This window comes from Prionailurus viverrinus, chromosome X (assembly GCF_022837055.1).
Source record: "Prionailurus viverrinus isolate Anna chromosome X, UM_Priviv_1.0, whole genome shotgun sequence".
NCBI lineage: Eukaryota > Metazoa > Chordata > Mammalia > Carnivora > Felidae > Prionailurus > Prionailurus viverrinus.
The window spans coordinates 91,236,191-91,297,138 of NC_062579.1; the positions used below are offsets into that span (position 1 = coordinate 91,236,191).

The 60,948-nt window shown below is 46.8% G+C and overlaps 3 protein-coding genes and 1 non-coding gene across 6 annotated transcripts in view; 1 reads left to right on the forward strand and 3 right to left on the reverse strand.

Annotated features, from left to right (window-relative positions):
- SOWAHD (sosondowah ankyrin repeat domain family member D) overlaps window positions 1-2,450 on the forward strand; it is a 5,302-nt gene extending 2,852 nt beyond the window's left edge. The window contains exons 1-2 of the mRNA XM_047844238.1: window positions 1-1,232; window positions 1,823-2,450. The exon at window positions 1-1,232 is cut by the window's left edge and continues 2,852 nt beyond it. The gene's annotated coding sequence lies outside the window, so the exon portion shown is untranslated. The remainder of the gene's footprint in view (window positions 1,233-1,822) is intronic.
- Window positions 2,451-23,729: 21,279 nt separating this feature from the next.
- RPL39 (ribosomal protein L39) lies at window positions 23,730-27,539 on the reverse strand. The gene is made up of 3 exons (XM_047845030.1): window positions 27,389-27,539; window positions 25,338-25,441; window positions 23,730-23,958 (listed from the first exon to the last, which is right to left on the reverse strand). Exons 1-3 carry the CDS (start codon window positions 27,389-27,391, stop codon window positions 23,910-23,912), a joined length of 156 nt encoding a protein of 51 aa, XP_047700986.1. The 5' UTR covers window positions 27,392-27,539; the 3' UTR covers window positions 23,730-23,909.
- LOC125158025 (small nucleolar RNA SNORA69) lies at window positions 24,358-24,489 on the reverse strand. Its single transcript, XR_007149150.1, has one exon. It is a non-coding gene; the product is annotated as a small nucleolar RNA SNORA69 (small nucleolar RNA).
- A 17,022-nt stretch (window positions 27,540-44,561) lies between the features above and the next one.
- On the reverse strand, window positions 44,562-60,355 carry UPF3B (UPF3B regulator of nonsense mediated mRNA decay). 3 transcript variants are annotated; one of them, XM_047844404.1, is made up of 12 exons: window positions 59,998-60,355; window positions 58,965-59,071; window positions 58,693-58,799; window positions 54,924-55,022; window positions 53,099-53,209; window positions 52,050-52,093; window positions 51,372-51,554; window positions 50,935-50,973; window positions 48,900-49,060; window positions 48,261-48,567; window positions 45,486-45,593; window positions 44,562-44,686 (listed from the first exon to the last, which is right to left on the reverse strand). In XM_047844404.1, the coding sequence occupies exons 1-12, from the start codon at window positions 60,151-60,153 to the stop codon at window positions 44,678-44,680; spliced, it is 1,431 nt and encodes a 476-aa protein (XP_047700360.1). In that variant the 5' UTR covers window positions 60,154-60,355; the 3' UTR covers window positions 44,562-44,677. The 3 variants fall into 3 exon arrangements, with proteins under 3 accessions (XP_047700360.1, XP_047700359.1, XP_047700361.1); XM_047844403.1 differs by having other exon boundaries at window positions 44,562-45,593; window positions 59,998-60,351; XM_047844405.1 differs by lacking the exon at window positions 50,935-50,973 and having other exon boundaries at window positions 44,562-45,593; window positions 59,998-60,350.
- Between the last annotated feature and the right edge of the window lie 593 nt (window positions 60,356-60,948).

Here is a 60,948-nt window from a genome sequence, read left to right on the forward strand (position 1 = left end):
CCCATCCAGAAATTGTGTATGGAGACAGTAGAATACAGGAGGGTTGACTTTGGCTGAAGGGAGGGAAAAGCGGTTGGTGGCTAGGGATCCATGCTGCCTTAGAGAACAGTGCATTTTCAAAATAGCACGGCATCCCTGGAAGCTTGGACAGCCCTTGCAATGGACTGTTGTGTCCCCAGCCCTCCCATCCCCATCCTTGAACACCAGGGAGAAATTGAGTCATCACAGAACACAGAAAGGCCACCCTGAGCTCATCCACACAGGTTTCCGTCTCCGCCTGGCCCGCCTGCTTGGCCCTCTCTGTTACCTCCTCCGGGCTCAAAACATTATGATCTTCCCTTAATAATCCACCGGCTTCTTGTCATCCATGAAATGATCCAAACCCTCCCTGTCAACGTTCTCGGCCTGTCGTATGTGTCTAGGAACTACACCTTAAATCGACACAGTGTGGCGTAGCAATAACTTTTTGTTCTCCATGAACTTCTTCGGTGTTTGAAAGGGTGAACACTTCCTGGATCCTGGCAGTTGCCATCAGCAGCTGGCACAGCCCACTCCACCCCCAAGCCCATTTTGTAGATGCAAATCGGGTGCCTGATGCAGGGCTGCGGTCTCTGCTCCACGGTCTCTCCCTTGACAGCTTCCAAGGTGAGCTGGGCTGGGTGAAGGCCGTGGGGGCGGGGCCTTCCTGCCCAGCGGCTGGGGCTGCGGGCTGCCGGGCTTGGAGGGAACGTTGGCTTGTGCCGGTGCCCAGCGTTCAAAGGACAGTTAGAACAGCGGTCCCCTCTTCGTGGGAAAAGTCTGCCCCTAAGCATCTGAACTATCAGCAGATCTGAGGACCTGACACAGGCATCTGCCCTGCTTCTTCCAAAATGAAAACCAAGTCAGCCGGAAGATTGGAAAGCACTCTGTATCTTTCTCCCGGAGTCAGCTATTCTCCCGCGCAGATTTCCCTCATCATGTGATATTGCCTAGCCTACCTCCTCCATGTAAAATTGAGGTTTGGCTGCAGGGGACAAACTCCCATGCTGAAAAGCCTCCATGCCTCACATCAAGCCATTGGCATTTCTGGTATGCTTTTTGAGGCAAGACTGGTATGCTTACCCCAAGAGAAAGAACAGATTCCCTGAGAAACTGCTTTCCAGGGGAGCAAGACGGAGCTAAGCAGATGATGCAAATCTGCATTCTGGTGGAGCAGGGGACGAGGAAAGGTGACAGAACCAGGCCTGTGACAGGTGAGCATGAGAGTTTTGGGGGGTTGCCACCCAAGGGCGGGGCTTGACCCAGGCGAAAGGTGCAGGAAAAGCTTTCCAGGGAGGAAGGTAAGGCCGGATCTGAGGCTCCAGGGGTGCGTGGGGCGTTGGTCAGTGGAGGAGGGGAGGGGCCTCCTGGCAGAGCCACCGGAGTATGTCTGGGAGAATACAGCAAGTACCAGGAAATGTAAGTCGGCAGGTTTGGCAGGAAGGCGGGAGCCGGGCAGTAGTTAAGGACGAAGCTGGAGAAGTGGGCGGGGGTTCAGATCACCAAGGGTCTCATAGGTCATGCTAACGGAGGAGCGTGGATTTTGCCCTAAAGGTAGCCAGGAGCCATAGAAGGTTTCTAAGCAGAGGAGTAACCTGCTGGGATTTTAGAAAAGTCACTCTGGCAGTCACATGAAGCATGGATGTGCCAGGGAGACAGTGGGGGGGGGGGGGGGTGTCGCAGTGGAACATCACACAAGCAAAGCGTTTCTGGAAAAACGCTTCAAGAAAAGTCATGCTTCAACTCAGAAGTTCACAGAACTCTGTGGAGAGCAGTGGCTTTCAAACTTTTTTTTCCTCCATAGAACTTGCTCTCACGAAGCTGACCTCGAAGCCCCACGTGTAAAACTGGTGAACACGGAGATGGACAGACGGTGGCACACAGCAACCCCCCCCCCCCCCCCCCCCCCCCCGCCCAGCAAAGTTCAAAACCACTGGTGTGCAAAGCACTTAGCCTAGCCTGGGTTTGAATGCCGACTACCGATTAGTGACCTTGAGCAAGCAGGCCACTCACTCCTCTGAGTTGTGCTTCCTCATCAGCAAAATGGGACCAACACAACCTCCCCAGCAGGGTTCCGAGGGTTTCAGATGATGCATGTGCAACAGCCTAGCAGGGCACACAGAGACCAGGAGAGGGGCGCCTGGGGGGCTCAGTCGGTTGAGCGTCGGACTCTTGGTTTCAGCTCAGGTCATGATCTCACAGTTCCTGGGATCGAGTCCCGAGTTGGGCTCTGAGCTGTTGAGCAGAGCCTGCCTGAGATTCTCTCTCTCCTTCTCTCTCTGCCACTCCCCTGATTGTGTGGGTGTGCACAGGCTCACACATGCACTCTCTCTCTCTCAAAAAAAAAACAAAACGGGGGGGACAAACCGTCTGACTCTTGATTCCGGCTCAGGTCAGGATGTCACGGTTCATGGGACTGAGCCCCACATCCAGCTCCGCGCTGACAGTGTGGAGTCTGCTTGGGATTCTCTCTCTCTCTACCCCTCCCCTGCTCACATACACTCACTCTCTCATTCTCTCTCAACATAAATAAACTGAAATTTAAAAAATATATATGTTGGGGCGCCTGGGTGGCTCAGTCGGTTGACCGGCCGACTTCGGCTCAGGTCATGATCTCGCGGTCCATGAGTTCAAGTCCCGCGTCGGGCTCTGTGCTGACAGCTCAGAGCCTGGAGCCTGTTTCGGATTCTGTGTCTCCCTCTCTCTGACCCTCCCCCATTCATGCTCTGTCTCTCTCTGTCTCAAAAATAAATAAACGTTAAAAAAAAATTTAAAAATATATATGTATATATTTGGCCTTTGACCTTGTTCCAGGCACCGAGCAACCCTTCAAATTTCCTGATAAGAGTGATACTGGTGTCTTGTTATGTTAAACAGGTGTCTTTTGGAAAGCCCTTAAGACAGGGCTGGTTGCCAGGGCCACCAACCCCAGGATTACCCAAAGTAACAGAACTTTCCGTACCTCCCCCAAACCTCCTGGGAGGGAAGAGGGCCTGAGTTTGAGTCAGTCCCCAAAGGCCAATGATTCAATCAACCATGGCTATGTAATGAAGCGTCCATAAAGAGCCAAAAGGAAGGAATTCTAAGAGCTTCTGGGCTGGTACACACGTGGAGGTGCTAGGTGAGTGGCACCCTGGAGGGCACGGAAGCCCCGAGAACCCTTCCCTATGCCTTGCCCGAAACATTTCTTCCATGCGTCTCTTCCCGAGTTATACCCTTTTGTCATAAACTAGGGATCTAATAAGTAAAACGTTTCTCTGATTTCTATGAGGTGCTCTAGCGAATTAATCGAACCCAAGGAGAGGGTCCTTGGAACCTGCAATCTACAGCTGGTCAGCCAAAAGCACCGGTGACACCTGGGTTTATGACTGATATCTAAAGTTGTCAGGGGAGGGGGTGAGTCTTGTAGGACTCAGTCCTCGACCTGTGGAATCTGATGCCAATCTCCCGGTGGATAGTGTCAGAATGAAGCTAAATCGAGTTACGCTGTAGGGTATCCAGCTGGCACGAAAGAATTGATCCTTATTAGTGTGGGGAACACCCCCCCCCCATACACACATGGGTATTGGTACCGTAACTTGTTTGCTCTGTGACTCAGAAATTCCACTCCTGGGTATCAAGTTATCTACCTAAGAGAAATGAAAACGTATGTCCACACAAAAATTTCTACGTGAATGTTCATAGCAGCATCATTCATAATAGCCAAAAGCTAAAAATAACCCTAATGTCTATCAACAGGTGAATGGATAAGCAAAATGTGGCATCACCACACAATAGAATATTGTTTGGCCATAAACAGGAATCAAGTTCCAATACATGCAACAAAGTGGATGAACCTTGAAAAGGTAATGATAGGGACGCCTCGGTGGCTCAGCCAGTTGAGCATCCGACTCTTGATTTTGGCTCAGGTCACGATCTCACGGTTTGTGAGTTTGAGCCCCGTGTCGGGCTCTGTGCTGACAGCTTGGAGCCTGGAGTCTGCTTTCGATTCTGTCTCCCTCTCTCTCTGCCCCTCCCCCGCTCATGCTCTGTCTCCCTGTCTCTCTCTCTCTCAAAAGTAAACATTAAACAAATTTAAAAGATATATATATATAAATAGATATAGATATATATAAAGGTTGCCTAGGGCTGAGAAAGATGGGGGGCTAGAAGGTGATAGTAAAGGGCAGGGAATTTCGTTTAAGGTGATGAAAATATTCCAAAATTGGCTGTGGTAATGGTAGCACATATCTGTAAATATACTAAAAGAAACTCAACTGTACACTTTGGTTTTTTGAGAGAGAGGGAAAAGAGAGAGAGAGAGAGAGATGCAGGGCTCACCCAAAACAGGGCTGGAGCTCACCCGATGTGGGACTCGAACTCATGAACTGTGAGATCATGACCTGAGCCAAAGTCAGATGCTTCACGACTGAGCCCAGGTGCCCCCTGTACACTTTATTTTTCAACTGAGGTATAGTTGACATACGATATTATACTAGTTTTAAGTGTATATCGTAGTAAGTTGATAATTACATACATTACAAAATGCTATTCATGGTAAGTGTAGCTACCACTGGCCAACCGTACAAAATTATTACATTATTTGACTGTATTCCCTAGGCCGTATTTTTCATCCCCATGATTTCTTTTATGACTGAAAGTTTGTACCTCTTAATCCTCCTCACCTATTCTCTCCGTCCCTCCACCCTTCTCCTCTGGTGACCACCATTTTGGTATGTGTGTTAATGAGTCTGTTTCTGGGACACCTGGCAGGCTTTGTCCATAGAGCACGCGACTCTTGAGCTCAGGGTTGTGAGTTCAAGCCCCATGTTGGGCATGGATCCTACTTAAAATAAAAATGAAAAACAAATAAGTCTGAATCGATTTCTCTTTTGTTTGTCCCTTTCTTTTGTTTTTTAGATTCCACATATACGTGAAATCATAGGGCATTTGTCTTTCTCTGACTTATTTCACGTAGCATTATACCCTCTAGGTCCATCCATGTTGTCATGAATGGCAAGATTTCATTCTTTTTTATGGCTACGACTCCATTGTATATATATATATATATATATATATATACCACATTCTCTTTACCCATTCATCTACTGATGGACACTTAAGTTGTTTACCTATCTTGGCTATTATAAATAATGCTGCAATAAACATAGGTGTGCATGTATCATTTCGAATTAGTGTTTTCATTTTCTTCGGGTAAATAACCAGCAGTGGAATGATTGGATCATATGATATGTGTGTTATTAATTTTTCGGGGAACCTCCACACCGTTTTCCAGAGCGGCCATTCCAGTTTGCATTCCCACCAACAGTGCAAGAGGGTTCCCGTTTCTCCACATCCTCGCCAGCATCTATAGTCTCCTGATTTGTTCATTTTAGCCACTCTTACGGGTGTGAGGTGGTATCTCAGTGTGGTTTTGATTTGTATTTCCCTGATGAGGAGTGACGTTGAGCATCTTATGTGCCTGTTGGCCATCTGGATGTCTTCTTTGGAAAAATGCCTATCCAGGTCCTTTGGCAATTCTTTACCCAGATTATTTGGGGGTTTTTGGGTTTGCTTTTTTTTTTTAAATTTTTTTTTCAACGTTTATTTATTTTTGGGACAGAGAGAGACAGAGCATGAACGGGGAGGGGCAGAGAGAGAGGGAGACACAGAATCGGAAACAGGCTCCAGGCTCTGAGCCATCAGCCCAGAGCCCGACGCGGGGCTCGAACCCACGGACCGCGAGATCGTGACCTGGCTGAAGTCGCACGCTTAACTGACTGCGCCACCCAGGCGCCCCTGGGTTTGCTTTTTAGTGTTGAGTTGTAGGAGTTCTTTATATATTTTGGATATTAATCCCTTATCGGATATATCATTTGCAAATATGTTCTTGCATTTCAGTAGGTTGCCTTTTTGTTTTCTTGATGGTGTCCTTCACTGTGCAGAAACTTTTTAGTTTGATGTAGTTGCAATTATTTGTTTTTGCTTTTGTTTCCCTTGCCTGAGGAGACAGATCCAGAAAAATATTGCTAAGGCTGATGTCTAAGAGATTACTGCTTTTTTTTTTTTTTTTTTTTAGGAGTTTTATGGTTTCAGGTCTTACGTTTAGATCTTTAGTCCATTTTAACTGTATTTTTACTTATGGTGTAAGTAGTCCAATTTCATTCTTCTGCATGTAGCCGTCCAGTTTTCCCAACACCTTTTATTGAAGAGTCTGTCTTTTGCCCATTGTAGATTCTTGCCTCCATTGTCATAGATTAAATGACATATAGGCATGGGTTTACTTCTGGGTTTTCTATACCATTCTATTGTTTTATGTGTCTATTTTTTTAATGTTTATTTATTTATTTTGAGAGAGAGAGTAGAGAACAAGTGGAGGAGGGGCAGAGAGAGTGGGAGACAGAATCCCAAGCAGGCTCCGCATGGTCAGCACAGAGCCCCACATGGAGCTTGGACTCATGAACTGCGAGTCCATAACCTGAGCTGAAATCAAGAGTTGGATGCCCAACCCACTGAGCCAGCCAGGTGCCATCTGTGTGTCTGTTTTTGTGCCAATACCATACTGTTTTGATTACTGTAGCTTTGTAGTGTTGTTTTATTTTTTATTTTTTTATTTTATTTTTATAAATTTTTAACGTTTATTTATTATTGAGAGGCAGAGACAGAGCACGAGAGGGGCAGAGAGAGGGGGAGACACAGAAGCCGAAGCAGTCTCCAGGATCCAGCTGTCAGCACAGAGCCCGATGTGGGGCTCGAACCCACGAACCATGAGCTCATGACCTGAGCTGAAGTCCAAGGCTTAACCGACTGAGCCACCCAGGTGCCCCTGTAGTATTGTTTTAAATCTAGGATTGTGATACTTCCAACTTTGTTCTTCTCTCTTAAGATTGCTTTAGTTATTTGGGGTCTTTTGTGGTTCCATACAAATTGTAGGATTATTTGTTGTAGTTGTGTGAAAGAGAGTATTGGTATTTTTATTGGGATTGCATTGAATCTGTAGATTGCTTTGGATGGTATGAACATGTTAACAATATTAATTCTTCCCATCCACGAGCATGGACTGTCTTTCCATTTATTTGTGTCATCTCCAATTTTGTTCATCAAGGTCTCATAGGTTTTAGAATACAGGCCTTTCACTTCCTTGGTTAAATTTGTTCCTAGGTATTTTATTCTTTTTTTTAATGTTTACTTATTTTTGAGAGAGACAGAGAGAGAGAGAGAGAGAGAGCGAGCATGAGCGGGGGAGGGGCAGAGAGAGAGAGAGAGAGAGAGAGACAGAGACACAGAATCCGAAACAGCCTCCAGACTCTGAGCTGTCAGCACAGAGCCCAGTGTGGGACTCGAGCTCGGGACCAGCAAGATCATGACCTGAGCCGAAGTCGGACGCTGAACCGACTGAGCCACCCAGGCGCCCCAGTATTTTATTCGTTTTGATGAAATATAAATGGGATTGTTTTCTTAATTTCTGTTTCTGTCACTTCATTATCAGCGTATAGAAATACAACAGATTTCTGTATATTAATTTTGTATCCTGCAACTTTGAGTTCATTTATCAGTTCTACTTTCCAGTGGAGATACTATGTATGCTTTCCATGTTACATAGTATCATGTCATCTGCAAATAGTGAAAATTTTACTTCTTCTTTACCAATTTGGGTGGCTTTTATTTCTTTTCCTGGTCTGATTGCTGTGGCTAGGACGTGCAGTGCTATGCTGACTAAAAGTGCTGAGAATGGACATCCTAGTCTTGTCCGTGACCTTAGAGAAAAAGCTTTCAGCTTTTCACCATTGAATATGATATTAGTTGTGGGTTTGTTATATACGGCCTTTCTCCTGTTGAGATAGGTTCCCTCTACTCACAAGCATGAGATCATGACCTGAACTAAAGTCACAGGCTTAGCCGACTGAGCCACCCAGGCGCCCTGAGATGTCTTCCTTCTAGACTCGCTTTACCCACCCAGGTGCCCCTCCTTATTGATTTTCTATCTGGATGATCTATCCACCGATGTAAGGGGATGGGTGTTAAAGTGCCTTATTATTGTATTACTGTCACTTTCTCCCTTGTATCTGTCAATATTTCTTTATATATTTAGACACTCCCCTGTTGGGTGCATATATATTTATAATTGTTATATCCTTGGGGCGCCTGGGTAGCTAGGTCGGTTAAGCAGCCGACTTCAGCTCAGGTCATGATCCCGTGGTTCATGGGTTCGAGCCCCGGGTCAGGCTCTGTGCTGGCAGCTTGGAACCTGGAGCCTGCTTCGGATTCTGTGTCTCCTCTCTCTGCCCCTCCCCCACTCACGCTCTGTCTCTCAAAAATTAATAAACATTAAAAAAAAATCCTAATAAAAAAACCCCACGATTGTTATATCCTCTTGTTGGATTGATCCCTTTATCATTATGTAGTGCTATTCTTTGTCTCTTATTACACTCTTCCCTTTAAACCCTATTTTGTTTGATACAAGTATTGCCTACCCCAGCTTTTTTTTTTTTTTGGCTTCCATTTACATGGAGTATATTTTTCCATTCATTCACTTTTTGTTTGTGTGTGTCTTTAAGTCTGTTGTGAGTCTCTTGTAGGAAACATAGATGGGTCTTGTTTTCATTTGTTTGGTTGTCTGGGTTTTTTTTTTTTTTTTAAATATATTCAGTCTCCCTAGTCTTTTGATTGGAGCATGTAGACCATTTGCTTTTTTTTTTTTTTTTAATGTTTATTCATTTTGAGAGAAGAGAGAGAGAGGAGGACAGAAGATCCAAACCGGGCTTTGCTGAATAACCTGGGTGGGACTGATTTAATCAGTTGAGGAGCCTTAAGAGCAGGGTTGAAGCTCCCTCAAGAAAAGAAATTCTGCCTGTGGACAGCCCAAGCTCATGAGGTCCACTGTACCCTCCTGAAGGCCTGCCCTGTGGATTCCCAATTTGCCTAGTCAGACCTCACCATCATGGAAGTCAGTTCCTTGCGATAAATCTCTTAATAGATATTGCCTACTGGTCCTGCTTCTCTGGTTGGACACTGATACAAAAAGCAACTATGATGGGGCGCCAGGGTGGCTCAGCCTGTTAAGCGTCTGACTCTTGGCTTTGGTCATGATCTCGCAGTTCGTGGGATTGAGCCCTGCATCGGGCTCTGCGCTGACAGTGCGGAGCCTGCTTGGGATTCCCTTTCTCTCTCTCTCTCTCCCTCTCTCTGCTCCTCTGCTGCCCCTGTGCTCTTCTCTGCCTCAAAAGAAATAAATACACTTTAAAAAAAACCAACTATGTTACTTCAAGATGATAGGTTTGTGATCAGATTAAAGTTTATTCGGATGGGAAATACCTAGTGCCCAGATCTTGGTTTCTAATACCATTTCCCAGTAAAAGAAACCAAGGTTCCTTGCTTCTTTGGAAAAATAGTTGATTCTAGGGCTGGGAAGGTACTGGATTATAAAAAAGTATACAAAGTATAAAAGAAATATCCATAAGTACATTTTGATATAAATAAATTATTAAATAAACAAATAAATAGGAAAGAAGAGACACATGTCCTACACAGAATAATTCCAAATAATTTATGGGGACATTCCTCCCTTAAAGCGTGGAAAATACAATTCTCTTCTCCTTAAGAGAGTGCTGCACATTGTGACTTCCTTCCAAAGAGTACAGTTGGGAAGAAGGGAATGTAACTTTATGGTGAAGCCTGAGCCACACTACTTTAACCAGGTGATCAAGGTCAATATCAAGGGGGATGTACCCTTGACATGAACTGAGAAGAACGGCACTTTATCTCTGTGACCTTCCTCCTCCAAACCTATAACCTCATTCTCATCATGACAAAAACATCAAACAATCCAATAAAGGGGCATCCTACAAAAATTTGACCAGTACTCAATATTGTCAAGGTCATCAAAAAGGAAAATCCAAGACACCATCACAGCCAACAAGAGCCTACGGGGATATAACAACTATATGCAAAGCGGATGGGATCCTGGAACAGAAAACAGATATTAAGTAAAAACTAAGAAAATCCAAATAAATCATGAGCTTTATCTGTATTATCTTCTCAACTTTTTGGTATAATTGTTCTTTACAAAGTCTATTAAGAAACTAGATTAGGGGCACCTGGCTGGCTCAGTCGGTGGAGCACGTGACTCTTGATCTCGGGGTTGTAAGTTCGAGCCCCGTGTTGGATATAGAGATTACTTAAAAAATAAACTCTTAAAAACGAAGGAAACTAGATCAGGAAAAAAACAGATGAACAAATACTTGTGACTTGTACTGCGTACAAGTTTCACTACTAGGCTACAAAAGCAGAAGTCACTTTAATATAAAGGAAATCTTGGGGCGCCTGGGTGGCTCAGTCAGTTGAGCATCCGACTTCAGCTCAGGTCATGATCTCTCTGTCTGTGAGTTCAAGCCCCGTTGTTGGGCTCTGTGCTGACAGCCCAGGGCCCACTTTGGATTCTGTGTCTCCCTCTCTCTCTGACCTTTCCCCCGCTCATGCTCTGTTCTTCTGTCAAAAATTAATAAAAACATTAAAAAAAATTAAAATAAAATAAAATAAAATAAAAGCAAATCTTGGGGCGCCTGGGGGGCTCCGTCGGTTGAGCGTCCGACTTTGGCTCAGGTCACGATCTCGCGGTTCGTGGGTTCGAGCCCCGCCTCGGGCTCTGTGCTGACAGCTCAGAGCCTGGAACCTGCTTCGGATTCTGTGTCTCCCTCTCTCTCCGCCCCTCCCCCACTCACGCTCTGTCTCTCTCTGTCTCTCTCAAAAATAAATAAACATTAAAAAAAAAAAACCCAAAAAGCAAATCTTGACGATTTCAGTGACTGGCAATTTGTTGACCCTTGTTGACAGTGACTATCCTGTCTCCTGGGCAATGCAAACCAAACCTATGACCTGACTTGTGCGAGCATCCGTTGTTTTTCCTCCTGTGCTCCTGTTATAACGATGACACCTCCCATTTGGGCGGCACGACCTAAGAGCCAAGCACCGTGGTAAGCCTATTACACACACTGTGGCCTGTGATTATCAGGCCAAACTTAGCAGGTTCTCATCATTTTCCCACTTTAAAGTTGAGGAAACTGACACTCAGGAAAGTAAGTGACTTGCCCAAGGTCTCACAGCTAGAAGGCGACAGGACCCAGATTCCAGAGCCTGAACTCTTTTCTTTTTTTTTTTTTTTTTTACCTAATCTTGCCCTGCAACGTGGGTCTCAAACTCACAACCCCGAGACCAAGAGTCACGTGCTCTACCGACTGAGCCAGCCGGCGCCCCTGAACTCTTTTTTTGTTTTTTTTAAATTCCAGTAGAGTTAACATACGGTGCTATATTAGTTTCGGGTGTACAATACGGTGATTCGACGGGTCTATATGTTACTCAGTGTTCATCAGGATAAGTGTACTTTTTTAATATAAATGATTTTCTTTCTTTTTTTAAACTGTTTATTTTTTTGAGGGGGGGGGTGGAGTGGGTGGGGAGGGGCAGAGAGGCAGGGAGATCAAGGATCTGAAGCAGGCTGTGCACTGACGTGAGATCATGACCTGAGCCAAAGTTGGACGCTTAACCTTCTGAGCCACCCAGGCGCCCCTAACTTTTTTTTTTTAAAGATAAGTGTGTTCTTAGTCTCCTTCACCTAGTTCACCCATCCCCCCACCCAAGCATCTGAACTCTTAATTCCTAGGCTTTCCTCCTCTGTAAGACAAACCCCTAGTCCTGGGCTAACCCGTCCCTCCCCAGCCCCCAGGAGCTTCGATCCATTGGCTATTCCTATTGACCCCCTCTGTCTTCCTACCTTTCCTTCTCTTCTGCGCTCTTCAACGTCATTTTGCAAACAAGCTGTCACTCCTAGGTCAAAACAAAACCCCTCCCCTAACCCACAGCCTCCTCCAGTTCGCTTTTGACTTGCATATCCACAAGATATCTCTATTGGATATCTTCTCCTGCAAGTCTCACAGCCATCCCAAACCAAATACAGTAAAACCTTGTTTGGTGAGGGTTCCCCAAGATGAGCAAACACTTCTAACAAAATTTAATTTGCCAAACGAGTGGTGTCTTGCAATGCGAGTAGTAAAGCGATGATCGCAACTGAGCCGATGGTTCTTGAAATTTGCTCCGACATACAAGCGCTCTGGATGACAATCACGTTTCCGGACCGAATTATGCTCGCAAACCAAGGTTTTCCCGGATATACCAAACTGAACCCTTGATCCCTCCACGTCTCCTCCAAAAAACACCTGTTGTCGTGGTCTTTCCCTCTCGGTAAACGACACCACCATCCACCCTGTTGCTCCGACCAGGAACTTGGGCATGACCCTTGCCCTCTTCTCCCTGCTCTACACGCGGTCACAAGTCTCGCTTCTACTAAGTGTCTCTCGTCTGCGCATTTCACGCCATCTCCACTGCCTCTGCCTTCGTGCCGTCACCATCACTGCTCACCCAGACCACAAACCACAGCCTCCTACCAGGCTGCTCCCAGCCTACCCTGCCCTACTTCCAACCAGTCTGACCTCAGCAGTCCACACAGCAACCCCGGTGAGAGTCCTCCAACCCAGAGCGGAGACCCTCCGTCCAAGTTCGAACCCTTCAATGTTTGCCTGGGCCTCAGGGTAGAATCCAAACTCTCTCTCGAGGCCTAGAGGCTCCCGGTGATCTGACCCCAGCTTCCGCCTTCAGCCCTGTTCCCTCATCACCCTCTCCTGCCACCACCCACCGAACACGTCCCCTTTCTGCACTTACTTCCACATAGAGTGACTTTCAGTTCCATCAAGTCTCCCAGCTTTCCCGCGACCGGGCCTCCTTGCAGGCCTCTGCCCAGGATGTGAACGTGCCCCTTCTTCCTTCTGCCTAGGATGTGAACGTGCCCCACTCGGTGCCCCGGACCTGAGTCCTCCGCAGCCCGCGGGGCTCGGCTGGCTCTTCCTCGGCCCCTCCCCCATCAGGGCAGGACTTCGTGCCTTCCCGGCCGCATTAGAGGCTGCGACTGTCTGCACTCACCTGCCGCACCGTAGGCCGTGAGCCTCTGAAGACCGGAGTCTGTGGATGTGGCTCATCCCCGCAGCCCAGCACCCAGCACCCAGCCCTGCGGGTCTGCCTCATCGCCCGTGGTGCGTGTTTGTGGGAGGAACGAGTGGAAGTTGGAGGCAGGTGACCTTGAATCTAGATCCACAGCCCTACTGATTAAACCAATAATCTTTTTTTTTTTTTTTTTTTTTTTTGTAGCTCATTGCCCTTCCGTTCCCATGCCCCGTGGAAACATTTTTGTTTTCTAACGAATACCCTATCAGATGTACATGTCGAGAGTTACAAATGTGTCACTAGAAGTTCATGACTTTTGAACCAGTTTCCTCATTTTAAGTGGAAGGAAACCGAAGTCCCCAAAGCTGAAGTGATTGTTCGCAGCAGGCCCATGGTAGCGATAAAACTGGGACCAGACCTCAGATTTCTTCTTCTTCTTCTTCTTTTTGTAACAGTTTATTTATTTAGAAGTCTCTACACCCAATGTGGGGTTCAAACTCATGACTCTGAGTCTAAGAGTCACATGCTTTTCTGACTGAGCCAGCCGGGTGCCCCTAGATCTCGGATTTCTAGTACTCTATCACCTCTCTTACACCATGCGGTGATGGATTAAAGGTGACCCTGAGTTCTTCGATACTCTTGCTGATGGTGAGCTCTGTATCCCCTTCCCTTGAATCCACGTGGGTTCTGCAACTGCTCAGACCAATAAAGTAGAGCAAAAGAGATATTCTGGGCAGAGCCCAAACTGAAAACGTAGGGTCCCTTCTAAACACTGATTAAGAATTTCAAGGTGGCGAGGTGGCCCCGTGACTCAGTTCATAGAGCATGTGACTCTTGATCTCAGAGTCATGGGTTCGAGTCCCATGTTGGGTGTAGAGAATGCTGAAAAAATGAAATAAACTTTAAAAAATAGAATATTTCGGGGGCACCTGGGTGGCTCAGTCGGTCAAGCCTCTGACTCCGGCTCAGGTCATGATCTCCCGGTTCGAGAGTTCGAGCCCCGTGTCGGGCTCTGTGCTGACAGCCCGGAGCCGGGAACCTGCTTCGGATTCTCTGTCTCCCTCTCTCTCCGCCCCTCCCCAGCTCGCATTCTGTCTCTCTCTCTCTCTCTCTCAAAAACAAAAACAAATCAAAATTTTTAAAAAAAGAATAAAAAAATTTTTTGAAAGAATTTCAAGATGGCAGAGAAGCAGGGCCTTGAACTTAGCAGCGCCCCGTGTGACTGCACAGTCTGTGTGCCCATGAACATGCCAGTTTCAGGGCTCAGGTCGGAAGAAACCGGCAGCGGCTTCCAGTTCCTAGTTCTTGGAACGTTCAGTCAAGCCAGATGCCATGCAAGCAGTCAGCTGCCCTGAGATCACCACGCTGCGAGAAGCCCAGGCTACACGGAGAGGCCCTGGAGGATGAGATGCCACGTGCAGAGGAACAGACCGAGGAGCGCCAAGGTGCTCAGCATGTGAGCGTCGGGGTTCACAACAATCACCCCAAGATGTGCCACTTTCGCATGCGGATTCGTTCAAGCTGAAAGCAATCAAGGCCCAAAAGACTCAGGAAGAGGGGCGCCTGGGTGGCTCAGTCGGTTGGACGTTGGACTTCAGCTTAGGTCATGGTCTCACAGCTCATGGGTTCGAGCCCTGCATCAGGCTCTGTGTTGATAGCTCAGAGCCTGGAGCCTGCTTCGGATTCCGTCTCAGTCTCTCTCTGCCTCTCCCCACTCACGCTCTGTCTCTCCCTCTCTCAAATATAAATAACAATTTTTTAACAAAGTAAATGTGAGTTCAGAATACTTCCCTTGGCCCCTAGGAATACTTCTCTGTCATTGCACTTATAACACTGTATGAAAATTAATTGTCTGTGTGTCTGTTTCCTTGACTAGATCAATGTTTTTCAAACTGTGGATGCAACCTATTAATGGGTTATGAAATATATGTATTTTTTATTAAAATTCTTTTTAATGTTTTATTTATTTTTGACAGAGAGAGAGAGACAGAGCATGAGCAGGGGAGGGGCAGATAGAGAGGGAGACACAGAATCCAAAGCAGGCTCCAGGCTCTGAGCTGTGAGCACAGAGCCCGACGTGGGGCTCGAACTCACAGACCACGAGATCATGACCTGAGCCGAAGTCCGATGCTCAACCGACTGAGCCACCCAGGTGCCCCGAAATATATATATATTTTTAAATTTTTGTTAATGTTTATTTATTTTTGACAGAGAGAGAGACAGAGCATGAGTGGGGGAGGGGCAGAGAGAGAGGGAGACACAGAATCCGCAACAGGCTCCAGGCTCTGAGCTGTCAGCACAGACGCGGGGCTCGAACTCATAAACTGTGAGATCATGACCTGGCCGTCGGACACGTAACCGACTGAGCCACCCGGCGCCCCTGAAATATATTTTTAATGAGATAGAATAACATAAAAATATGAGTATGTGTTGCACACAACCAGTATTATATCTAGAAACTTGCAGGTGTGTGTGTGTGTGTGTGTGTGTGTGTGTGTGGCTATTGGACTACACTGTGAGAGCCCTCAGTGCGGTGTCCGTGCTTAGCCTATTCACCACTATATCCCCAGCAGCCGGCCCATTGTTTGACACATGTAGATGTTGTATAAATATTTGTTAAATGAATGAATGTTATTCTTGACATTTCCTATTCAGAGATGAACCTCCTCATCTTCTTGGGACCCTTTACTGGTTCCTAACAATCCTGGGCTCCAGACTTCTACTCCCTCCGTAAAGCAAGGAGTCTTATAGCAGTTTATTTATTACCCATTCGTTTTCAAATTTCAGTTTTCAGTTTGCACCTAAATATCTACACCAGTGTGAGCTTTCTGTTAACTGCCTGCTGATACAGAAGCTGTTCATCCCCTCCCCAATCCAGTCAAAAACTAAAGAAGGAAGCAAAGGAAGGAAGCGGAGGAGGGAGGGAAGGAGGGAAGGAAGGAGGGAAGGAAGGAAGGAAGGAAGGAAGGAAGGAAGGAAGGAAGGAAGCTGAGGGAAGGGAAGGGACGGGAAGGAAAAGAAAGAAGAAAAACTATGTTACAGGTTTACTCTAGGAACTCTTAAAGATGAATTGCTACCATTTACTAAGTCTGAACAATAGACCAGATATTTTTTTTAATTTAAGCTTATTTATTTATTTTGAGAGAGACAGAGCAAGAAGGGGAGGGGCAGAGAGAGAGGGAGAGAGAGAATCCCAAGCAGGCTCCGCGCTGCCAGTGTGGAGCCCGATGTGGGCTTGAACTCACGAACCGTGAGATCAAGACCTGAGCTGAAACCAAGAGTTGGACACTTAGCCAACTGAGCCACCCAGGCGTCCCCTGACCAGATATTTTTGATATACCATCTCATTTAATTGTCGCAGCAAGTCTGTAGCACAGTATTATTTTTTTTTCAATATATGAAGTTTATTGTCAAATTGGTTTCCATACAACACCCAGTGCTCATCCCAAAAGGTGCCCTCCTCAATACCCATCACCCACCCTCCCCTCCCTCCCACCCCCCATCAACCCTCAGTTTGTTCTCAGTTTTTAAGAGTCTCTCATGCTTTGGCTCTCTCCCACTCTAACCTCTTTTTTTTTTTTCCTTCCCCTCCCCCATGGGTTTCTGTTAAGTTTCTCAGGATCCACATAAGAGTGAAACCATATGGTATCTGTCTTTCTCTGTATGGCTTATTTCACTTAGCATCACACTCTCCAGTTCCACCCATGTTGTAGCACAGTATTATTAACCCCCATTTCACACATACCCAGGGAGGTTAAGTAACTCCCCTAAAGTCACCCAGCTAGTTAGTGAATGGTAAACGATGTAAACCCAGACCTGGCCAGCTCCAAAGCTCCATGAGCTTTCCGTATTCTTCTGCTACCCCCACACGATTAACCAAAGCACCTATACAGAGGGTTGTACGAAGACTGGACAGCCTACAAATAGTACATTTTCTCTGTCAACCAATGGGGAGCCAATCTGTGTAGACACAACCTTAAGATAGGTGCTTATGGGGGCGCCTGGGTGGCTCAGTTGGTTAAGCATTCTACTTGGGCTCAGGTCACGATCTTACAGTTGGTTAAGAATCCAACTTCGGTTCAGGTCGTGATCTCACGGTTCGTGAGTTCAAGCCCTGCATCGGGCTCTCTGCTGTCAGTGCAGAACCTGCTTCGGGTTCTCTGTCCCCCTCTCTCTCTCTGCATCTCTCTCTCTCTTCCTCCCTCAAAAATAAATAAATGTAAAGATATTAAAAAAAAAAAGATAGGTGTTTATGATGTACACATCATCGGTGGAACTCAATAGCTTTTGGTGATTTGTAAACATGCCAGGAGCTCACTTTCCCATCGGCATACTTCTGTAAGCACCACGTTTTAAAATGCATGCTTTAAAAAAGTTTTTTTTCTAAAGGAATCTCTACACCCAACATGGGGCTCGAATTCACAACCCCGAGATCAGGAGTCGCCTGCTCTACTGACTGAGCCAGCCAGGCACCCCTAAAATGCATGGTTAATTAATTTCACCCTTACGTTTAGGTGTTTGGTTGGTTATTTCATTCTGTTTTTAAACTCGTTTTATTTTCAAATAGTTTTAGGTTTACGGAAAAGTTGCAAGACTATCACAGAGAGTTCCTGTGTGCTCTGCACACAGTTCCCCTATGGTTACTGGATTTTTAAAATGTTTTCAAACACAACCACAACAATGAATTGATAGCAATCAAACAAGTCGCGTCTATCATGTGCTGTTCGGAACCCATCAAAATACATGTCTTGGAGAACTCAGACGCATGCCAGGCTGTAGGCAGCTCCAAGGGCTTCCTCCAGAACAAGTAGCTCCAGATAAGAACACGGGGCTTGGAACGCCTGGGTGGCTCAGTCTGTTAAGCGGCTGACTTCGGCTCAGGTCATGATCTCACAGTTTGTGGGTTCGAGCCCTGATTCGGGCTCTGTGCTGACAGCTCAGAGCCTAGAGCCTCCCTCTCTTTCTGCTCCTCCCCCACTCTCTCTCTGTCTCTTAAAAATTAATAAACAGTAGAAAAAAAAAAAAAGAACATGGGACTCGTTCCTCAGTCTCTAAAGAGGAGTAACATTTTTTTCTAGCTTGAATGCCTAACTGGCCTTGTAGCCCAAACCACGAATTTGGTCAAGGTCAAAAGGGTATGTCTTTTTCAAATCCCACAGCTCATAAGTTTGTCTAGTTTATTTCGGGATTCTCTCTTGTTTACTTGACACGTCATCTTTCCCACATCTCCACGTTCGTGGAAGCTTCTGGAAACACCCGCAGAAAAGCAAACTTAAGACTCGACATAAAGAACTGTAGAGAGCACTGGATGAAGAGAAGCGAACAGAAGAGGACAAAGGCCCAGATACGTAAGAGGTTCCTTGAAGCAACAGCAGCCCTAGGGTGCAGGTCTCTCGTTCCCACCTTAGAGCTCCACTGGAGTCCGTGCGCTTCGGAGGTGTCAGCTCAGTCCACACTGTTCTTTCTGGGCACTAGTCCATCCACAGGGCAGTCATGCTTGCACAGGACCCTGCCCTCCAGCGATAGGCGACTGATTCTTGACTGGGCCAGTCAGGCTCACCATCTCACGATCTTGCTGTGGGGATTCAGAGATTCCCACCCATTTCTCTCTGGGACCAAGTGGACGCCAGGTTTGGCTTTGCTCGAAGAGAAGCAGAGGAAACAGGTCTGCCCAGAAGGACAAGAGTACAGTGACGTTCAGAAAGAAGCTGAGAGGGGCACCTGGGTGGCTCAGTGGGTTAAGCGTCTGGCTCTTGGTTTCGGCTCAGGTCACGATCTCACGGTTCGTGGGTTCCAGCCCCGCATCAGGCTCTGTGCTGACAGCTCAGAGCCTGGAGCCTGCTTCAAGTTCTGTGTCTCCCTCTCTCTGCCCCTCCCCGCCTCTCCTCACACTCTGCTTTCTCTCTCTCTCAAAAATAGACATTAAAAAAATTTAAAAAACCATTTTTGTTATGTTTATACATCCCGAGAAACAGAAAATGAAAACTAAATCACTGGTAGTGAGATGCATACACATGTCCAACGAAAGGTATGTACAAAGACGTTCATAGCAGTTCGCTAAAGGCCCCAAACCTGAAACTATCCAAATGCCTATCAAGAGTAAAATGGGGAAATAAACCGTGGTCTATTCACACACTGGAACGCTTGTGAGAATTCATCAAAAGGAAAGCTCATTTAAAACGGAGACAGGGCGCCAGAAGGGGGAGCGCCCATGCCCTACCATCCATGGTCAATCGCAGACCCCAACAGGAAAAGACGCACCTTGCATTCCCCAGTTAGAAGCCTATACTTTACTACCCTAGGAGGAGGAAGGATTTTCTCCTTGCCTCATAACAGCCTGGTGACGGCCACAACTCAGCCAATGAAAAGCCACCATATTTCGAACTCCCAGTTTACTCCCATGGACTTTTTATTTGTGACAGCACCTTCCAACTCTCCCTTTTCCTCTGTAAAAAAAAACCTTCACCTCCTTTGCTTTTGTGCCTCGGTTCACGTGTCCTGAGGTTCAGTTCTCTGCTATTCCTGAAAAAGTCCATTTTTGCTGGTTAAATAACTGACAGTTTTATTTTATTTTTAAGTTTATTTATTTTGAGAGAGAGAGAGAGCATGCACATAAGCAGGGGAGGGGCATAGAGAGAGGGAGATAGAGAGAATCCCAAGCAGGCTCTGCATTGTCAGCACAGAGCCCAGGGCAGGGCCTGAACCCATGAACCATGAGATCATGACCTGAGCCAAAACCAAGAGTCGGACGCTTAACCGACTGAGTCACCCAGATGCCCCACTGACAGTTTTATTGATTGATTGATTGATTGATTATTTATTTTTGAGAGAGAGACAGAGAGACAGAGAGAGCGTGAGTGAGGGAGGGGCAGAGAGGGAAACGCAGAATGTGAAGCAGGCTCCAGGGTCTGAGCTGTCAGCACAGAGCCTGATGCAGGGCTCAAAATCATGAACCATGAGATCATGACCTGATCCAAAGTCAGACACTTAACCAACTGAGACACCCAGACGCCCCACTGACAGTTTTATTTATTTTTTTAATGTTTATTTATTTAAAAAAAATTTTTTAATGTTTGTTTACTTTGGAGAGAGAGACAGAGCATGAAATGGGGAGGGGCAGAGAGAGACGGAGACACAGAATCCAAAGCAGGCTCCAGGTTCTGAGCCGTCAGCACAGAGCAAGACATGGGGCCCAAACTCACAAACTGTGACATGACCTGAGCTGAAGTCGGACGCTTAACCGACAGAGCCACCCGGGCGCCCCTGACAGTTTTAAGGGCAATACGTTACATAGCAATGAAAATGAATCCTCTACAGCTGCACATAACAACAAAATCTCCTATGATGGTGAGTGAACAAAAGAAATTAGACACAGTAAGTGCAAAGTTAATTATTCCATTCCTATAAAATGCAAAAATAGGCAAGACTAATCTATGCTGTTAGACGTTAGGACAGTGTTTACACTTGGGGGCAGTAGTGACTGGAAGGGGGCCCAAGGAGGGGCTTCTGGGATGCCCATCATCTTGTTTCCTGACAGCTGTCAGTACAGAGCCCGATGCGGGGCTCGAACCCATGAATCGCGGGATCGTGACCTGAGCCAAAGTCGGACGCTTAACCGACTGAGCCCCCCAGGCGCCCCGTATAGTCTTGACTGCAGTAGTCCTGCAGGTTATGCTTGCCTCTGGTGCCCCAAACACCCACCAGTGTTTTTGCCTGGGCGGTGGTTTGATGTTGACTTCTCTGGAACAGAACAGGATCGGGGAATCGTGAATGCTTAATATTTCACTCTGTTCCGTCGGGTCCTCGTGGCCATTCCTAAGGGCGGCTCCCTGGCATGGTAAGCGCTCAAAATGTCAGTTGCTATTAGCAGGAAGAGTTGTATAACCTTTTAAAATCGGTACGATGGGGGAACATCTGGTAGAACCAACCTTTTATAGACATTATCGATCCTTACAAACCCCAAGGTAGGTAGGACTTGGCGGGGGAGTCTCCTAAAGTCCTAAAGATCGAGTTTCCACAGTTGGGTCAGGATGGAGCTGGGACTCAACCGACGCCTGATGGCAAGGCCCAGGATTTTCACTCTCACACTGCCCTGCCTCCTCTCCAAGCCCTCGAGGTGGTTAAGGCACTCGCAATTAGAATCCCGGGATTGGAAGGGAACCAACATCTGTCTAGAGGCTGACACTGAGCGCGAACATTGACAGCTGTGCCTGACCTCTCCCTGGACGACCTGTCCCTCCCATCTGTCTTTAGCTTTATCCAGCACATACTCAGGTCTGCTGGGGAGGGATCCACACCCCTCGACTCCCGCTCACTCCCCATTCCTTGTTTTCCTGGTCAGGCACCAAGTGCTGTAGGTACACGATCCTCACAGCCCCCTGAGGGAGCTCCCACTGGCCCCACTTCACAGATGAAGACACGGAGGCTTACAGCTGGCAAAAGAAGAGCGGGATTTGAACCCCAACTCAGCAGGCCCCCCCCCCCCCCGTGCCTGCTTCGTCAAGGGGCGGGCAGTGTCAGCGCAGGGTTGACCCCATGTCTTTCAACAGCTGACCTCTAATGCCACACTTCTGGTAGTTTGTAAATGTAGATCTTGAAGGTCTCAGAGCTCCCATAATTCCCCCTTCAGGAAGCACTGATCTAGTCCTTCACAGATGGGCAAACAAATACTGGCAACCGAACGAGCTAGAGCTAGTGAGGGGCCAATGGAACCAGGACCTGTGCTCAACTCCCAGGCTCAAAAGTAACTCCTTAGGGAAAGAAAAAAGTTAACCCCTTATGTACAACCAATCATCCCTGGTGCCCATGTCATTATACCTTTCATTTCTGACACCTGTTTAAGGTCCATTAGTGGCACCTTAGCGGTGTCCCAACCTACTCTGAACAGTGAGGCTGAGGTTGTTTTTTTTTTTTTTTTTAATATTCAAGTGTGTATGTGAGCAGGGGAGGAACAGAGAGGGAGAGAATCCCAAGCAGGCTCTGCGCTGTCAGCATGGAGCCCAACAAAGGGCTCCATCCAGAGTCGGACACTTAACAGACAGAGCCACCTGGCCGGCCCGAGGCTGAGGTGTTTTTAATACTCCCAAGTTGAAAATTCACGGCACAGGACTGCCAATTATATCGAGCCCCACTGCTTTGGATCCGTGTAACATTTTTTAGGTTACCACTGCTACCAGGGTGCCTGGGTGGCTCATTTCGTTAAGTGTCTGACTCTCGATTTCGGCTCAGGTCACGATCTCGTGGTTTCCTGGGTTTGAGCCCTGCATCGGGCTGTGCACGTGGTGCCTTGCAGGGCCTGCTTTGGATTGTCTCCCGCTCTCTCTTCCTGCCCCTCTCCTGCTCACACGCTCTCTCAAAATAAATTTAAAAACAAAACAACCCCCCTGTTGTCGCCACAGCAGCAGCTCCCAGGTTCCTAGGTTGGTTAATTGGTATTCTGTAGCCCACTCTTCTGATTTCCAATAAACAGTGGTCCTTCAGGATTATGACCATCTGAACCTCTTAGTGTGGTTCTGGGTTAGGGACCCCTGTGCCAGGCCATCCCTGCCACTTGCTCTCTGCTACATCCAGCACAGGGTCCCTACAAACTCCATATGGGGTCACCACCAAACTTGACCCCCCTTTCCCTCGCTGTAGTTTCACCTACATCCCACAGGTAATTAGGGACCCTTTGTTCCTTCCCACGTTTTCCAGACATTTGCTCTGGCTTCCATATTGGCCCATTACTAGCCTAACCTACACCCACACCTGTCTATCAACTGACCCCAAGTACCTAGAACAGTGCCTGGCAGGGGCGCCTGGGTGGCTCAGTTGGTTGGGCGTCCAACTTCGGCTCAGGTCATGATCTCGTGGTCCGTGTTCGAGCTCCGCGTTGGGCTCTGTGCCGACAGCTCAGAGCCTGGAGCCTGCTTCGGATTCTGTGTCTCCCTCTCTCTGCCCCTCCCTCGTTCATGCTGTCTCAAAAATAAATAAAACATTAAAAAAAAAAAAGTGCCTGGCACATAAAGGTCCAGTAAATCTGAATTTCAGTGTGTCAAAACAGTCTTTTGATTTCGTTCAACAATTTAAAAATACAGAAATTTAGTTCACAGGCCAAACAAAACCAGGCAGACCAGTCTGATAACCCCTGGTTCAGATGATTCCTACTTGTATTGAAGACTGGCATTAGAGAATAGTATATAAAGATGCTATTTAAGAATGTGCTTGGGCACCTGAGTGGCTCAGTCAGTTTAAGTTCCATTCTTGATCTGAGAGTCCCGAGTTTGGGCCCTGTGTTGGGCTCCGTGCCAGGCATGAAACCTACTTAAAAAAAAAGAATGTGCTACCTCAAATATTCACTTCCCATAAGGCGTTAAGAGCCATTAGCCACATGGAGTTTTTTAATTACAATTAAATAAAAATTTAAAAACCAGTTCCTGGGGCGCCTGGGTAGCTCAGTTGGTGAAGCGTCCGACTTCAGCCCGGGTCACCGTCTTGCGATCTGTGGGTTCGAGCCCTGCATCGGGCTCTGTGCTGACAGCTCGGAGCCTGGAGCCTGCTTCACATTCCGTGTCACCCACCCCCTCTCGAAAATAATTTACACATTGAAAAAAAAAATCAGCTCTTCACTCAAACTAGCCACACGTCCTTCCAATGTCAAAGGACATTTCTATCACTACAGAAAGTTCTACCGGACAGCGCTATGGGAGATCTGACAGGAGGAGGAAGTCAGTCCTTCACAAATCAGAACACAACAGCAGTTCAACCAAAAGGTCTCACAGATTTATTACTGAACCAACCTACAGGAGAAGAAGCATCATAACAGAGAAAAGTCAATTTCCTGATAAAACACATCTACTGGTCAGGCAGCAGGGAGGTGATGGAATAGAAACGTACGACTTTCAGGCGGCATAAACGTGTGCCATCTCATGTTCGATCCCTTACAGACCCAGCTTCGTTCTTCTCCAATGCCGCCTCTTGGAGTTGTATCTGCACAGAAGGAAACTGCGGGTTACAAAGGCAGTCTGACTTCAACAGGCTCCCAGTTTTCCTTCCCGTAACACGTTTGGAGCTCTTTGGAGAGTAAAAAGTGACTTGCTAGAGGTGTTTAAGAACTAGTCACATCAAATTTTTGCCTCTCCAAAGGATTCCAGGCCAAGAAAACACACTGGTTCTTGAGACTGGACTAGTGGGGAAGTTCTCTCCCCTCCCAAGAGTACGCACACCTACTTGTGATTCAACATCCCCGGGGAGACCCAGACATCTTTATTTTCGAACCTCCCGTCTTTCAAAACATCAAAACACCATCTGCAGAATCTTTCCAATAGATTAACACCCCCAATCATTTCAGTATCGAAGCAAGTGACTTGCAGAGTGAAAGCTCCTCAGAATTGTCCATGTCAATCTGTCCTGATTTTACCCTCAGAGAGGCAAAATCAAAAATGATCAACACTGTTTTTCTTTCAGCAGGATAATGTCAGTACTTCCACAAAACGAAGCACTGTAATTGCAACCTGCTTTAACACACTTTGAAAGTTGCAAGGCAGCTGAGGGACGAGAAAAATCCTTCAATTGTGCCAGTTCTCTGGGCCAAGTGCATACTCTGAAATATACATTTCTTTCACTCCTCACAATAACCCATAACAGCAGGCCCCACCACCAGGTGGGGATAGGACAGAGAAACCGATGTTCATGTCAATCCATTAAAAAAGGGCTTTACTATGGATGTCCAATGTTCTCAACGGAACTGCAGCAAGCTTGCAGAAGGGCTGACCTGCCCAAGTAACCACTTCGCCAAGAGGCTCAATGCTCTTTTCTCAGTGTTGTATGAGGGCAGCGCCTGGGTGGCTCAGTTGGTTAAGTGACTCTTGATTTTGGCTCAGGTCATGATCTCCCGGTTCCCGAGTTCAAGCCCCGCATCAGGCTCCACACTGACAGTGTCGAACCTGCTTGGGATTCCCTCTCTCCCTCTCTCTCTGCACTGAGGACATGGAGCCTGCTTTGCCTGTTAGCCTAGATGACCCCAGAGGCCTTCTGTCGCAATTCTAGCAATTCCATCTTTTTTCCAAAACCATCAATTCAACTACTTCTGCAGTAGAGGCCAATCTTCCAATCTTTTAGAAAAGATAAACACCTCCAAGATGGACTAGGCGAGCAACAAGACAGCCTTCCACTTTATGTTCTGGCTCAGACTAAAGACAACAGGAAATTAACAAATATTGGAGTGTCTGCCCTTAATCCCAGAGGTGGGCTGGGTTTCTGTCCAGAAACACAGAGGAAGCACATTAAAACAAAACAACAACCCCACAAAAGACGCAGGTGATTATAGGGCGGGGTGTGTGTGTGTGTGTGTGGGGGGGTGTCCTTACCTAATTTTATTACCAGTTTTCATCCGAATCCACTGGGGAATGGGACGATTCTGCTTTTGTTTCTTGGCCAGGAATCGCTTGATCCTGAAAGTCTTGTGAGAAGACTGGGAAGAAAAGGTAACCAATTAAAATTTTTTCAAAATATTTTATTTATTTTTGAGAGAGGCAGAGCATGAGCATGGCAGGGGGAGAGAGAAAGAGACACAGAATCTGAAGCAGGGTCCAGGTTCCGAGCTGTCAGCACAGAGCCTGATGCGGGGCTCACACTCATGAACGGCGAGATCATGACCTGAGCCAAAGTCAAGCCAGACACTTAACCGACTGAGCCACCCAGGCGCCCCAAAAAGGTAATCAATTTAGACAGCAACACCAGAGCTTGCTCAAAAGATTCAAAATCAGGAACTCCCTCAATCCACAAACATTTGAATGCTTTATCTATACCAAAAACAACCTTCTCAATGCTACACCCATCCATCACGCCCTTTGTGCTGCTTCTTACAATTTCTAGAGGCAGATATAGAATTCCCACTATTCAAATAAAAATCACCAAGAGTCAGAAAAGTAAGTAACCTACCCCAAATCAGAGTATTAATGTGCAGAGCTGGGATTCAAGCTCAGGTCATCTATGCTCCAAGGCTAGGGTGCCTTCCACTCTTCCCTGCTGTCACCCAGGACCCAGAGGACCACTGGGGATGGCTGAGGAACTTGGTTTTCACAAAAGAACACAAGCTTTTTTAAAAATTTTTTTTATTGTTTATTATTATTTTTTAGAGAGAGACAGAGAACAAGCAGGGAAGGGGCAGAGAGAGAGACACACAGAATCGGAAGCAGGCTCCAGGCTCCCAGCTCTCAGCACAGAGCCCGACATAGGGCTCGAACTCACAGACCGCGAGATCATGACCTGAGCTGTAGCTGGCCGCCCAACCCACTGGGTTATCCAGGGGCCCCAAGGACACAAGCTTTTGGTCAGCCAGAACAATCTGTCACTTGCAAGCCGACTAGTCTCAGTGCACTATGTACAACAGGTACCTAATTTCAAGGGTCATCCCAAGAGAATTAAGATATACACAAAGTCCTTGACCGTCAATAAATCTGTTCTAACCCACTGACCATTTTGGTATTAATTCTAACTGTACTTAACACATAATTTTCAAGGATGACTTTCCCAATTTCTCATTGCGTTTTTGGCTTTAAGTAACTTGGGTCATCTAAGTCCAACCCCAACCACCACCCCCCCCCCCCCGCCCCCCGAATGCAGAACAATCTGGAAATGGCAGGAGTGGTAGTCTCGAGTCTGGCCAACGTGGTCCAGCACACCCTTGCATAATAACAGGGGCCATTACAAAGAAGGCAAGGACTACACTCCTCTCTCCCAGCTCACGGTAGCAGTTGTAAATTTTCTGTCAACTAAAACAACCAGTTACCGATCCTCTCTCTCCACACCTAGAAGCAGAAGGCAATTTTATGTTCTAAGAAACCTATCACAGGTTAAAATCCACGACCGTAATAGGTTGAACGCCCTAATGGCATATAGATTCACACTAGAGCACCCCTTCTTCCAGGTGCTTCCACGGGGGAGATACTTAAATCCTCGAACAAAGAATTAAAAGTCCTGTAAGCGCCTAGTTTGCTATGCAGCCGGCAGCCAACTTAAAAAGTTTCCGTAAGCCAGCTGACCACATTCCCTTCTCGATGCCTGGCACGTCCCATGTGCCCCAAGGTCGGGCCACGGTTTCTGGAGTGGATCCCCCCACTTCTCTCCCTGTCCCAGAATCACAGTTCGCTCCAGAAGGGCGAAGGGCAGGGGGAACCCCTGCTAGCCTGGGCAGCGGCCTGGAGCACAAAGCGCCACCTCCCCCCGCCTTAGGTTCCCCATCACTTGCTAGTGTCCCGCCAGGCCTGTAGCTGGAGCCGTGGCCAAACTCGGCCTTCTCTAGAAAAAGCCTTTAAAAGGCCCCAGCACCTCGATACAGCGTGAGGTGCCTGCGAAATCGCGGAAGCCTCAAGTCTCGCGAAAGCACCCCGGGGCCGATGGTTACGGATAAACTTACCATGGCGAGAAACGACCAGCGGCGCACGCAAAGATGGCGAAGAAGGAAAAGAAGGAAGCGGGCGGAAGGACGTATTTAGAAGACGTTGCCGGAGGCGGAGCTTGGAAGCTGCTGCCATTGGCCGATGGCCGTCTCTGGCCGCCCTTTCTGCCTCAGCCCCGCACGCGTGCGCGTGCGCGCTCTCGTGGGAACTCGGCAAATCGCGCTTGTCCGTGCGAAATGGAATCCGTTTTACGCCACTTCCGTAAGTGGGGCCCTCGGGAGCAGGGCACCGTGCTTCGTGGGTGAGGCGCACAGGCCGTGGTAAAAGCCGAAGTAGTAACCCTTCCGAGGGCAGAGAGAGCAGAGTGGGCGGGGCTGACTCCAAGGGCGGGTGGGGGATACGTCACGTCCGAGTGCAAGGGACTTCGGTCCTGGGTTTAGGAAGCAGAGCGCCGAGGGTTAACCTCCGCCGGGGTGGCCTGGCGGTGCGCATCTCGGTCTTATCTCGACCTCTAGCATGGTTGCGAGCTGGCTGGGCCGTGCTGGACGGGAAGGGATGGTGGTGTTGGAGAAAGCAAGGGAGGGTGCCGAGGGCTGCACTGGGTGGTTCCGGGAGGTCTAGGCAAGAGGTCTAAGCTGAGAAATTTCGAGATAACCTTTTCCTTGGCTACTAGGAATCCCAGACGGACTTTTAGCCCGCTTTGCAAAATGCATAGGAATTAATGACATGCGTTTTGGATGTTGATGATCCCCGATTCCATGTTTTTCTTCTCCACATTGAAAAACAGAAACTTTTGGGGGCGCCTGGGTGGCTCAGTCGGTTGAGCGTCCGACTTCAGCTCAGGTCATGATCTCACAGTCCGTGAGTTCGAGCCCCGCGTCAGGCTCCGTGCTGACAGCTCAGAGCCTGGAGCCTGCTTCGGATTCTGTGTCTCCCTCTCTCTCTGCCCCTCCCCCCCTGCTCACGCTCTGTGTCTCTCTGTCTCAAAAATAAATTTAAAAAAAAATTAAAAAAAATAAAAACAAACTTTTGGGACGCCTGGGTGGCTCAGTCGGATGACTGTCACACTCTTAATTTAGCCTCAGGTCCTGATCCCTAGGTCGTGGGATTGAGCCCCACTTGGGCTGTGCGCTGAGCATGGAACCTGCTTAAGATTCCCTCTGCCCCCTCCCGGCTGCTTGTGCGCTCTCTGTGTCTCTCTAAAATGAAATAAAATAAAAACAAAATCCTCTGTGTATCTTTGCAGTCACTTCAGGCCATTTTGCACCAGTAGATTAAGGTAAGGGTTTTTAACCTGGGGTCCACAAATGGTCCATTTATAGAGTTCACAGGATACATGAACTTGGATGGGAAAAAAAATCACAACTTGTTTTTATCAAACTGTCTGAAATTTAGCACTTTCTTTATTTACAAAGGTAGGCAACATACTATAGTCGCGTCAACAGTACCTATGACTTTGTCACCAGTAGAGATCAAAGATGGTTTCATATCACATTGCATTTGATGCAGATGTCTTGAAATACCATTTACACATTCATCACTTGTTTGGAATTATAGTACAGTTGGCCTTCAACAACGTGGACTTGAACTGCCTGGGTCCACTTATATGTGGATTTTTTTTGATGGATACAGTACTATAAATATTTTCTTTGGTGATTTTCTTAATAAACTTTTCTCTAGCATACTTTATCATAAGGATATAGTATATAATACATATAACATATGGAATATGTGTAAATCAACAGTTTGTGTTATCAGTAAGGCTTCTGGTCAGCAGTAGGCTATTAAGTTTTTGGGGAGTCAAAAGTTACATGTAGATTTTACACTGCATATGGTCAGCACCCCTAACTCCTGCGTTGTTCAAGGGTAAACTATAGTTATTAGGCCCATAAGTAGAACTGTGTTAAGAAGCCTATATGTCCGGGGCACTTGGGTGGCTCAGTCGGTTAAGCACTGACTCTTGACCTTGGCTCAGGGTGGGATTGAGCCCCGCATCAGGCTCTGCACTGACATTGCAGAGCCTGCCTGGGATTCCTGGGATTCTCTCTCTCTCTCTCTCTCTCTCTCTCTCTCTCTCTCTTTCTTCCCCTTCCCTGCTCATTCTCTCTCTCTCTCTCTCCTTCTTTCAAAATAAATAGATAAACTTTAGGGGCACCTGGGTGGCCCAGTCGGTTAAGCATCCAACTTCAGCTCAGGTCATGATCTCACAGTTTATGAGTTCAAGTCCTGTGTCAGGCTAAGGGCTGACAGCATAGAGCCTGGAGCCCGCTTTGAGTTCTGTGTCTCCCTCTCTCTGCCCCTCCCCACTGCACGCGCATGCATGTGTGTGTGTGTGTGCGTGCGCACGCTCTCTCTCAAAAATAAACATTAAAAAATTTTTAATAAAATTATTAAAAAATGGGGAGCCTAGGTGACTCAAGTCACTTAAGCATCCAACTCTTGATTTTGGCTCAGGTCATGATCTCGGGGTTCGTGGGATCTAGTCCTGAGTCGGGCTCTGTGCAGACAGTGGGGAGCCTGCTTGGGATTCCCTCACTCTCTCTCTGCCCTTACGCCGATGGTTCTCTCTCTCTCTCTCTCTCTCTCTCAAATAAATAAATAAATAAATAAACAAAAAGAAGCTCATATGTTATTACAGCACACATTTCTTTTAGAAAATATTTTGATAACTATTACAGTGTAGTTGCTTTTCTTTGTAATCCTATGTACTCTGTCTTATGCATTTAAAAACATTCTGAAAATAAACTTCATCTGACTGCCAAAGGACTCCACAGCACAGAAATAGTTAGGAATCCCTATACTGGAGTACAGTGACAGATGGTAGAACAAACTAGTGGGAGAGAATTTGGAAATAGTATGGGCAAGAAACTGGCCTGGAGGGGCCTGGCTGGCTCAGTCCATAGAGCATGTGACTCTTGATCTTGGGGTTGTGAGTTTGAGCCCCAACATTGGGTGTAGAGATTACTTAAAAATGAAATCTTAAAAAAAGAAATGGCCCAAAGTAAAGTAGTCCCCGGGGATGTTGAATAAGAAGAAATAAAATCAAGAGATGATTGTGACATTAACAGGACTTGGTCCAGGTTTCTGTCTTGAGCAACTGGATGCTGGTGGCTTAGGTCTAGAGAGGAAATACACAAACAATAGGAAGTTTGAGCCAAATTTAATAACCATTTTTTAAAATGTTTATTTATTTTGGGACACCTGGGTGGCTCAGTTGGTTGGGCGACCGATTTCAGCTTAGGTCCTGATCTTGAGGTCTGTGGGTTCAAGTCCTGCATCAGGCTCTGTGCTGGCAGCTCGGAGCCTGGAGCCTGCTTCATAGTCTCTCTCTCTCTCTCTGTCTCTCTCTGCCCCTCTCCCATTCATGTTCTGTCTCAAAATAAATAAACATTTTATTTTGAGAGAGTGCACACACACACACACACACACACACACACACACACACACACACATATGAGAGGAGGGGAGGGGCAGAGAGAAGGATAGAGAGAATCTCAAGCAGGCTCCAAGTTCAGCGGGGAGCCCAATGCAGGGCAGGGATAGATCTCACGGACTGTGAGATCATGCCCTGAGCCGAAATCAAGAGTCAGCCACTTAATCGACTGAGCCACCCAGGTGCCCCTAATAACCATTTTTTTTTTTAACAGCAAAACTTTGGTTACTTTAATCCCATCCATCTTTTAAATTCAGACCCTCATCCAGATAATTTTATGTTTAACTGAAGTGAGACCTCAGGCTTCTTAACCTGGATTTTTATTATTTATTTGAGAGCCAGTATTTTGTTTCTGGTGGCCCAGAGGAGCAGCAAATAAGCCTTTAGTTGCTGAATCACCATCATTATCATCATTATAGCTACCATTTACCCTAGGTTTAGGGTGCGATCGACATGGTGCTGAGAGCTTACACAAATCTTTTTTTTTTTTTTTTTTTTTGCCTCTTTAAACTGCTTTATTAACTTCACAACGTATGATGAGCATCTTGCTGTACAATAGGGTAAAACTCCCCTGCTGACACAGTCTTACAGATTGGGTCAAAATATAACATTCAGTTAGAAGCTGGTAACAGGAGACCCACAAGAGACACGGAGCACCAAAAGGTTTATAACAAAGGTACATTGAGAACATGTAAGTTGAGGAAGCAGGTATGTCTTCCTGTTAACTTCAGGGAAAACAGGATTCAAGATACGAGGCAAAACTCATCCTGATGGTCATGGCCGCAGGGTCAAGTGCTAACCGCCCTCAGACCATGACCAGATTGCTTTTCCCTCAGCTGTCTCACCTCCTCCCCAATCCTTTCCATATTCTCTCTTTTTTTTAAGTTTATTTATTGATTTTGACAGAGACAGTGGGGCACCTGGGTGGCTCAATTGGTTAAGCACCGGGCTCTTGATTTCAGCTTAGGTTATGATCTCACAGTTTGTGAGTTCAAGGCCCACATTGGGCTCTGCGCCGACAGTGTGGAGCCTGCTTGGGATTCTGTCTCTCCCTCTCTCTCTCTCTCTGCCCCTTCTCCACTCGCTCACTCTCTTTCTCTCAAAATAAATAAACTGGGGTGCCAGAGAGAGGGAGACAGAGAATCCCAAGCAGGCTCTGCACTGTCAGCACAGAGCCCAAGGCAGCGCTCGAACCCAGAAAACCAGGAGATCATGACCTCAGCCGAAACCAAGAGTCCCACACTTAACCGACCGAGCCACCCAGGCGCCCCGCCATATTCTCTTCTGTCGCCCTTGCCTGTGGCTCTGCGAGCCTCCATCGCGCCCCACCTAGACTGCAGCATGGGCTGCCGAACATGGAACCACCTGCAGTTTCCTCTAGGCACACGATATATACCAGCTTCCAAAGGGAGAGTCAAGGGCTCTCCTTTATTGGCAACTTGCTCCATTGCATCCTTTTATTTTCTTGGTTGGCATTTTCCATGTTGAGATTTTTTTTTTTTTACTGCTTGCTCCTCTTTGGATGCCACAGCTCCTGGGCGTATCCTTGCGGTCTCCTGCCCATCCCGATTCTCCCGGGGAGTGTGCCATCGCCACTCAGACCTGCCCACCTGCTCCCCCTCCGCCTCCTACTCTTTGGGGCCGCCCCTGGCCTGCACACCCACAGGGCCACGGGGGGGTGGGGGCAGGTACCGAGAGGGGTCAACCATCTTTTTAATTCTTTTTTTTTTTTTTTCAACATTTATTTATTTTTGGGACAGAGAGAGACAGAGCATGAACGGGGGAGGGGCAGAGAGAGAGGGAGACACAGAATCGGAAGCAGGCTCCAGGCTCTGAGCCATCAGCCCAGAGCCTGACGTGGGGCTCAAACTCACGGACCGTGAGATCGTGACCTGGCTGAAGTCGGACGCTTAACCGACTGCACCACCCAGGCGCCCCAATCTTTTTAATTCTTAACAGCTTTAGAGCGCAATCTTTGTTCTACCTGGTTTTGATTCTTCCTCGCACGCTACCCCTTCTGAGTTTCTTTTGCTGATTCTTCTTTACCTCAATTCCTTTTTAACATTGGAGAGCCCCGAGGTTCGGTTTTGGACCTCCTCTTTTTTTTTTTTTTTAATTTTTTTTAAAGTTTATTTATTTACTTTGAGAGAGACAGCAAGAGGAGGGGAAGGGTAGAGAAGAGAGGGAGCCAGAATCCCAAGCAGCCTCCGCGTTATCAGCACAGAGCCCCCTGTGGGGCTCGAACTCACAAACCCGTGAGATCGTGACCTGAGCTGAAACCAAGAGTCGGATACCTTAACCGACTGAGCCACCCAGGCGCTCTTGGACCTCTTCTCTTTTCTATATACACTCCCTCCTTTGGCGATTTCATCCAATATCATAGCTCTAAATACTCTCTTGGGTGATGACACCCAAACATGTATCTCCAGCCTGGACCTCTCCTGAGCTCCGATCACCTTCTCGGCATCCACTTGGATGTCTCATAGATGCCTTAAACTTAGTACGTCTCCAACAGAACTCCTGACCTTTTCACCCCTAACTGGCTCACTCAAAGTCCTCCCCATCACCGCAAATGGCACTCCATTCTTCCTGCCGCTTCGGCCAAAATCTATCTTCCACCCGTCTCTTTCGCATCCCGCATCTGGTTTGTCAGCAAATCTGGTCCGCTTGACTTTGACATTTATCCAGAATCTGAGGACTTCTCATCACCTCTACCCGGGTCCGAGCCACCCTCTCTCACCTAGATTATTTTAAGACTCCTCGCTGCTCTGCCCGCTTGCTGGCTTCCCTACAGCAGCCAGAGCGACCCTTTCAAGACCTCAGGCAGATCATGGCGCGCCTGATCTCCATGGCGCTCCTCCGCTCAGCGCGCTCCGATGGCTCCCCATCCCTCTCCTCATAAAAGAAAGTACGGGGGCACCTGGGTGGCACAGTCGGTTAAGCATCCAACTCTTGATCTGAGCTCAGGTCATGGTCTCGCAGTTCATGAGATCAAACCCTGCATTGGGCTGTGCGCTGATGGCACTGGGCCTGCTTGGGATTCTGTCTCTCCTTCTCTCTGCCCCATCCTTGTCCTCTCTCTCTCTCTCTCTCTCTCTCAAAATAAATAAATACACAACAGTTAAAAAAAAAAAAAAGAAAGAAAGCACAGGAATTTGCAGTGGCCTCAAAGGCCCTACCCAGTTGGTCGGACATTAGTTCTCTCACCCAGCCTCGTGCTGTCCTCCCTCTCACTTACTTTGCTAAAGCCTCACTGACGTCCTTGCTCTTCCTAAAACACGCCAGACACAGTTCCCTTCATGGCCTTACACCGGGTGTTCTCCCGCCCTGGGACTCCATTCCCCCAGGTACCCCATGGCTGCTTTCCACACCTCCTGCAAGTCAAGGCTCAAATGTCTCCACTCACGAGAGACCATTCATTCCCCAACGCTCCGGATCCCCATTCCCCGCTTTTCGTGATAACACTTATCACCGTCTATTATGTCACAGCACGTATTTCTTTATCGTCCTAATTCCACATAAGCTCAATAAGGGCAGGGAGATTTTTTTTTAAACTCTTTATTTTGAAAGACTCAGGGATTCACCAGAACACACAAAAATCTACAGAGAGATCCTGTGCACCCTTCACTCAGCCTCTAGCATTATCGTCTTGCATTGCTATAATATCAAAACCAGGAAATTGACATTGGAACAATCCAAAGAGCTTAGATGTCACTCATTAGATGTGCACTCATCTGTGTGTGTGCAGTTCTATAGCTTTATCACATGTGTAACTTCGTGTGTGTGTGTGCGTGTGTGCGTGTAGTTCTATATAGCTTTATCACATGTGTAACTTCATGGACCTACCACCGCAGTAAAATCTAGAACCGTACCATTACCACAAGCCTCCACAAGGGCAGGGTTTTTTGGTCGCATCTCTTCCCTCCTGTACCCCCCGCACCAAGAACCAAGCCTGACACGGAGTAGGCCTGGGTACCTGTCGAACTGAAAAGGCCCCAAGTGCAGTGCTGACAGACTCTGAAGCCAGGGCCAGCTGAGTTTGGACACCCCACCAGTGCAACGTACTAGCTACATGACGTTGGATACGTAACTCGGCATGTCTGTGCCTCAGTTCCCTCTTCTGTAAAATGGGGGTAAATAATATTGCTTAACTCACAGTGCCGTGGTGAGGATTCAGAGTCGCTGGTAACACGTTACGCACACAGTAAGGCCTGAGTTAATGTCTACCTGGCACATAATAGCCACCGAGCTCAGTAAACAGCAGCCATTATTACTTTCATTCCCTTGTATGGTAACAGGGCAGAGTGCTAGGAAGCAAATAAACTGTTACAAGATTGAAGGGGAGGGGCGCCTGGGTGGCTCAGTCAATTGGGTGTCCGACTTCGGCTCAGGGCGTGATCTCACGGTTTGTGAGTTCAAGCCCCGCGTCGGGCTCTGTGCTGACAGCTCGGAGCCTGGAGCTGCTTTGGATTCTGTGTCTCCTTCTCCGTCCGCCCCTCCCCTGCTCACGCTTTGTCTCTGTCTCTCAAATAAAAATAAACATAAAAATTTTTTTTTTTTTTAAATATTGAAGGGGTGCGGATTGCCAGCTAAGGGGAGGAGATGGCATCTAAATCCAGCCTTAGAAGGTGAGTGGTGGTGTTATGGGCTGAATTGTGTTCACCTAAAATTCCTATGTGGAAGCCCTAACCCCAGTATTTCACAACATGACTCTTTGGAGGCAGGGCCTTTATGGTGGTGATTAACTTAAAATGAGGCTTGCTGGTGTGGGCCCTAAAGCAATCTGACTGATGTCCTTTGGGATACACCAAGAGACACCAGAGACCCTCAAAGGCCATGTGACAACATGATGGAAGCTGGCCGGCCAACTGCAAACCAATCAGAGGCCTCAGGAGATTTAGAAAAAAAATTTTTAGTTTATTTATTTTGAGAGAGGGCTAGCGTGAGCGGGGGAGGGGTAGAGAGAGGGAGAGACGAATCCCAAGCAGGGTCCGCCCTGTCAGTGCAGAGCCCCCCTCGGGGCGTCAGCTCACAAACTGTGAGATCAGGACCTGAGCGGAAAACCAAGAAGAGTTGGACGCTTAACCGACTGACCCCCCCCCCCCCCCCCCCCGCCCGGTGCCCCAGAGAGGCCTCAGGAGACACCAAACCCGCCGATGCCCTGATCATCGTGACCTTGGACTTCTAGCCTCCGGAACTGTGACAAATTTCTGTCGTTTGAGCCACCCAGTCTAGCATTCTGTTATGGCAGTCCTGGCAGACTGATACGGGTGGGATCAGGACATGGGGAGACGGGGAGGAGGGCTTTCCAGCCAGAAAGAGCCGCAAGCCGCCAGCCACAAGAGACAAGAGTCGAGGTGCGGTACATTCTGATTGGGCGGAGCCAGATTTGCCGGAGGCACATTTCAGGGACCAGAATGCCACCAAGCTGGGTCCCACAGGTGTCCGAAAGGAGAGGGGCTGTGAAGAGGCTCCGGGATTGGCCATCATGGTGCTCCTTGGTGCCCGTGAAAGTTGGGCAGTACAGATGGGACGTGAGGAAGGTGGCAAGAAGGGAATAGAGTGGGGGGTGAGGTGGGGCAGGGCTTGAAGGGAGGAGATGCTCTGAGGACATTTGGGTGTGAAGGGAAGGAGACAAAGAAGGGCCGCGCGAGAGAGTGGTGAGCTCTAGAGTTGGTGGGTTTTGGTAGATCATGGAGAAGAAGATGGGAAGAAGAGAGAGTAACAATGCACGAAGACGCAGGTATAGTGGACAGTGTGGGGGGCTCGGCGGGCATGCGGGGGCAAGCCGAAGGGCATCAGGAGAGGAGCTTCCCTGGACAAGAAAGACACGAAGAGAGAATGTTTTTGGAAATTTAGTTCTTTTTTTTTTTTTATGCTTATTTATTTCTGAGAGAGACAGAGACAGAATGCGAGTGGGTTAGGGGCAGAGAGAGAGGGAGACATAGAATCAGAAGCAGCTTCTAGGCCCCGAGCTGTCAGCACAGAGCCCGACGCGGGGCTCGAACTCCTGAGCTGTGAAATCGTGACCTGAGCTGAAGCCGGAAGCTCAACCGACTGAGCCACCCAGGCGCCCCTAGTTTTTAAATTATGTAAATATTTTACGTGGTTCCCTCCTATCTAACCCTACATTTCCTGTCCTAGGCATTTCCCCAACGGGAAGGGGAACAAATGTGCCTGCAGAGGTAGGTACTAGATTGCTTGTAGCAGAATTATTTATGAGAGCCCCAAGCTGGAAACTGTCCTAATCTATCACCACGTGAGCAGATACACCGCGTGTTTCCCAAGGGCGGCGATACAGCAGCAGTTCTCAAAGTGTGATCCGTGGAACTCTGGGGGAGGTCATTTAGACCCTTTCAGAGGGTCTGTGAGGTCAACATGACTTTTCTTTTTAAATGCATTTTTATTTATTTATTTATTTTTGGGACAGAGAGAGACAGAGCATGAACGGGGGAGGGGCAGAGAGAGAGGGAGACACAGAATCGGAAACAGGCTCCAGGCTCTGAGCCATCAGCCCAGAGCCTGACGCGGGGCTCGAACTCACGGACCACGAGATCGTGACCTGAGCCGAAGTCGGACGCCCAACTGACTGCGCCACCCAGGCGCCCCAACATGACTTTTCTAATAATACAAAGACATCACTTGCTTCTTTTACTCTCGTGCTCTCATGAGCGTAGTGTGGCGTTTTCAAGGGGCTATGTAACTAGAATGACCTCCTTGCTCTGACAGACAATAGAATGTGTGCTTGTGTGTTTTTTATATTCCTGTTTTAGGGCACCTGGGTGGCTCAGTCATTAAGCATCTGACTTCAGCTCAGGTCACGATCTCACAGTTCGTAAGTTGAAGTCCCACATCTGCTGAGCTCGAGCCCAACTTTGGGTGAACGCGAGGCCCGCATCACATCGGGTGAGCCCTGCTTCTCTCTCTCTCTCCCTCTCTCTGCCCCTCCTGGGATTCGGTCTCTCTCTCTGCCCCTTGCTCACTTGTGCCCTCTCTCTCTCTCAAAAAAAAATTCCTGTTTTACTTTCTAATACAGTATATATCTATCTACATACACAGAGGTCCATGAGGTAAGTGGCCTTAAGGAGGCTTAAGACCAAAACATTTGCAAACTGCTCCTATCCAGCAGTGGAAATAAACTACGACAAAACCACCATGGCACGGATGATCTCATCAACATCCACAAAAATGTGGTACAAACGAAGCCAGACAAGAGCACACATTCTGTGTGATTCCATTTACGTAAAGACCAAAACCAGGAGAACGGAATCTGTGCCATGGGAAGTCAGGACAGTGACTATCTTTGGGGGCAGGGGACGCTGATCATACTCTTTTTCCGGATCTGGGTGCTCTTTGTATGGGTGTGTTTACTTTGTGAAAATGCATCTAGCCGTACCCTTCGGGATTACACGGTTTTCTGTATGGGTGTTATATTTCAGCGTAAAGTTAAAAGCACATTTATATGGGTCTACAGACAAAACTATGAATGAGGGGCACCTGGGTGGCTCAGTCGGTTGAACGTCCAACTTCGGCTCAGGTCATGATCTCACTCACCGTTGGGGAGTTTGAGCCCCCGGCCCCCTCCCGACTCCCTAGGCTACGTTTACACCATAGGTAATTTCCATTGTGTCTTTGGGAAATATCTGAGTATTTTCACTTTCATGTCATTTGAGATATTCATATATTTGTTCGAATAACCCCCACCTCTGCCTTCCTAGGACAAAAGCAGCCTGGTAGGTAGGAGAGAGAGCCAGTGAGGGGGGAAGAGAAGGAGATGGGCGGGGCGCACAGCAGGTGGGTTGGAGTGGGGGGCGGAGGGACTTGGGCTCACCAGCCCTCTGCAGGGAGTAACGCGGTGGAGGAAGCGGAATAAAGCCGAAGGCCCGCACCGTGTGCCGTAGTGGGATCCAGGGCCCTGTCCTTGACGGCAGGGCGTGGCCCACGTGCTGGGAGGGATGCGTGGGATGCTGGGAGTGCCCCCAGCCTGGGCAGTGGAAGGCCACGGAAAGGTCTTCAGAGAAGGGGCTGCTCGAGGGCAATCCTGATGAAGGAATAGGACGGGGCAGAGAAGGGGACAGAGGGAGGGCTTTCCAGGAGGAGGGAACTCTGTGTGTGCAAAGGGGCAGAGACCCCGAGCAGGTGTCCTGGGCCTCCCGGGGCAGGCCCGGGAGTCTGAGCTTCATCCTGGAGGCCAGCAATCTGCAACTTCTTGAGCAGAGTAATTCTGCGTTTTTAAAAGGCATGGTCTATAGAGATCTACCCTTGACTCTTCTTCTCTTACCCCTCTGTTCTTTTTTTTTTTTTTTTTTTAATTTTTTTTTTCCAACATTTATTTATTTTTGGGACAGAGAGAGACAAAGCATGAATGGGGGAGGGGCAGAGAGAGAGGGAGACACAGAATCGGAAACAAGCTCCAGGCTCTGAGCCATCAGCCCAGAGCCCGACGCGGGGCTCGAACTCACGGACCGCGAGATCGTGACCTGGCTGAAGTCGGACGCTTAACCGACTGCGCCACCCAGGCGCCCCCTTACCCCTCTGTTCTAATCTGCCGGCAAGCCCTGTTCGTGCTCTCCTCAACATCTAGAACAACATCGTCAACAGCTCTCTTCTCCAGCTAGAATCCACGAGCCCCCGCGGCCCCCAGCCTGGCCCAAGATACCACCATCCCCCACCTGGGTCATGACAAAAGCCTCCTAACTCTTCTGCCTTCTTTTGACCTTACCCCCTCCAGTCACTTCTCGGTACAGCAGCCAGAGTGATCCTGGTTTTGTTTTTTTGAGTAGTTTCTTTATTTTGACAGAGACGGTATGAGTGGGGGAGGAGCAGAGAGCGAGGGAGAGAGAGAGAGAGAGAGAGGGAGAGAGAGAGAATCGCAAGCAGGCTCTGCGCTGCCAGCAGAGAGACCCCGATGCCTGGCTCAAACCCACGAAGCCGTGAGAGCAGGACTTGGCGTGAAGCTGAAACCAAGAGTCGGTCGCTCGACCGACTGAGCCACCCAGGCGCCCCTCCAATCAGGTTTTCACCTGTTCTGAAGATCACTCGTGACTTCTCTGTTGCCAAATCCTAGGTTAATGTCTCTGGTATGGTCTGATTTGACCCATCGGCAACATTTGTCTGAGTTGACTCCTCCTTGAAATACTCGGTTCGCTTGGCTCCCAGGACAGTACACTTGCTTGGTTTTCTTCCTCGTTCAGACCCTCTTTTCCTGGTTCTTTGTCGCGTGTCTAAATGCTTGAGGGCTCCAGACTTCACTCCTTGAATCTCTTCTCTTCCATCTATACTTACTCCCGTGGTGACCTTAATCCCATGGCTTCACATGTCCGAAACTGATAGCCCCCTGCACCACCGCACACGCACGCACACACGCACACACACGCGCGCGCGCACACACACACACACACACTTTTTCCTGCAGTTTTCTCCATCTCAATCCTTTCCTCATCCTCCCGGGTGCTTAAACAATCTGTGACTCTCTCACGCCCCACATCTGGTCGGTCAGCAAATTCTGTGGGCTCTACCTACAAAATGCGCTCAGAATGTGATCACTTCTGACTACTTCTGCTGCTGCCATCCTGGTCCAGGCCACTGTCGTTTCTCTACTAGATTACTGCGACAGCTTAAGGTCTCTTTGCCCTTCTTTCCTCTGTTTTGGTCTGTTTTCAACACAGCAGCCAGAGTGATCCTTTTATTTTAAAATATTAAGTCAGATTATATCACACCTCTGCTCAAAACTGTGTGGTGGTTCCTATAACATCTGGAAGAAAAGCCCAGGTCCTAACTATGGCCTGTAAGATCTTGCCCCTGTGAGCTCTCTGACTTCACTCCATCCGTTTTGGCTGCCCGCCGCCTTGCTCACTCTACCCCAGCCATTATGGGGCCTCTTTGCCATCCCTGAGCAGGCCAGGCATGCTCCTGCCCCAGGGCCTTCTCACATGCTTTTCCTTTTGGAGGCTTCTACCTCGTGTCCTTCTCAAGTCTACTCAGAAGTCACCTTCTCATTTAGGACCTTCAACCCCCAACTGTGAACATCGTATTACCTTTCCCTGATGTATTATTTCTGTCAGGCACCTGTCACTTTTTTTTTTTAAAGAAACTGTAATTTTTTTTTAAGTTTGAGAGAGAGCGTGTGAGCAAGTGGGGGAGGGGCAGAGAAGAGAGAGAGAGGGGCAGAGAGAGAGAGAGGGAGGAGAGAGAATCCCAGGCCAGGCTCTGCACTGACAGTGCAGAGCCTGATGCAAGGCTCAAGCTCAAAGTCACGAACTGTGAGATCATGACCTGAGCCAAAATCAAGAGTCAGATGCTTAACCGACTGAGCCACCCAGGCGCCCCCACTTGTCACTTACTTTTTTTTTTTAATGTTTATTTTTGAGAAAGACACTGAGTGCGAGCGGGGGAAGGGACACAGAGAGAGGGAGACACAGAATCCGTAGCGGGCCGTCAGCACAGAGCCCGACGCGGGGCTCGAACTCATGGACCGTGAGATCACGACCTGAGCCGAAGTCCGACGCTCAACCGACTGAGCCACCCAGGCGCCCCATCAGAGTTTCTATACACCAGCAAAAGGCTACAAAACTCCTATTAACCTTTCTCCTGTGGAATTAAAGATAGCACCTGTGAATACCACAGAGCGTTAGATTTTCATTTACGAGCAAAGTTACTACCTCAGGACTACCTTGTGTTTGCCTGCTGGGGAAAGGGGGGTGCGGTTCCCGATTCCGAGGGCATGAATGCCCAACGCCACCCATTTGTCACTGCCCTGGAGATACCTATTCCCACTGCCCTCACCCCTTCAGTTTTTCCTGCCTACTTCCCTCAGTATCACTTCTCTCCACGAGAGCAGCAAACTCCCAATGGCTGTAAATATCATGAGGGCAGGGACCTTGTTCACTACCATCATCTCGGTGGCAAGCCCGTAGGTGTTCAATGAACGTTTAGATGTGTGAGCTGTCTCCATCCCGTCGTTATTTCCAAACAAATGAAACCTTTGTCCGAAGTGGGCAAAAGTGGATGCTTACTTTTCTCTTCTTGCAGCAGTTTGTTTTCATGAGGAACATGAGATTATGAGTTAGGAGGAAGTGTCCTCACCTCCTTCCTCCTGACACGAGAGCAAGGGGGCCAACTAGAGAAAGCAAGGTGCGCTGTGGAAAAGGAAGTCAAGGTGGATTTGAAAAGCCGATTATTGGCAGGAGGGAGGGCCCTCCTGTCGCCTCACCTGTTGATCTGGTTTAGGGGTTTTCTCCAGCAACACTCGGCAGCCGTGCCCTGGTCATTTCTCGCTGTTTCCTCCTACCACTGGACCATGGTCTCTGAAGGACAAGGACTCGAGTCCTTGACCCCCGGGGCCTGGCACACAGTCAGTGATTAGTAAATGTTGGCAAAAATGACTACGTACGTGAAGAAATTTAAGGGGCGTAGGGAAGTGTGGTTTACCAAGTTGGACTGGCAAGGCAAGTGGAACACAAGAGGGAGGTGCTGATGTGAAAACAGCCTCCAGAGGCCTGGCAACCGGCCCCAGGCTGGGTCAGGAGGCAAGCGATGTGACTCAGGACTGATGGCCGATGGCCTCGGAGCATCGCTCCTCCTAAGGCCAGCTCTGCCACTGCCGCCCCGTTTTCATCTGCTTTCTCAGGAAACCTGCACTATTGATGGTCACTCCCCCCTGGGACTTCATCCTCTTTCTCGGGGCTTTCCTTGTGGCTTCTAAACATGCTTTAGGAGTTCTCATATTTAAAATAATCCTCCAGGGGCGCCTGGGTGGCGCAGTCGGTTAAGCGTCCGACTTCAGCCAGGTCACGATCTCTCGGTCCGTGAGTTCGAGCCCCGCGTCGGGCTCTGGGCTGATGGCTCAGAGCTTGGAGCCTGTTTCCGATTCTGTGTCTCCCTCTCTCTCTGCCCCTCCCCTGTTCATGCTCTGTCTCTCTCTGTCCCAAAAATAAATAAACGTTGAAAAAAAAAATTAAAAAAAAAATAAAATAATCCTCCATTGGGGCGCCTGGGTGACTCAGGCGGTTAAGCGTCCGACTCTTGATCCCAGCTTAGGTCTTGACCCCAGGGTTGTGAGTTCAAGCCCTGCGGTGGGCTCCAAGCTGGGCATTAGAGCCTACTTAAAAATAATAATAATAAAATAATCCTTCATCCACACCATTTACCTATCTCCATTTTTTCACTGCCAAACTTCCCTCTATGCGGTTTCCATTCTCAACCTAGTCTGGCTTCCGTTCCCTGTAATTCCAGGTCATCAGTGATTCGTGGGTCACTGAACCCCGTGGCCTTTCTTCAGGCATCACGCTGGACCTTCCAGCAGCATCCAACCCTAATGGTCACTTCCCTCTCCTTCTTCACTCTTTTCTCTTGGGTTAGGTAATACCAGAGTCTTCTGGTTTTTCACCTACTCTCTGGCTACTCCTTTTCTGTCTTTGTAGATATTTTCAATGTTTATTTTCTACTTGTGTGAGAGAGAGCACGGGGGAGGGGCAGAGATTGGCGAGGGGCACAGGGAACCCCAAGCAGGCTCTGCACTGACAGCAGAGAGCCCAACGCGGGGCTCGAACTCACCAACTGTGAGATCCTGGCCTGACCGAAGTCCGACGCTCAACCGAGTGAGCCACCCAGGCGCCCCATGTAGATACTTTTTTTTCCTTAAACATTTTTTTAATGTTTGTTTATTTTTGGGAGCGAGCCGGGGAGGAGCAGAGAGCGAGGGAGACAGAATCCGAAGCAGGCTCCAGGCTCCGAGCTGTCAGCACAGAGCCTGACGCGGGGCTCGAACCCACAAACTGTGAGATCATGACCTGAAGTCGGATGCTTCCCTGACTGAGCCACCCAGGCGCCCCATGTAGATACTTTTCCTTCCCTGTCACCTTCGCGTTCTTCAAGGCTGGGCCCTAGGCCTGCTTGTTCTTTCTTTACCGTCTCACCCTAAGTGACTAAATCTAGACCCATGGCTTCAGCGATCACCTAAAAACAGATGAATTCCAGGGCCCCTGGGTGGCTCAGTCGGTTAAGCGTCCGACTTCAGCTCAGGTCATGATCTCGCGGTCCGTGGGTTCGAGCCCCGCGTCGGGCTCTGTGCTGACCGCTCGGAGCCTGGAGCCTGTTTCGGATTCCGTGTCTCCCTCTCTCTCTGACCCTCCCCTGTTCATGCTCTCTGTCTCAAAAATAAATAAATGTTAAAAAAAATTAAAAAAAAAAAACAGATGAATTCCAAACCCGTATCTCCAGCCCAAATCTCTTCTCTGAGCTCCAAGGTCCATTTATCCAGCTGCCCCCATCTCTATTTCCTACACGCCACTCACCCCTCACTATACCATGGTTTCTGCCCCCATCAGTTCACCGGCAGCCACTCTCTCTGACGGTCTCCCTGCCCGTATTTGGGTGCTGTCTCCCAGTTGAGGAGCATTCCCTTCAGGGAACCTTTGATGGCTCCTCCTCTTTCCCTGCTTCTTGGGAAACTGCTTTCTCAAAGCCGAGGAAAACATGAAGCGGTGACTTCGGTAAGGGAGGAGCGACGCCACCTTAGGGGAGGCTGGCAGGATGCCGTCCGGACCTTCCGGTTCTTGAGGAACAAGAGTAGCGAACCATGATTTGGTCTTGGTGGGCAAAGCAGAGGCCTAACGCTGGCGAAGGCAGAAGCGAATGTCGCTCGTCCCCCTTCAAGATTCCCGAGAGGTGAATTCAGTATCAAAAGGCTCATCTCTCCAAATTAATAGCTAGTTAGTAAAGGTAATAAAAAAAAAACCAAACACTGAGCTTCATACTTGAGTGATATTGGTATTTATTGACATCAATGCAAAACAAGCTAGGACTAAAAGTAGCTATCTGACAGGAACAGAAATTGGTGCAGTTTCCTTCCCGGAGAGGGTATGCCCTCAGATCATCGGACCTAAGATAAAACAAAGACTGGATTGTCAAGAACCAAACACAGGTTAAATTTTACGCATTAATATCAAAATCGCTAAAGGCAAAAAGGAGAGGTTTAAAAATATTCTTGGCGCTAAGCTCACATAAGCAAATAAAAAACTACAACTAATCCCCAAACTTCAGGACCCAGGATATAGACACGACATAATTAAGTTTTTGCACAGGCGCAAACGTGTTATACCCTTCGCTGTCCCTGTACTACAATTTACATGCTCGTTGCGTCTACGCTACACGGTCAACAGTTATCACCAACAATGAACGTGATTAGATCTGAACAAGACTTCACAGTGACTCTGTTCCACTCGGATTCAGAAAAGTTCAATCCAGGGTTTGACCAAAACCTTTGATAACAGGACGAGCGGTCTTTTTTTTTTACTCTCCTCGGGTCGCACCTAATTAACTCCTCACTGGACATTTCCCGCCTGCAGACCGCACTGCGTGGCCCCTCCCTCATCTTTGACACTTTAAAATGACTTTGTAGGAACTGCATAAGAAAGTGAAATTGTATTTCCAACCTGAACCTGCAACCGGGCTCCTGCTCGGACGCAAAAAAAAAAGAACAACAAAAAAAAAGAACGTACTCCTCTGCAGTGTACCTCACCAGCCCAGCGATCCCTTCCTCTGTCTCTATTCCTTTGCCCTGAAGGCACTTCTGGATTGCTTAATACGTGCTCTTTGGCTGCCTAGACAGTCAGGACACCTAAGGCCGTTTGGACTTATCACTCCTCTCCTCCTTCTTTCCTATGGCTAATACCACTTTCCTGCTTCTTTTCTAGCGCCGCATCTCCAGACTTGGTGCCGTCATCAGGCGGACAGAGTCGGTTTCGGCTTCGAGCTCCTGGCTGGTAAAGCTGCATTGCCGGGCGATCCTAAAGTAAAATGAAATGTTAATGTCACAACATCGCCGCCAGACATTCCCAGGGGGTCTTCGGAGTCACGAATTATAGGTTGGCATGTACCCCGAAACAACCCCTACGAGACCAGAAACGTGAGGGCACAGGACACGACAGTGTTGATGGTTAACTTGCTTTTAACCTCCTGCCTCCTTTCCCCTCTCTCCAAAGAAGAGCAACCGTTTATTAAGTATTATTGTGTACGCGGAGGGTAAGTTTCCAATAAGTCTAATTTTTATAACCATCTCAAGATGAGCTGAATTAGCTTGAATTTTCTTTACTTAGAAACCTCAGCCATCGCCTGTCTCTCCTCATCCGTAAACGGACTTTAACATTCGCTACCACATAGCAAAGTTTTAGGAGGAAAACCAAAATGAAGAAGGCAAAGCCTTGGGGCGCCTGCGTGGCTCAGTCGGTTAGGTGTCCGACTGGATTTCGGCTCAGGTCCTGATCTCACAGTTCGTGAGTTCTAGACCCACAGTAGACAAGCTATCAGCACACAGTCTGCTTGGGATTCTCTCTCTCTCTCTCTCTCTCTCTCTCTCTCTAATAAATAAAAACCTTAAAAAAAACAATGCAAAGTCTTAGTGAAGAGCCCCCTGAAATTACGAGCTCATACCCCATGCAACTTGCCACAAAGCATGGTTATTTCTTAATTCACGTATGACAGTTTAACACCCCAGCTTGAGACTCTCTAGGTGGCTCTTTGGATCTCCAATTCCTAATAAGCCTCAACAAAGTCATCATGTACCTCTCGGTTCAAGTCATGCGTGTGGTTTATGATAGTGTGATCCTGGAAAACTTAGATGGGTAGGTCCTTTTTAGAACTCAACAAAAAGATTACATGAGCCTTCCTTACCCTTTCTCCCTGGCGTCTGAAAGCTAGCCTTAAAGCATTAGTCTCAACTGAATAATTCCAGCAAAATGTCTCAATATTTTTATAAGATGAGATGTTAAAACAGACAAAGATTCCTGCACAGTATTTGAAGAAACGGATGATGGGGCTCCCGCTGTGCAAAGATGGGACAATTTAAACGTCAACAAGGATGATAACTGATAAAACCAAGTTGGGATCCATCAAATATTTCTAAATCCACAAGTTCTTATGACAAGGCAAAACTCACAGATGACCTAGAAGTTGCTGGGACCCCAACTCATTACTCTGAATGCCGGTGCACAAAGGGAAAGGATCAAGTGTCTATCTTGCCTTTCCTGGATACACCGAATTTCAGGCTAAAAATGTTTAGAATACATGGGTCAGGCTTACAATACCTGAACCTACTGATTGGTTGGTTGTTCAATTTTTTCACCCTGAGAAATTTTACATCTATAGAAATGTTGCAAAACCTGCATAGTGAACACCTAGTACCCTTCTCCTGGATTTGCAATTATGAACGTTTTGTCATGTGCTTTTTCAGCCTCTAGTACGTATTGTTTTCCATTTAAGTTGCACACATCATGACCCTTCATCCCTAAATATTTCAGCTTGGATACCCTAAGAACAAGGACATCCTATTCCATAACCACAATGCAATTGCTATGGATTGATCATAGCATTACACTAACGGGGCGCCTGGGCATCACATGTTTCCTGACATCATACGATAGGAAGTACACAACACCCGTCTATGAAGTATTCTTTTTTTCTTTTTAATTATCTTATTTTTAAGTAACCTCTATATGCAACACGGGGCTCGAACCCACAACCCCGAGATCAAGAGTCGCGTGCTCTACCAACCGAGCCAGCCAGGCGCCCCTCCATCTATGAAGTGTTCTCGCCAAAAATTGAGCCTGAATATATTCAGGCCTGTGGGTGAGGAGCTGCCTGTTTTCATGAACAGAGTGTGGCACACAGCCGTACTCACTCTTTTCACATTATCTATACCTGCTTTCCTACGGAGCTTAGTGGTTGTGATAGAGACCATACGGCCCACAAGGCCTACAGTGCTTACCATCGGGCCCTTTACAGAAAAAAAATCGGCCGACCCCTGTTTTTCAAGACAGAACTACCAGTTTTCAAGGAAACGTAGAAGATAGACCATTTAGAGCTGAGAGTTCCACAGGACAAAGTGGTTTCTGCAGCAAATAAAGGGCAGGAAAACAAAAGGAGGGGGGATCGTTTAGGTTAAAAGAGACCTAAGGATACAGTACCATTGGTGGACCTTGCTTGGAGCCTATCAAGAAGTTACTAATGAGGCGATTGGGAAAAACGCAGTAGGTAGGGCGCTGAGGACTTACTAGTGTGTGTTGGGGGGGGTGGGGTTGGTGTGAAAATGCTACCGGGGTCCTATGAAGAAAAAGAATCTCTGTCTCTAATATCGACGTATTTAAAGAAGAAATTCTGTGTCTAGGATCTGCTCGAAAAGCATCAGTAGGGGCAGGGATGGGGTAGAGTAGAAAGCTTGGCCGGGAGCCGGTGACTGCTGAAGCGTGTGTCTTGTTCTTCTCTGTGCTACTTTTGTGTGTGTCTGAAATGCCTACAAGAAATTAATCAAAGGACCGCACCGAGACCGAAAAAAGGTTGCAGACAGTTAAAGATCCCCTGTAAAAAGTCTGCCACACACAGCGAGCTGGCCCTCGCCTCTACACGTGCGAGAGGAGAGCAAAAGTCCTCATGGAAACAAACAGAACAAAAAGCACCACCTTGTTTCTTATGCGATCTCTCTTAACCACTTCCTCTTTCTTTTCAGTTTTTTCGGAGCTGCCTACGGATTCGGTACTTTCCGGCTTCTTTCCTTTGTCCCGAACCGCTTCTTTCTCTTTTTTCATTTCCTCTTCCTTCCTCTTAAAAGCCTTCTCCTTCTCATAGCGCTCCTTCTGCCTGCGGCGCTCCTCTTCCTGCCGCTTCAGCCTCTCCCTCTCCCGCAGGAGGCGCTCTTGGTCCCGCTCGTAGTCCCGCTCCCGCTCCCGCTCCCGCTCCCGGTAGTCTCGGCCGCCCTCCTCTTCGGGCCTGCGTGGGGAACAGATCTCAGATGGCACCTCCAAACGCCGCCTGCTCCCTGTGGCCTGCTCCCGTGCACGGAGGCGCTCCGGTTAGGACGCGGCCACGACGGGTGACCTTGTGCTTTTGGAGCAGGGTGAAAAAACGCGAGCGTTTTGAAAACCAGTAACAAAACCCATAAGTTCGTTCGCCCAGACTAAGATGCTAGGATATCTGAAACCTTTCCTCCTCATCCCCTGCACTCCCGCCCCCCTTCGGGCACCAGCCAGGACACAGCGGTAAAACTGGCACGTTGAAACAGGCTGAAAACGGAGTGTCCCAAGGAGCCCTCGGCCACTGACCTCTTAGGCTTTTCGTCTTTAGGCTCGCCGTCAGAGCGCTTGGGCAGTGTACAACTTTGCCCGCTGGCTCTTTCATCATTCAGATTCTCTTTGTCTAGTTTCTTGGCTTTTTCTCTTTTGTCTAATTCTTTTTCATCTCCCTTTTCTGGCTTCTTGAGTAGCTTTAAAGAGAACAAACGTATTCTTATTTTCAAGGGTGGGACATTCTCTTCTGATCCTACCCGAGAAAACAATATTCCAAGTGATTTAAATTTAGGCTATAGGAGGCCTTTTTCTGCAGCTACTCTTAAACTTCCAGGTTAAGAACTAGCGCACGGAGAGCAGTAATTGACTAAAAGGAGGCTATGAACGTGGAAAGTGTTATCCACTCCAGGTGGTTTAATCACTTGTGGCAATAGGATCAAGACTCCTTTGGCTTGAAATGGGTCAACCTTTTAGTGAAACAGTGCACACTTCCAAGTATGCCTTCTGTAGCCAGCTAGCATACTGATGTAACTTGATGGGAAAATAGGCCACAAATCGAAGATGCCGGGCAGATCATTACTGTTGGACAGTAATGTTGGACAGCCGTTTGCCTGTCGTGCTTGGAGTGACCGATACCTTTGTCACCAAAGGAGGGATCCATTGCAAGAATAATTCTGCCTTGAGCCTGAGAATAACACACTTATGATGGTACGATCAGACATAATTTTCATCATTTGATTTAAAAATCCAAAGGCCTCACAGAACGGTGAGGTTCCGTCTCTACGGAGTAGGAACTCTACTCAATGTCACATATATATACATACACGTGCATATATATGACACACATACATATGACAAAATGCAGTTCTAAAATAAACGTGCCTTACGAAGTCCAAATTGCTAACAAAACAGTCTCTTTCTCCCATCGCTGCCACAGACCTCTCTAGAATATCCCCAAGTGTTGGATATTCAGAGTGATTCTTAGGCAGAATAGAAGAATTTCGAGTCTCAGAGCGAAGGCATCATACAAAGGTTCATCTCAGGGTGAAGGCATCACACGAGTCAGCAAGCAAGAGGCAAAGCACCACAAGAAAGACTTGAGCATGAAGGCCTGCAGCACGTAGCCACGGCAAATGGCCAGTCCACACTGGACGCTACGGAGCATCGATGTAGTGAGGATACCATATGCAGGTTTCATTGGAAGTGTTCTTATTTTTTCTAATGAACATCTTCGTTAGAAGCCAGGATGTTCATTACTCTATTAAGAACAATCGTGAAAGTTTCTAGTGTGGCTGGCTCAACCTTCTGCCTTGCTGATAGGAACAGCAAGTCAGGTCACTTGTGCCACGGCAGACAGAGAGAGAGAGATCGCTGGAAAGAATTAAGATGGGAATCTCCCCACCCTGCTGCCCAAGCTCCTTATCGCCTGTAATGAGCCCAGGAGAGACTTGGGGGAACACGCTCTGGCCATAAACTGCTTCATTTTGAGGAGGTAAGAGGGAGACCCTGCCACCATCTCCGTGAGGTTTTCCCTTTCTCTGAAGGACTAGGCAGTACTTCCCCAGGAAGTTTGCTGGAAGCAAGAGCTGCCTCAGCCATGCCCTCAGAAGGGAAGCAGTAAGGCTGGGAGCTTTCTACAAGCTCGCCTCTTCCTAGGTGCGATGCGTTCATCACAATCAGCTGCTCCCAGATCCCCAGGCAGATGAGAGACGGTAACGGGGAGAATCATGTGAAAGGGAAGCGTGTAACACAGGCTATATTTATCCCTAATACTCCCACAAGGCAGCCCGTTAGGAGAGGCATATGGAAAGAAAGAGCGATTTAGGCATGGTTGTCCTCTAGCCGTAGATTGTTAAAGCTTCCGGGTACCCAGCAGAGCATCAGGAAGTCATTGGGGCTTCCTTCTAAGGTAGGAATTGAAAATGGCTCAGATTTCTAGAAGACTCAAGTCAGTTGGAAGGAGTTTTCTACAGGTATCACTACCACCACCACCAAAAGGACTTATTATGAACTAAGACCTGTGTGTGTGACATGATACTAGGTGCTCTGTATCATGTACTTGGGTCCTTACATTTTTCTGATTCACAGCTTGTAACAGAAACCTGTGTACCTGAAGACAGTGGAAAACAAACAGATGAGGCAACTTCACGTATCAAATATGAAGGAAAAGCTGAATAAAACCCGTAATTCATGCCAGCCAGCCCTAAGCCCTTACTTATGAAGAACTGAGAATAATAATCCAAACATTGACCATTTTCTGTGATAAAAATAACAGATCTTCATGAAAAAATATCACGTAAATTACTTAATTCTTTTAGATTATCTTGAATTTTTAAAAACAATACCATTCGCATCATAGGAAGGATTTCTATTGGTTCACCTCCTCCCCCCCCCAAGACAAAAACAAATTAAAAAAAATTATGTTTACAACAGCACAAGATGCATGCATATTTAAAGAAGTACATGCAATTTTTAGCAACATGCAGTCAGCTCACATCATTTTCATACCTTTATCTTTGGTTCGTCCTTTAATTTGTCCCTTTCTGGAACTCTGTCTATCTTCTTTAGCTTTTCTATATCTTTCCTTTTTCGTTTTTCTTCTTCCTTCCACTTCCTCCTCTCTTCTTCTCTTTGTCTTTTTCTTTCTATTTCTCGCCTCCTTCTTTCTTCTCTTTTTTCTTCTCTCATTCTCTGGAAAGAAGCATCCACATAAGCCTTCAAACAAGGTAATCATCACCAAAAACCTAATCCAAAAGTTATGGCGGGCACCCACTAGACGGGACTGTCTTTCCTTCCTACTTTCTACAAAGTGGCTACTACCTACTTTCTACCTCTTTAACCCCCTCGCCACCCCACTGAGAATCTGAGAATAAAGACCAGGGCCTGCCAGTATCAGAATCTCCCCACTGTTGCCTACATGCCGTATCTCCAGAGGCTTTTAGGAAACCAAGGGAGTGTCTCTGGGATAAGCTAAAGACTCTCTGGGTTTGCAGAGTGCCTCCTTGGCCCAACAACACGAAGGAGAGGGCCAGAGAGTGAGGCCAATGGGCCACATCTTTCAAAGAATCATGGTAGAAAAGGTAGCTGTTTCTCCGCTAGGATCCCAATTCAATGCTCGTATGCTTATGGACTACGAACTAGTGAAAATATAAAGTATCGAGAGAACTATAAAAACAAAAGGTTTACCTGCTTGTTTTTCAGGAAGCTCAAAAGTGGGGTTGTCTTTTTAGCTACATAAATGTAAACAGATTATTAATAATACTTATCAACCCCTAGAAAGGATTCCATTTTCTGACATTCCCTGCCAACCACCCAAGGTGGGAAAACTATACCCCTTAAAACAGTTCACGAGTACATTATCATAAAAGAGTTTTACGGTAGTTTGCTTCAATTCTGAAGGTCTGAAATACTTTTTCCAAAAGTGAAGAAATCCAAATTCAAGCAGTTTTTTAACGGACTAATTCCCAGTGTCAGTGAGAATTAAGTGCAAAGGATAGTCTCTTGTTTCAGGTGGCAATATAAATTTGTTCAACTGGGAAGAAACTGGGGGAAGGCGCTAAAAATATCTCATCTTTTTGTCCCCATAATTCCACTTCCAGGAATTTATTCTAAGGAAATTATCAGAGATGGGCTTAGACTCTGCATCCATTAATAAGATCCATTTTAGAAAAATAATTTAATTTCCAATATCCTGAACAATGCTATCTAGCCTTGTAGTTAGCATTTTTGAAAGCCTACTTCCTTTGGATAAATTCCTAGGAGTGGAAATCCCGGGTCAGGGGCTATGCTTATGTTTGGAGCTGAGAGAGGAGTGACAATTTACTGCTAGGGCCAACGTCCAAACTAGAATTTCTCAAGGAGTTTTCAATTTGGCAGTAACGGACTTCATTTTTTGATATTTGCAGTTCACATGTTTTTCAGGAACGTGAGCTGCTTGTTACCAGAAAATACCAATTGATCTTCAAAGGCTTGCCGACGTCAAAACGTCCCATGCGTCTTCAAACTTTTTCTACTTATATTTATGTGGCATTAAAATAGGTCACGGAGCATTTCCCCCGTCTTATCAATGCATTTACATAATCCTGTGAGGCAGGTATTATCGTCTGCACTTTATAGCACAGAGGCTCAGAGAAGTTAGGGCCTTCCCCCTGGTCACACAGCTAGCAAGTGACAGAAGTAAGAGTCAGGTCTTCTGATGAAAAAGCCGTTGCCCTTAATTCCTGTTGCCCACTTACCTATTAATTCTCTATTTTTTGCTTCTATTTCCTCTAGCAGTGTCTCTGGAGTAGATGTCATTTTCTCATTATCTGCAGCATAACTTTCCAAAAATTTCCTATATTCTGGATCTAAATAATTGTTTCGGTAAACAGAAAATATAGCAGACTTTAAAAAAAAACTTTCCACATCATGGAAGATTAAAAATAAACCTAAACATACCCACTAGACCATTCAGGGCTTTATTGGCCTATTACTCTCGGAATTCCTATTCCCTATACTCACTCAAGTCAGGGATAAGCAGACACCACACGTTGTAACAGAACCTCCAGGCATGTTAAGTAGTTTGCTTTTAAAAGTTACTGTCCACCTAATCCAGACTCACACTTACGTGAGAACTGCAAGTTGTCGTTCTGGGACCTTCACAGTATTACAGATGGCACGTAAGCAATTCCTGTATGGGCATACCTCACTTTAAGTAAACCCAACACGGGGCGCCTGGGTGGCTCAGTCGGTTAAGCGTCCGACTTCGGCTCAGGTCACGACCTCACCGTTCCCGAGTTCGAGCCCCGCATCGGGCTCTGTGCTGACAGCTCAGAGCCTGTTTCAGATTCTGTTGTCTCCCTCTCTGTCTCTGCCCCTCCCCTGCTCGTGCTCTGTGTCTCTCAGAAATAAATACACATTAAGTAAACCCAACATATTGAGGGGGGATGTCCTAGATGTTGCACTGGAGCTGATGATTCCTGGAGTTTTCTCGACGCATCTGACATCAGAAAGGGTAACACATTGGCGTCATCCCATTGCTGGTATTTGGACTTTCTGTGCATCGTGGGGCATGTCACTTGATCTAGTCTTCCAGATCCGAATCTATGATATAATCAGTCACTAGCTGTGTGTTGAATCTTTTCTGTGTTTTCTTTATAATACCCACTCTAATAATAAGTAATGGAAATCAAACTAGAGGATTCCAAAATATCAGATACAAAATGTTACAGCTAAGTCCATATCCAACATAACATTACACAGAGCTCAGAATCTGGATCCAGTTTACCTTACGTGGCAATTATTCCAGTTTTTCAGTTCCCGTATTCCAGTTCAATGTAATTACTATGTGTGCAGTTAACTGCATATTCAAAGCCTAGGAAAATAGGACTAGCCACTTCCACTACTTTAGGTTATGTTCCTCAAGTATAGAAAAATTTCCATCCCAGCTCTCAATGATAAACCTTCCCTCTCTATAAAAATGGAAATCTAAAGAAATAAATAAGGGGCGCCAGGGTGGCTCAGTCGGTTGAGCGTCTGGCTTCGGCTCAGGTCATGATCTCACGGCTCGTGGGTTCGAGCCCCATGTCGGGCTCTGTGCTGTCAGCTCAGAGCCTGGAGCCTGCTTCAGATTCTGGGTCTCTGTCCCTCTCTGCCCCTCTCCCACTCATGCTGTCTCTCTCTGTCTCTCAAAAATAAAAATAAACGTTAAAAAATATATAAATAAATAATCATCATCATAAAATACATTGAGACCTCAAAGAGTTGTACTTTGCTACATCTGATTTTTCACCATTGTCTTCCAGTCAACAAACCAAAGGTAATTTACTGCCCGACAGTCAATGCTATATTGCTTGATGGTGAAGGAATGAGATGGCACCAGCCAGAGTGGGAACTCTACAGGAAACCCACTTCTATTCCGACAATTAAGCAAAGCTCTCACCAGTGAATTACATTTCTCACAAACTTTATTCTGTGTGTTTTCCTATTTAAAAGACTGGAATCCAATTAATTCCCACAAAGGTAGTAATTTTTTTAAAAAACCCAGGGCAATAGCATTACATAACTAGAGCTATACTGTACCATCATCGATAGTCCCAACTTTGGTATCTCTTTTCTTAGTCTTCTTTTTTGCAGCTTTTTGAAAAGGTGCAAATTCTACTATGGCAGGATATTCCTGACCTGTTTAGAAAAAAATACCACACTTGCTATAACAACAAAAAAGCCAAAAGTGGATACAAGAGAGTCAACCCACCATTCTCTAGGCCTCCTTTGACAGCAGTCAACTGAATAGGGCCCCTCAATGGGAATGAATCACGAGGGCACAAATCACATGGGCACAACTAACATCAGTATGTTACCAAAGGAGCCCCAATTTCACACTGATAACATAACGAAAAGATATGGCAGGGAAGTGAAATAATCATTTAACTTCAACTTTTAAAGTGTGATATTTTGATATGAGGGGGGAAAAAAATCTATAAATCAATGTTCGTTTAAAACATACATCAGAGGGGCGCCTGGGTGGCTCCGTCGGTTCAGTGTCCGACTTTGGCTCAGGTCATGATCTCACAGCTCGTGAGTTCAGGCCCTGCATTGGGCTCTGTGCCGACAGCTTGGAGCCTGGGGCCTGCTTTGGATTCTGCCCCTTCCCCACTCGTGCTCTCTCAAAAAAGAAACATTTAAAAATGTTTTTTAAAATACATCCGGAATCTCTAGAATAGGCAAATCTGGAGAGATACAAAGAAGATTAGTGGCCACCTAGAGCTGGGGCATAGTTGGGGGAGAATGGAGAGTGAGAGCTAATGAATACGGGGTTTCTCTTTGGAGAGCAAAATGTATTCTAAGATCAGACTGTGGTGACGGCTGCACAACTCTGTGAATATACTAAAACCCACTGAACTGTATACTTTAAGAGGGTGAATTTTATGGCATATGAATTATAGCTCAATAAAGCTGTTATAAAAAATATGCCAGGAGACACCAAAAGCACAGTCAATAAAAGTGAAAAATCGATAATTGAACTACATCAAAATTAAAAACTTTTGTTTATCTAAGGGACAAGTTAACAGAGTACAAAGGCAACCCACAGAATGGGAGAAAATATTTGTAAATCATACATCTGATAAGGGGTCAATATATACAAAATATATAAATAACTCCTACAACTCCCCAGCAACAAAAACCCAATTGAAAAATGTTCAAAGGACTTGAATAGACGTTTCTACAGAGGTGATATATAAATGGCTAACAAGCATATGAAAAGATTAAAATATTACCGCACTAATCATTAGGGAAATGCAAATCAAAACCACAATGAGCGATCACCTCACACCCATTAGAAAGGTAGCTACTAAAGAAAAAAAAAAAAAACCACAGAGAATAACAAGTGTTGACGAAGACATGAAGAAATTAGAACCCTCGTGCATTACTGGTAGGAACACAAAATGGTGCGGTTGTTATGGAAACCAATATGGTGGCTCCTCCAAAGAATTAAAACTAGAATTACCATATGACCCAGCAACTCCACCTTCAGGTATATATTCAGAAGAAGTGAAAGCAGAGACTTGCGTAGATATCTGTACACCCGCGTTCATGGGAGCATTATTCACAATAGCCAAAAGGTGGGAGCAACCCAAATGTCCTCCAACAGAGAAATGGTTAAGCAAAATGCAGTATAGACATACAATGGAATATTACTTAGGCTTAAAAAGGAGTTTCTGACCCACCCTACATGGCTCAACCTTGAGAACATTATGCTAAATAAACAAGCCAATCACAGAAAGTCAGACACTATGTGGTTCCACTCATATGAGGTACCTAGAATGGCCAACTTTATGGAGACAGAATGATGGCTAGAGGTATAATGGTAGTTGCCAGAGGCTGGGGGGAGGAAGAAATGGGGATTTATTGTTTAATGGGTATAGAGTTCCAGTCCTGCAAGATAAACAGGTTCTAGGAATTGGTTGCACAGTGTGAATGTACTCAACTGAACTGTAGAATTCAAATGGTTAAGATGGTAAATTTTGTGTATTTTACCACAATTTTTAAAAAATGTGTACAAAAAAAAAAAAAAGGAACGAGGTAATAATGATTATAGGCTACAACATGGATGAACCTTGCAAACATGTTAAGTAAAAGAAGCAGTCACAAAGGCTACATATTATATAAATCTGTTTCTAGGAAATATCTACAGGAGGAGGAAGGGGAGATGACTAATGGGTATAGGATCCTTTTTGGAGTCATAAAAACATTCTGGAATTACATCGTGGTGATGGTTGTACAACTTTGTGAATATACTAAAAACCATGGAATTTTATGGTATGTGAATTGTAGCTCAGTAAAAAAATACCCAAGGGACTGCTGGAAAAAGAAAATACACCAGACCCCTGTTATAGAATGATGTCATAAAGGGTATAAAATACTATCATTGGCATGTAGACATAAGCCAGAATAGAATAAATAGAAATGACCAGAAGGCATCACAAAGAAGTCAGGGAGGAAGCATGGTTTTGGAAATCCTACTGAATACAGGATCAGATTAGTTTATTAACTGATATATTTGAGAAGGAATAAATAAATCAGACTAAAGCAGAAGGAATTGTGGTAAGAGAGGCTGAAAAATCAAAATAACAAACAAAAACCCCAGAAGTGAGGCCAACCTGTGAAGGACCCTGACTACCAGGCTATGGAATTTGGACCCCCCCCCCCCCCCCGCCCCCGTAACTGCTGTCTTAAATCACTATTTTCAAAAACATTAATTTCATGGCAGTGTAACAGACTGAACTTATACAGAAATGAAAAAAAAAGGAAAATTCTGTAAGTTTAGAGACAATGGGTTGTCTAAGCGTTGGGAGGCAAGGACACAGTGTGAAAAGTATTAATAAGTAGATGGAGACATTAAAAAATAAACTGGAGAAATTCATCACTTGTTTAAATATAAGGGATAAAAAAGAGAGGAAAAAAGTTAAACATAACTCAGGTTTCCAGGAAAACATTGCTATCTAGTGGAATAAAGTTGGGAGTGGAGAAGTAAGTGGTTTCAGGGGTCTGTGGGGGCACGGGGATTAATAAAATCTGGTGAAACACAGTGGAAATCCTTCAACTTTTCCTGGCATATTCCCTCACAAAGATTTCATTTTTACCAACTCTGAAGTAATACTGAAAAACAGTCCAACAAAAAGATACTTTGTTTGCCTATAATAGTTACAAAGACAAAAAAGGTAAGTGGGAAATAGGAGCTTGGATATCCTCTAGCTACAATGTTGCAAGTGGCAGATAATAAAGAGCGTTAAGGCAGAAGTTTTTCTTCCCTATAGAATCCTGGATACAAAGTGGGAGATCATGAAGTTGGATGTTTTAAGCACAAATACGAATCGGAACGTTGAACAGCGTTCCCAACTGGGAATTACTGGCTTAAAGGATTTAACCTAAATCAATCAATGTTGGTCCTTGAAGTGAGATGACAAGTAAATATTTAAAATTTGTTGTACAAGTTTAAAGAGCCGTTTATCAGTATTGCTGTTGAAGCTGGTAAATAGTCAAAACAACAGATCGCCTAATCCAGGGCGAAAAAAATTGGCCACAGGAAGAGAAAACAGTGGCAATTTCATTCAGTCGGTCAAACTACAGAAATAACAGGTTAATAAAAATATCCAAGGGCTGTGAAAAGTCACACATCTATTTATAAGACTGCAATAAGCTTAGTAAATGTGTAAAACTCTTTAGATGCTGCACATTTTATCACCGAGTTTTAGAAAAGCTATGAAGGCACTGAGAAAACACCGTGATACACACATTGTCTTAAACATACAAATGACAAAGAAACTCCCCTTCAGTTACAAGGACTCACCTTTATTGTCAAGGAATACATAACCATCAAAGCGATCCCTGAACAAAATAATGTCCTCTTGGTTTTTAAAGTTGATGTATGCTCTGGCATACATATGAGGATACAGACTGCAGAGAGGAAAGCAATTATGTAAATGTGCTTGCAGGTGTCTGAATTACAAGTATGCATATATTAAAGAGACAGGCTCAAAAATCAAATGGAAACAGTAGGGTAAAAAAGAATGAAAGAAAAATTTTCATTTACCCCCGCCCTCTTTTATTTATTCGTTTTACCTAGTATCATTAGAAAAAAACTCAAAATAATCATGCTCCGGCATAGGCTGAAGATGTTCCTGAAGCTGCTCCTTGGTCAAAGTGGGAGGTAATCTCCGAATGACCACCTTAAGAAACGAACAAGGAAAATAAAATTAGTACAAATCCATTTCCTGTCATACCTGAAAGAATCACCAGCCCTGAAAAAAAGTTGGTCTTTAAAGGATGAGCTCACATATTAAAAACCCAGCAGAAAATTATTCTAATGTTCAGAATTAGTCAAGACTAATCGTAACGCTTTTTGTTTTGTTTTGTTGGTTTTTTGCAAACTCTTAGAAATAAGAACAGCAGAGAGCAAGGAAAATCTTAGGTTCTGTTAAACAGAACCCAGCCGTTTACCAGGTTTTTGCATCATTTTCTATCACCCATTTTTCGACAGATGTAGTAACAAGAAATTAATAGGCCAATCCTGGTCTTTTGTGGGTACCATGAACATTTGACTTATGATCCCCTTACCACAGCCAACATATCCTAAAACAGAATCCTTCCTCATTCAGCATAGAGAATTCAAAACCCTAAGGAATACCAGAAGTTCCTTATTGCTCCCAAAATAAGATGAACCCGCCCCGCCCCCCCCCCACCATGAATCCCCCCACTCCCGCTCAACTCGCCTCCATTACTACTCTGATCACAAACTACTCCCACCCCCGATGGCCCCTTCACTAATAATCCACCCCCCCACCCCCACCCCCATTAACCTTCTAATTCCTCACTCTCTTTACTATCGATCCCTCTTGCACTCTTCTCACAGCTCGAATCTCCACCTTCTCATCTAGGAATCCCTCCCTTTTCCCTCACTCGTACCCCGGGGCTTGGCCGACAGGGGCTCCCTCGATCTCGGGCGAGTGGGTGAAGACTAGGTGACGTGATTTTCACTCAGGTAAAGAAACAGAGGGGCAGACTGGGAGGGGAAAGAGGGCGGCCCCACTCCCAACCATCCTCGCGGGTGGCGGACCCGTCCCGCCCTCTCCCGGGCCAACAGCCGGCCAGGCACCTTGCTCAGCGCCTCCTTCTTCTCCTTATTTCGATCCTGCTTATCTTCCCCTTTGGCGCTGTCCCCCGAAGCTCCACCGCTGCTGCCCGTGGCCCCCGGGGGAGTCAACAGGGTTACACGTTTCTCTTTAGGCCTATGATCCTTCTCCTCCTTCATGGCCACGGCTTCGCTCCCGAGAACCGCAGCTCGGCCTAAACGCCGCTACGCCGGGCACCTACGACGCCCGGCCCACTCCCGCCTAGCTCCGCCCCCAACAAACGCCCCTAGGGATAAACCAGGCCCCGCGTTCCATTGGGCCCGGCCAGGATCTCGCGAGACTTCAGGGCGCCAGGCTTCCTTTGATAGAAAGGTCTTAGCACCTGGTCTTAACTTCCCGCCGGCGGAAGGTCCGCACAGCCCAATCCCCTCGTGGCCCAGACTCCCTCGGGGCCGCTCTTCGCACGTCATTAGCAACTCCGCCATCTTGGCTAGAACGACTCTTTCGAGGACTACAAATCCCGGCATACAACGCGGCTAGCTCCTCCTAGCCAGGCGTCTGGAGCCACAGATGGGTCAGTATTCCTATCTGTAAGTAAGTGGAATCTTTACTCTTGAAAGTTTAGTGTTTTTCAGGTCAAAGATAGGTTCTGCAGGCTTCGTTTTCCTCAAGTAGCCCAATGTTATCCAAAGTTTATCTCACTGGGGGAGCGACTTGTATTTTCTTTTTTTAGACTTGTATTTTCTATTATTCATTCTAAAGTGTACTCTGAGCAACTTTGGAATTTCCTTTCCTTACCGTGATTAGGATTCACAGATACTTAATGAACACTCACCGTTCACTGGTATTTAAAGGACTAATATGACCAAAATGTATGAGATTTGTTTCCCTTATCCTTTTTTAAGTAAAAGAATTCTCTCATGCTTCATGAGGAGAAAATAAAACCCACTTGCTTTACATGGGATTACCCTTTC

Bases quoted from the DNA above. Each gene is read 5' to 3' on its own strand.
- UPF3B (XM_047844403.1), bottom strand. From the start codon at position 60,153: ATGAAGGAGGAGAAGGATCATAGGCCTAAAGAGAAACGTGTAACCCTG. The intron at 51,555-52,049 runs GTAAACCTTTTG...GCTTCTTTCCAG, and splicing joins GCTTCCTGAAAAACAAGCAG to AGAATGAGAGAAGAAAAAAG. The intron at 50,974-51,371 runs GTATGAAAATGA...CACTGTCTTCAG, and splicing joins AGGACGAACCAAAGATAAAG to GTACACAGGTTTCTGTTACA.
- RPL39 (XM_047845030.1), bottom strand. The intron at 23,959-25,337 runs GTAAGGACACCC...CCTTCTGTGCAG, and splicing joins AAAACTGGTAATAAAATTAG to ATACAACTCCAAGAGGCGGC.